The sequence below is a fragment of the Uloborus diversus genome, chromosome 4 (genome assembly GCF_026930045.1).
Source record: "Uloborus diversus isolate 005 chromosome 4, Udiv.v.3.1, whole genome shotgun sequence".
In the NCBI taxonomy this organism is placed as follows: Eukaryota; Metazoa; Arthropoda; class Arachnida; order Araneae; family Uloboridae; genus Uloborus; species Uloborus diversus.
Window position 1 is genome coordinate 127846062 of NC_072734.1, and position 72089 is coordinate 127918150.

The 72089-nt window shown below is 34.1% G+C and overlaps 2 protein-coding genes across 2 annotated transcripts in view; one reads left to right on the forward strand and one right to left on the reverse strand.

The window, feature by feature from the left end:
• Positions 1 to 11216: 11216 nt before the first annotated feature.
• On the forward strand, positions 11217 to 54087 carry LOC129220829 (sodium-dependent nutrient amino acid transporter 1-like). Its single transcript, XM_054855260.1, has 16 exons — positions 11217 to 11228; positions 14252 to 14338; positions 22750 to 22918; positions 24231 to 24362; positions 25105 to 25244; positions 28286 to 28320; positions 31026 to 31161; positions 38382 to 38516; positions 39204 to 39307; positions 41347 to 41474; positions 42238 to 42353; positions 45501 to 45629; positions 47525 to 47624; positions 48299 to 48399; positions 50218 to 50379; positions 53817 to 54087. Exons 1-16 carry the CDS (start codon positions 11217 to 11219, stop codon positions 53982 to 53984), a joined length of 1854 nt encoding a protein of 617 aa, XP_054711235.1. The 3' UTR covers positions 53985 to 54087.
• A 6732-nt stretch (positions 54088 to 60819) lies between these two features.
• The window catches only part of LOC129221129 (uncharacterized), a 16822-nt gene continuing 5552 nt past the window's right edge, over positions 60820 to 72089 (reverse strand). Inside the window, exons 3-5 of the mRNA XM_054855574.1 lie at positions 70696 to 70759; positions 66460 to 66555; positions 60820 to 61727 (exon numbers count right to left, since the gene is read on the reverse strand). Coding sequence (XP_054711549.1) covers positions 61000 to 61727; positions 66460 to 66555; positions 70696 to 70759 — 888 coding nt within the window. The 3' untranslated portion in view covers positions 60820 to 60999. The remainder of the gene's footprint in view (positions 61728 to 66459; positions 66556 to 70695; positions 70760 to 72089) is intronic.

Genomic DNA, 72089 nt, shown 5'->3' on the forward strand with positions numbered 1-72089 from the left:
TTGCAACTAAATTTATGTTCTCAACTTATACGTCAACAAAGAATAAATATTGAAATAGATTTAGTGCTGAACCTGACCTGAGAATGCAACTTTAAGCAATAAAGCCTGATTCAAGGTTGTATTTTCTATAGTTAAAATAGGTACCACTCATATCAATAAAATTAAAACTTTAAAATTTTGTTTGAAACGAGTTGCAGATGTTGAGATAAACTAGGAACAATCTTGAAATTACTTTTTTTAGGCGAAAAATATTTGTTTTTTTTTTAAACAAAATAATCTGGGGGCACGGCAGTGCCCCCGCCAAGTCGAGCGCGAAGCAAACACTGCCGTACCATCCTTTACTGGAACCATTTCGCCGCATTTTCAGGCTCCTATTTGAGAACCTTCCGATGAGACTAGGACGCAGAAATTTTCGTCATTCAGTAAGCTATAATCACATACTTAAAATCCGAAATTTCAAGTCTGTAGGTCATTTAGTTCCGAAGTTAAGCGAAAGCAAAGTTTCGCCTTTATGACACTCACTCACTCATGATCATCAAAATAGAACTAGTACTTCCCATAAACTCAGAGAGGTGAAATTTGGTACAGAGTTAGGGTTTAATGGCCACATAAAGGGAAAATTATAAAAACTAGGCTAATCGAATATCTGGAGTGACCCTGATTAGAAAACACAAGAGTCCAACCAAACTATTAGAGATCGACATACCGCCTTTACAAAAAATATTCAACTTGGTGGGCCACTTCATTTGACGTCAAAAATCGAAAGTTTGAAGTATCTAATGAAGAACCCTCAGCTGGGCTCAGCTGTATTAGAGATATGGTAATGCCCCCTTCTACTATTGGTACATAAAAAAATCGACTGTCATTGCAAAAGTCCAGCGTAGTGGGACACATCTTCTAATTTAATCTAGCCTAACTTTAGTCTACTCGAATATTACACAAATTAAATGTTTCTACAAAAAGAAGTGAAATCCCACCAAAAACATTCTGTAAAAAACTAGCCAAGTCTCGATGGAGCTGCTTGTTTATCTCTAAAAAGTAATGAAATCTAGACAAAGTCATGACAAGTCTAAGGTTCCTTACTGCGATTTCTTTATTATTATAGTTAATGTTGTGTGACTTGGCCGTTAAAGGGTACACAAGGGTACAAAACTAGGTGCCCCATGATACCATTGCACCAATCTGTCGCCTGAACCGCTACCCATTGACGATGGAAAATTGCCACTTGGAAAACGTGTAAACAAAATTGACTTGTACCCACTAACGTATAAAGAATGTTTAACGGCCAAGTCACACAACATTAACTATAATAATAAAGAAATCGCAGTAAGGAACCTTAGACTTGTCATGACTTTGTCTAGATTTCATTACTTTTTAGAGATAAACAAGCAGCTCCATCGAGACTTGGCTAGTTTTTTACAGAATGTTTTTGGTGGGATCTCTTTTATTGAAAGTAATCCATTCCCAAAATGTTGCATGCAAACTTTATTATTGAGAGGGAAACATAAAATGAAGTTTTTTTCAGACTTTTTAAGTTAACTAGAGCGTCTGTGACTAAAGTTAAAAGAAATTTTTAAAAGAATCAAAACATGAGCAATATTTTTGGTATTTGGAGAACACTTTGGGTATTTGGTTTTATCTCCACGGTTTTTATTTTCATTGTTAGGGTTTTTTTGCGTTTTTGAAGGCGGAAGAGTTGTGTTTTCCTCTGATTTGACTTGTGATTTTTTTTGCATCAATCTTTTTTTCTTTTTCTTTTTTACTACCTTTTACATAAAAGGAAGTATTGTATTCGAGAAAAAAATTCACTCAAAAATCGGCCTTAATTTTCATTTTGCTCGTCCCCGAATGAATATTGATTTTTTTTTTTAACCCGACCACACATGGATACATGACTAAGAACGTATAGACACCTAAAGAATCCATTTTGACGATCCCCGAGTTAATTACAACGAGTTTTCTCGTGACGTCCGTATGTACGTATGTATGTGCGTATGTGTGTATATACGTATATATCTCGCATAACTCAAGAACGGTATGTCCTAGAAAGTTAAAATTTGGTACATAGGACACAAGTGGGGTCTAGTTGTGCACCTTCTCTATGGTTGCATTCGGATATTCCAAAGGGGGTCTTTTACACCTTTTTGGGTGTAAAATATTGTTAATTTCAATGTAAACTCAAGCGGTGCTATAATTTGGCAAACACTTGGCAACATATCGCCAAGCTTTTGGTCGCCAAGTTTTTGTCACCAACTTGGCGACGAATTTGACGGGTTTTTTTTAATCTGGTTTCAATTTGGCCATATTTAGAGAGTTAACCATTGAATCACATTAAAACTGCCAATATTAGGAAAATTTATCTGCGTATAAAACGTTTTCTTTGCTTCGGTTCGCAGCAGACTTGGAACGAAAGTATTTAAAGTGTTTTTTTGCTCACTCCGAGGCACTATTATCTTTAAATAGGAGTAAAAGGAAGTCATGTGATGCACACATCAGCTCGTTTTTTTTTCCCAGTTCTTTAATGCTTTTTCTTTAGATTTGTTCTTACAATTTTAGACATTTTTACCTAATTTACGGAACACTTTTCTTTTTTGGACTATTTGTGCTCACATTTCTTTTTCTTCATTACAATCTCGTAATTTGGCTCAAAAAAAGTTAGACACGTGAAGATGTGCGTCTTCACAGCAGTGTATTTTTTATTCATTTTAGTAGTTGGTTTCGTTCTTTTGTATTTTTTTTTATTTGGATTTTGCAGACATTCTCTTGATTAGTGGAGCAACAAACAAAAACATGTATCTTACGACTGAAATTTGTACATCAATCGAATAGTTTAGTTTTTGCGCAAGATAACATCTATTCGAAACTTAAATTTCAGTTAAAACAGTTGAAATTAGCATTTAAAGGATTAAAATCTTCATGGCTACCGTATGTAATAAATAATTCAATTTACACCATTGCTTTGTTATGTTCCAGAATTTCTTCTGATATTCGGGGGGTTGGCGAGCAAAGCAGGGGTCGGAACCCCTAGTTTCATAACTAATTTTTGCTTGCAAAGTATTAGTGAAACTCATATTGTACTTGTCACACATTCGCAATCAGTGCTAAATTTACAACTTGGAAACCTAAAATTTTTATGCATTTAAAATGGTAATTGATGCAAACAAAGTTAACAAAAACTAAAAACAGAAGAAACTTAAGAAAGGGGGAAAATTTTTCATTCGCTTGTAACCTTTTTTATCATTTGTATTTATTCACTGTATTTCCATTTTGACATTTAGCTTTAGGGTTTATTATATTAGATGTTGTTTTCGAGTTAATAATTGAATTAATAATTGAAAGAGTCTCTGAGAAGTTTTGTCATTCATATTACTCAAAGTTCGGTTGAATGCGCTCGCACAAGTAGGGGAAAGTGGGGCTGAAAGGGACAGGGGCTGAAAGGGACATTATATATTTCCTAAAACCTGATGTAAATAAAAGTTTTCATTTACTGCCAACAGAGGGAGCCAGATGTTTATAGTTGGTAGACCAAGTCAATTTGTCAACATAACAATTATTTTTATCTGCAAATACTGAAGTTAATTTTCATCATCAAAAAGTAAGTTATACTTCTATTTATATTTTGTTTCAGAACTAAAGTGCATTTAGTTATAGAAATAATCTGTGTGTGTTAATTAAAAGTACATTAAATACCTAAAAATCTGTGATAAGCGATTTTCACAGGACAGAAAGTTAGGCTTAGCAGCCATGTGATGTATGTAATGTATGAATCTAGGGCTGAAAGGGACACTATCATCGGGGCTGAAAGGGGCATGTCCCTTTCAGCCCCAGGAAAATTATGCTTATGTTTAAAATTTTCTTTTTTTTTAATTATTTCAATAATTAATATATTGCATTAAAATTTAAATAATAAATTATGAAAAATGCTTTGTTAATGTATAATTTAAAAAACTTTAAACTGCAGGTATATTTTATTAATTTAATAAAATCAAATTAAGGCATACAAATTTTACAACTTTTTTTTTTCAGTTGCAAATATGGTACGTAACTACAAAAGGAAGACAGATAGAGTCAGAAAGACTGGATCTGAGATGGAAGCAGCTGTAAATGAAGTTCTAGTTCATGGACAATCAGTTAGATCAGTTTCTAAACAATATGGGATTGCTAAATCATATTTAGCACGAAAAATCAAAATGTATAAAGAGATGGGATAAGTTAAAGAATTTACTCACAAGCCAAACATTGGCAATAGAAGAGTGTTTACTTCTGAACAAGAAACTGAATTAGCTTCTTATTTAGTTAAAGCTGCAAAAATTAGTCATGGATTAACTGCTGTGCAAACCAGGACACTTGCTTATGAATATGCTTTGCTTATAGAATCGCCACTGATTCCGGATGTTTGGAAAAGCACAAAGCAAGCTGGCTATGACTGGCTGAAGGGATTTAAGAAACGAAGTGGGGATCTCTCTCTCCGTACTCCTGAGCCAACTAGTCTGTCCCGAGCAACAAGTTTCAATGCTTCAAATGTCAGAATATTCTATGAGAAACTTGAAAAAGTAATGAATCGCTACAAATTTACAGCAAACAGGATTTATAATGCTGACGAAACCGGGATTACAACTGTACATAAACCACCCAAAGTTATTGCAAAACGTGGTCAAAAGCAGGTTTCACAAATAACATCAGGCGAATAGGGGTCAACTCGTTACTATGTTATGTATTGTAAATGCCATAGGAAATACTTTGCCACCTGTATTTATTTTTCCAAGAACCAATTACGAGGAATTTATGCTTCATGGTGCACCTCCACAGAGCCTTGGATTGGCGTATAAGACTGGATGGATGACATGTGATAACTTTCTTGCAGCTCTTAAACACCTTGCCAAATATTCTTTCTGTACCCTAGATAATCCAATATTGTTACTAATAGACAATAGTGAAACACATATAAGTGTCGAAATCATAAAGTTTTCCAAGGAAAATGGCATAGTAATTTTGACATTTACTCCTCATTGTAGCCACCGAATGCAGCCACTCGATGTTTCTGTCTTTGGCCCATTTAAAGGTAGATACAATGCTGCTGCCAATAACTGGATGATAACAAACCCTAGCAAAACCATAACCATTTATAATGTGGCCGAACTTGCAGGTATTGCATTTTCTTTGGCCTTCACAAGATCGAACATTCAGTCCGGTTTTCATAAAAGTGGCATTTATCCTTTTAATAAAGAAATCTTTACTGAGGAGGATTTTTTGAGTGCCTACGTTACAGACAGACCAAACCCAATAATAGTCCCAGAAACTTCTCCCAGCCAAAATGATGTATCGCAACCTGGTACATCAAAAGAAGTCGAGAAACCATTATTGGATTTAGCAGTGCCAGTCCCGTCTTCTAATGATACAAAGCATCTCTCTATAGAAGTGATCCGACCTTATCCTAAGGCTGCACCAAGAAAGGCATGTAGAGGTCGAAAAAAGGGTTCGTCCCGAATTTTGACCGACACACCTGAAAAAAAAAAAGAGTGGAACAAGAACGTTTAGCAAAAGTTGCTAGTAAAGGCAAAAGTAAATGTGCTTCTTACAATATTCAGAAAGACCGTCCGAAACGAATAAAACGGAAGCTTCTCACAATCTGATCTAGTGACAGTGATGATGACGACAGCTTTCAAGCATTGGATTCAACAAGTGGTTATGATGAATTTATTGTGAACAAAACAAATATCCAGACAAATGACTTTGTATTAGTGAAATTTTTAGGAAAATCCTGTGTGCATCATTATGTAGGAAACGTTGTTGATAATCCCGACACAGACGAACTGAAAGTAACTTTCCTTAGGAAAAGTCATACATGTTGGAAATTTGGTTTTCCTGACAATGAAGACACTAGCATCGTAGATGTGAATGATGTTGTTTCAAAGTTGCCGCCGCCTTTGAAATTGGGTGGTACAGCAAGGATGAATGCACTATTTCAATTTCCAATCGATATTAGTTCATTTAGTGTTAAATAATTTTCATATTTGTTCATTAGAAATTAGAAATTTGTTCATTAAATAATTTTCATATTTGTTCTTTTATATGACATTGAATATGCTGTTGTTTGGGAAAGTATTTTCACACAAATAAAATTGTGCTGCAACATTAAGTACTGTTATTTGTTGTGTCCCTTTCATCCCCATCATATGTCCCTTTCAACCCCGATGATGGGGCAGAAAGGGACAGCGGATTACCCTACTGTAATTCATTGTACTGAACAAATTATTGGTGTTACATCTTTGTTACTATATTCTTATAATAGACAATGAAATGCTTTATAAACTGTTTTAGAAACAATAATTTCAATTGTGAAAGTTTTATAGAAAATAAAAGAAAACCTGAATTTGTCCCCTCCAGCCCCAGCCTCCCCTACTTATGGAGAAAAATTGCTCTTGAGAAAAGATTTTCGGGAAAAGAAAAGTTTCCAAAATTATGATACAATTGCTTAAATAATTAAAGAGGATTGTTATTGCTATGAATAAGCAACAATTTTGTCTTGTATATGAATTATCACGAGCAGACTAAAATATAAAGTCTTTTCAACTGATCGGAGTAAAAATTTGTGATGGTTGAAAGATAGAAAATAAATCAGACATTGAAAAGTGGATTTCGGTATCCGAACAGTCAAACACAGAAATTGTAATAACTATTCTTCAGCTTTCTGGTCCACCATGAAGAAATTGCGTTGTCGGCATTTGCTCTGGTAGCAATTACAAGATATTTAAAAAAAAAAGGAAACATCAGTTACAGTGTTAACACCAAGCATTTTGCTAAGGGACCCAGTATTTGTCACTTTAAAAACAAACTTGATTGATTAGCTCTCAAAACATTGTATAGTTTGGCTTTAAAAGCAGAAATCCTGCTGGACAATGGATTACAGTGTGGCTCTTATAAGTTGCTCCGTGACCTTGGCAATGGTTAGCTCATTTCGGGTTATTAAGAAACTGTATTTGGCACCGAGTTGAATTGGGTTACTATCGTAGCAGTTTTACGACGGCATTCTTACGCAAATCAGCGCCAATAACGCTTCCTCTTTTTACTGAACTCTCCAGAAAAAGGCCAATGTCAACGCCAAGAATCAAGGTATCAGAGTCGCCCTTATGAACTTTCCATTTGCTGAAATGATGGGGAGGAAACTAGCTTGCATTATCAATAATTGTTGTGCGATAATAATTATTGACCTTGTGCCTATACGAGAATTACTCCCATTTCTTAAGAATTAAAAAATCAACTCTTCTACGGTCATGCGTCTTGTAATCAGAGCCACTTTCTGAAATAATATTTCTACTGTAAAACATTCTCAAAATTAATTTTAAATTATTTAAAAAAACTTTTAACAATAAACGCCTAATTAGATTGCACAAATGTAATTTAACGATGTAATAATTTTTACCACGTTCATATATTAAAATCTAAACTGATAGTTTAATAGAAATTAAACCTCACCTTTCAATAATTACCAAAATAATTTCAAGTATAACCAAGTTTACTTCTAGCGTTAATTAAAACATTTAGTCATGATGGCTAACTACGCTCGTAAACGCAAAAAAAAAAAAAAAAAAAAAAAAAAAAAAAAAAAAACGAAGAGAGTTTTAACTTTAAATAGGAAAATATCACGTTGATTTCAGTTTGAAAGAATTTCATTAATTTTACGAGTATTAAATGTGCCATTAAATAGCCAAATAAAACATTAACTCAAGCTTTCCCTGTCGTGCTATTGTAAAGACTTTCACAGAAATTTTAATTAAAAAGGAATAAAACGTGTGTGTGTGTGTTTTCTTATTTCAAATTTACGGCATGATATTACTCACTTTTATAATACTCGACACTATAAAAGTTTTTCATTTTAGTCTCTAAGAAACTAAGCAGCTTTATAGCGCAATAAAAACCATCACAACCTTGATTTTACTATGCGATCTTTTGCTTGAATTTCGAGCTTACTTAGTTTAAACATTCCTTTCTTCACATACAAAAAAAAAAAAAAAAAAAAAATCTTGCAGAAATGAATTTTATGGAGCAATTTTACTGACTTATTAGGTTCACTACTGTGATAGGAACAGGGAACCCTCGGGTGTGATGTAATGACTTATTAGGTCACAGATTCCCAATATTTTCACTCCTCAGAAAATCTTGTTTAAGTTCCATGAAATATTACACACATGCACAATATTTATTCGAAATACTTCTTTTCAGTGTCAATACTTATTTTAAATGATATTACAGTGCAAACTGACCACTTGCGGTGCCCTACTTTAGCGATCAACTTAAGCAGGTGGTCAACTTATAGAGGTTGAATTATATGATGAGATTTTATTCTGTGCCTGAAAATAGCGGTCAACTTAGACAGGTGGTCAACTTACAAGGGTGGTCATTTTTACAGGTTTTACTGTAAATACAAATGATCATTTTTTGTGATATCAGTTAGGAGGCTTTTTTGTGATGAATAAGCTCAAAAGGAGTTTCATTCTTTCCTGGAAAATTGGGTCTGAAAAGGGAGTTTCTAAAAACACCGAAACACAGGTATTCAGCAGTCTGTTTATTTGCGCTAAAAAAACGTTGGATATTTCCTGTTATTTCCTCGCACAAAGATTTTTACTTATTTCTCAACTGCTGAAGTGTTTTAGTATCAGTCCAGTGCGTAAATATTTTTGCATGAAAAAATCTTCGATAAATGTTTTGCCAATTCTGAGCAGGTTTCAGCATGTGCGAGCAATTGAACCATTCCTTGGTCCATCTGACCGTAAGTTCGGACTTCGTGAACCAATCTATTTTTTATGCACTAATATAGAGAGGATTGTTTTTAATAGCCTCGAAGTAGCTGTTTGCTGAGTTTTTAACTCGTCAATGCTTTTTATTTGTACGTTTAAACACGTTGACTTATTATGTTATTAATTTTGATTGTTTAAAAAGGAGGAAAGTGTGTATTAATGTTTGCTGTTATGAAATTTTACTCTATGACGTGAGTAATACAAAGAAAAAGTGTTCAAACGATTCACTATTTTTTTCTGAAAATACATTAATTCATATTAAATTTTAACGAATGTTAACAAATGTTCTATGTGGAAAACACGCCGATCAGAACGTCCAAGCACACGGATAATCTAGATTCAAATCCTGATCGAAATTTTCTGCGCTCACGTGTTAAGCATATTTCACACTTTAGAAATTTATTAAAAGACTAGTGGTACCCGCACGACTTTGCCCATAGTAGAAAATTAAAAGGTATTTTGGTTCGCCTGTATATTTACAAATAATATATGATGAATTTTTCGCCAATTGGTTTGTCCATGCTACGGTTCCACATTATGATAACTTGGTAATTTACTCGTCCATCTTATTATAATTTTGGTCGGGAAATTATTCTTTAGGAAGAAAGGCAAAGAATTTGAACGTTAATTGGGAAAATATCGAAAAATACCTTTTGATTTTCTTAGAACATTTGATTGAAAATTAAATAAATAAAATTCCATTTCGAGAAGACCAACATATGATGTCGTTCCAATGAAAACAGTCCACAATCGCTTCATAGTGTCGAACTTCAGCAAGAATAACTTCCACAGCAAGTTGAAATTCACTAAAGACGTATAATTTCACTTTTAATAATGGTGACAGCAAAAGACTAACAAGTAACTCTACCGCAGTGTCACACGCAATTTGAATTTAAAAAATTGCACATCGATAGAACGCTCAAAAATATTGAACACGTATTTTTTTTCATCGGCAATAAACACTTTTAATTTATTTATTTATTTATTTTGGGGGAGGGGATTTTTCCCTAAATATTGGATAATTGGGATACAAGAACGTACAATATATTATTTTACTTTAAGTTTTAATCACGAAAAATCAAACAACGAATGAAAATTTGAAAAACTAAACAAACTAAAAATTGATGTGTTTCGGAAGTTTTCTGAAAATACCAGTAATGTGGGTAAACTGTCCTTCGCAATATTATCCTAACACGGTGAATGATCTTGAAACGTAAATCTATCGTAAGAAGGTCATGTGACGTATCAATAGGAAGCTCTTATTTTGAGTTTTAGAATGGTTTTCAAATTTTCATTCTAATGTAATTAAGAGAGAAATTACAGTCATTTGTAAATTAAACACACTTTTCTTTTCTTTTGCACATTCTAAATTTTTTAACAAGTCCATATTTTGAACAATTTTCAAAATAGAAATCTAAAAATTGACAGGATTACTTACTGTGTTGTATGTGTCTTTAAAGCCATATTTTATTTAAATCGGAAATGATGAGGTAAAGAAGGTAAATGATATGACATGGATTTCTCACAGGCAACTAGCCTCGCGACGGGGTAAAACTGCGAGGGATGATTTACCCATATGAGTAGTACTTTAAGAAAAATCCTGAAACATATCCATTTTAGTTTGTTGAGTTTTTTTTCAAATTCTTATTCATTATTTGAAGTTTTTAAATTAAAATTTAAAATAAAAGAACATATTGTGCGTACTAATATCCCAATTATCCTATATTTAGGGGTAAATTTCACCCCGTTAAAATTGTTAATTGATGATTAAAAAAATAAAATACGTGTTCAATATTTTTTAGTGTTCTATCGATGTGCAAAATTTTAGTCAAATCGGCGTGTGATACTTGGGTATGGTTACTTGTAAGCTTTAGAAAAGGTTCTTAAAACCTTATCGAGGCTACACAAAAAAAAAAAACCTGTATTGTTTTCTAAACTGCATTGTTTTCTTAGTTATTGAAACTGTGACACCCGAGTCACTAGTTTCACTTCTAAAACTTATCTAAAGAACAGCGAATCATTTTATTTTAGAAATTATTACTGATACCTCTGTTCTGAAAAATATTATCACTAATGAAAGATGATAAAACGTAGACAAAGCCTTATTTATCAAAAAGAATCCTTAACTCTTCAGTTATTTCGCTACCGGGGTTTTATCAAATCGAGAAAAATTACAAACATTTCAGCAATCACTTCGGTTTTCCGTATTATCAAACCGCTACAGTTTTAACGCAGCTTGAAGCTGTGTCAACATCGTAAACTCGTTCATAATGGATGGATCATTTTTCGTGACTCACGAAATTTCAACACATTAAGTGTGTGTTTTAAAAAATCGTGTATGTATGAAAATACCAAAAAGTAAGAACTCGAATGTATAAAATTGAATAATACTTGTTTTTTGCTGGGCATAATAGCAATATGCCAAGCAAGGTGAGTTACTTTTTAGTTTTGACTTTTGATCTTTTATCTTTATTCTTTACTAATAATAAAGCGGAAAATCTCTCTGTCTGGATGTCTGTAGGATGTCTGTGACGCGCATAGCGCCTAGACCGTTCGACCGATTTTCACGAAATTTGGCCAAAGTTAGTTTGTAGCATGGGGGTGTACAACTCGAAACGATTTTTCAAAAATTGGATGTAGTTCTTTTTCTATTCAAATTTTAAGAACACAATTATCATAAGATGGACGAGTAAATTACGAAATTATCATGACGTGGAATGGGAGAGCAAATGAACATAGCCAATTGGCGAGAAATTTGTCATCCATTATTTGTAAATATACAGGCGAACCGAATGACGTTTTACTTTTTCAACTACGGGCAAAGCCATGCGGGTACCACTAGTGTACCCGCATGACGACAAAAGGACTTTCCAGTCTTTCGCAATTCCAAATTCCGGACCTTTTTTAATTTTAAATAAGAGGTATTTTTCGTGTTCCAAAACAAATAAAACTAATATTGAGTAAGAAATAAATAAATATGGGGATGGTGGAGAAGTAGAGGACCATCAAAATCGTTATAAAGCACAAAATTAGCCAGACATGTTAAACGTAATTAGCTTTTCATTTAGGTACATTTTATTGGTTACATTATTGTAGTTAGAGTTTTATTATATACTCAGGTTTTTGTCACAGTATGATTTTTGTATGCATTTTAACAGGAAAATTATTAGCTCTTCAAGTTATATCTTCCATTTCCCTCAGTTATTTTTGTGAAATTTACTGTAGTTGAATTGCATTTTTACATTCATCAAATTAGTCACATCTAAAAGTCCCTGGTTCTCCGGGTTTCGGCACCAGATATTGAAATGGATATCCCCACTTCTCTTGCTCACACTAGTCATCAATAAATTATTGATGAGCAATGAAATTACTATTTTTCATAACACACTATTTTATTTCTACACAATGACACATTTTTTACAAGATGGGCAGCCAATTTGCCCTTTCTCCAGAATAGCGGTCAGGCAATATTCCCTAAAATGTTATCCCACTATTCGGTCCTACTATAATGACATCAACTGCCACTCAAAGCTCCATCTTTCGAAAAAAAAAATCATCTAATTTATGTACTCTTTAAAATCATCCCAAACCACCGTAGCTAAACGTTCAAAGTTAAATAGTAAAGATTAAAGTATAATTCAATCCGAAAGAAATTGCCAATGAAAAAGCAAAGAAAAAGAACATCAATAAGTTTTGGTTAATCATCCCAAACCACCGTAGCTAAACGTTCAAAGTTAAATAGTAAAGATTAAAGTATAATTCAATCCGAAAGAAATTGCCAATGAAAAAGCAAAGAAAAAGAACATCAATAAGTTTTGGTTTATCGTCAAAAACTATTAATGAGAAAAACAAAAAAATAAAATAAATAAATAAAAATAAAAATTATATTGATACGTGAAAAAAAAAAGGCAGTCGATAATTTTTAATTCCAGAGAATGAATTCCATTGGTAACGCAGCGAAGGATCAAAATTGAGTGAAAATAGTTTTTAAAACAGCAAAATGTATTGCACAGAATTTTTAGCAATAATCCAAACAAAGTGAGATTTTTGGTACAAATTATGCAAAACGTATTCAAAATTAAAATGCGCAGATATTTCTGAAAAAAAAAATAATGCAAAACATACAAACGACAATGAGGATTGTATTTTTTAATGCACACCTTATTTATCCAAAGGAAGCCGGTACCCAGTGTACGCGTAATGTTAAATTGCTAAATTTTAGGAACCTTTTCCCAAAAAGTTTAATGATAGAAACTTACAATTTTGCAATCGCACTTTTTTAGCACTCATAAGTTATTACAAAGGATTCTTTTGTTTAAGATTACGTTCATATGGCTCGTTGCGGGATAGGATTCAACATACAATGCACTAATAAACGGAAAAGAGCAACTTTTGAACTTATTTCGTCTGGCTCTGAACTACAGATAGTTTGTTCACACATTTTTATTGTATTTCTGACCAAGAAAACTCATGAAAAGTATATGAAACAAGTTGAAGTGTGTAACAATCAAAAGAGCATATTGAGGCATATTTTTGACCCAAAACTACTTGACCTCGTCCTCTCGCTATCGAGATATAAGGTCTTAAAGTCTGCAGAAATTTTTTAAAAAAGTGTGAATTTGAAGACTTGGAGAGAAATTGATCAAGTAATTTCACGACCTGCATCCATCGGCAAATTGTGTGAAAGGTGTCTTCCATTACTCACTGAAACTTGATAAATTTGGCGACTTTTCACAAGGTTTCCGCAGACTTTAAAACTTCATTTTTCGATAACGGGGACACGAGGGCAAAAGTAATAATGCGTCCAAAAACAAGTTTTACAATGATCTTTCGATTGCTACTTATTTATTTATTTATTTTCATTTTTAAGTTATCGTGCGGATTCCTGGTGAAAATGAAAGGTTGCCATATTTGATTGCTTGTTTCTTGGCTGAGTTTTGCCGTATTCGTCTCGAGTGCTTATTCACAAAACTAGCTTAATGAATGCATGGTAAATTATTTCAGTCAATATGCTTGTATAAGGAGGCATGTACTGCCTGTTCTTTCATTGTTTTAATTTTCATTCATAAAAATCATTTAAAGCTATTTACAAGAAACGCCGTTAGAGTGAAGCGACATCAGACTTAAAGTTCTAACTATTTTTTCACTTCTAAAATTATTGAGCAATTACATACTTGAAGCCATAGGAAAAGTTACTGATTTGTTAGCTTAGAAAATTTACGAATAAATTTATAATTTGTTTTAAAAAACACTTAAAAAGTAACTTTTAATGTACAGTCGTACTTTCTACTTAGTTTTCAAACTTGCCTTGTGAACCTCCATTTAAATGACCCACGAGTGGTCACTGGTCGCGATCGAAGGTAAACCACCAAACAGGGGCTTCTTCTGAATAAGAATCTGTCTTCTCTGATGTATCTCGAATTTAGCCTTAAATTTTCTCTCTTTTTTTTCAGGATTACTATTTAAAACAGTTGAATGGTTCTTTCAGCTACACTAATACTGACTATCGCGCAGACTCTTATGAGATACCCCTATCAGAGGTAAGTTTGTTTCAGATTTTTTAAAGATAGTTTGAAGGAAAAGTTAGATCTTCGTTCCTTGCACCAACTGTATTCGCAGTTCCGTTTCGGGGTGACATAATTGTTGTTTGTAATTTCAACTTTTTTTGAACTCGTTGGATAATTAATTCAACATCTGTCTTTCCTTTCTTATAGGGTTGCTTCAATTTTAGCTTTTAGCTTTAACGCACCAACACATATCTGTTGATATACATCGTGAATTATATCATGATACAAGTCCGATATTTATTTTGAAAATATCATGATGTTTGATATTTTCGATGCTTATTTTTAGAATTTGGGCAGTTGCAGTCTGCGAATTAAATTTATTAATTTTAAAATACTCGTTTATCATCAAAAATTATAAATATTAAAATAATTAATAAGTATATAAAGTATAATTTATTTATAATTTAGTTTATTATATTGATTTATAATTTGATTTTTAAGAAACGCAATACCATATAATACTTTTTTATTTTATAATTATAACATTATCAACACATATAGCTATACCAATTTTACAGAGCAGATGCATTGTAATAGTAAAAAAAAAGCCATTTCCGAAATTAGTAATGTTATATTTTAGTTTTAAAACACTATGTTTTCAGATTTACAAATGATGGTAAATTCGTAGATAAATACCTCTTAATACACATAATTTGTTTATCAAAAATACATGATTAATAATGAAAGAAAAATTAATTTTAAGTATAAAGTTTAACTAAGGAAACTAAGCAACAGTGTAATTTGAGCATGCAGTTTCTATTTAACGAATTTAGTTTGTGTTAACTTGAAATATCGTACGGATATTTAATCCGATACATATCAAGATAGCGTATGGATATTTAAATATCCGATGTATATCAAAATATCCAATACAAATCAAAATATCCGATAAATATCAAAATATGGTATGGATATCAAAATATGCGATGCATATCAGTTTATCATATGGATATTATTTAAAAATCGGATGTATATCAAAATACCTTATACATATCAAAATATCCAATATATATCGAAGTATCAGAATTTTTTGTTATTGTGGGAAATATCATGATATTTTCAAACCGTGCTTCCTAGTATCTTACTCATGACTGAAAAAATAGCTTTTGAAGCCGGGAGAAAGTTGATAGGTTTTTCGAAAGAAAAAAACATAAAACCATATTTGTGTAACCCATTATTTTTTGTTTCAAGTTTGATTTTTTACAATTTTTAAAAATCTTTTTAGACGTGTCTATAAATTTTATACCTCAGAAAATGGTACTGAACGTTCCCTCCTTTTTATTCATTAAAGGTTCATAAAGGTGATTATTTTTCAGTAACAAAAGTGTTCTCATCTGGCAATTGTAATAATCTCTTAATTCGCATTTTTTTCAACATTTATCATGAATTTTGTCAAAAGATTTCCCTAAAAACCAAACTTTCTTTCATATATTCCTCTTTGTTCTTGACCATAATAAGTACTCTGATTAATAAATTACAGATGTGAAGGGATGATGTAGATATATTTTAAAATAACTTTAGATTTCACGAGTCGTGCATGACAGACTGTCAAAAGATCCTAAGGCACTGTCCGACGCTCTTACTTACGTACGATGTTTAATTGTACAATGACCAATCAATTGAGAAAGGTAACAAGTTGTGTACTTAAATAAAATTGTGTTTTTTTTTATCAGTGAATAAAAAAAAAGCTAAGTTATATTTTAAAATGGGTGGATTTATTAAAATTCATAAACTACAGCACTGTTGCCCAATAATTGTTCAATATTGAGAAACTGTTCATTCATAATCTCATTTCAATATCGCAAGGAAGAATACTCTCCCTCTGCCCCTCTAAAGAAGCAAAGTACCCGTTCATCTACGTAAAAGACGTCAACGCTAGTCTGAATAAAAATGTCGTCCCTTCTCCAAATCAGCACCAGTTTGCAATTGTATCAGCCGATGACTTTAGTGCTAAGTCAATCGATGTCTAGCGCATGCAATGCTTAATGCTCTATTGCAGACATGATAAAAATAACATTCTATATAAGCCAAAATTTGCAAAATTAAAAAAGAAAAAAATTGCGAATGTGCCAATACTTTAACGTTTTATGGAAAAATACCTAAATACATTCTGTAATAAGTACAAAGAAAACAAAAAAAAAATTACAATAGAATTAGTTAGAAAAAAAGCAGAACTTCACATTTTAAAGTTATAGTTGGAAAAAACTATTCTTATGCTTTGTCAAATGTTTTTACTCTCATATTTCTTACAAGTTTTCTACATGTATATTAGAATGGTATGTTTTCAATTGCATGCTATTTTAAAAAAGTTTCTAAGCAACGAAAATGCCTTAAGAAGCCATTACATCACTTTAAGACATTCTAAAAAGCATACTCTTCGTATTTTGATACTTATTTGAATTTAAAGTTTAAGTTGTCTTTTTTGACTGAAAAATCTCATGACATGTTTAGGAAGCGTGTGGGATATTTGCATTCCTGCTAATAATGCATAATTTATTGTTTATGTATTTGCATTTTTTTCCATTATTTTTTTTCTAATCATCAACGATTAGGATACGGTTTAAATCTTTAACGACCGTATCATACATATGTCTCATATAAGTTCATAATTTGTTTATAAATTATCGAATACAAATAATTCGTAAATTATATTTTTCTCATCTTCAACAAAAAATTTTACACTCTTCAAATGGTTAGACCCAGTGCTCCCTTTTCGAAATGTGCTACATAAAACATTTTGAAACACCAATTTTGTTGAAATTCTATTGTGCAATAAATTTCCAGACTCCGATTGCTGAATTAGTGTCAGACAACTAATACATAAACTCATAACTCAAAATACACTCTAAACTACTAAATAAACTCTAGGAAAACTATTAATTGAAGAAGAATTTAATATTTTGTAATTAAGCTTTGGCTCAGTAGACCTCGACCCAGTTAGACTGGGTCGTTCAGAAAACGGGGATGATTCTATTCAAAAGTACACACACAGTAAAACAAAGCAATCTTTTGATCTTTTGACCCAATTGCTAAAAGTGTCAGATAAGTTCTAATTGTTTGCGAATATCACGGCAGAAATAATTTCTACAACAATAAGAGGAGCTTTTTTGTTGATAAAAAAAAATCTTTAATTTTTCCAAAGAAGAACTACAAAATATTTTAATTTCTACTGTACAGTTCTTTGTTTTGGCACTTGGTGAAATGCTAAAATACGTTAAAGTGTCATCGAGCAACACTTGTTTTAAGGAATTAAACTGAGCGGTCATGACGCGGTTGATAATGAAGTGGTACATTTCTAAATATAACAATGGAAAAACTGATAGCTACATTAACTCCGGGCAACACGAGAAGTAGAACTCAATCGAAATTTTTTTTAACTTAAAACTGATAAAATTTGAATTGACGCAATAATGATTTGTTTTGCAGAAAATTGCATAATAGTACGGAAGCCATCGGTTTATCTGATAAATTTCTTGCTCTGGTACTCTGAACCAAATTCAGTGCAAATGATTTTCTTCGTTGCTCGGCTTTAAGCCAGAAGCATTCAGTTGAAAAATAGTTTCCTGTTCTCTATTGAATAGTCGTTTTAAGAAATTATATGTTCTACGCGGTTACATTGCGTAACACTTGACAGGGATCCCAAAATTAATAACTGGGAGCTCAAAAATTGCGTAATGGAGCTTTCCGCGATTGCCTACTGCACAGGTGCATGAGAGCGCCTGAGTTCATATGGCTATGGGCAGTCGTGAAAGCTTGACTGGAAAAAACCTCCCGACCGAATAGCGGGAAAACTTTATGGCATATCTTTTGACCGCTATTCGGGAAAAAGGGCAACTTGGCTGCCCATCATGTATATTGTGTCAGTGAGTAGAAAAATAAATTAGTTTGTGTGTGTTGTGAACATGGTCTCTTCAATTCTCGCCCTCTCCAAAAGTTGATTTATAGAAAATGTGAAAAAGAAGAAGTGGCGAAGATCCTTTTCAGTCGTCAATGAAAGAATTACTCTACTATTTGAAAATTCAGCTTGAAAAAGATGAAATGTCATACATAATTTGAATACATATAAGCAATTCCTTAATTAGATACCAATTAAAGAATCATAATTCATACTAAATGTGAGTACTATGTCAGGATGTAAGACTGAATCACCATAGAGTAATAGATTGCTTTCTACGAATCACACAGCGAACACTGGATCACGTGATACGCTATCTACCAATCACAAAAGCGAAAGCCTTTAAAAACGTCATCCCGTCATCTCCTGTTCAAGTAACCACAATAAACATCTTAATTGCTTATTGCTGCTCAAAACCTTGATCTCTCTGAAGCCTTTATATCATTCCTATATACTATCTGTATTTATATCACAGCGAAACCTTCCTTACACGAAAGGAAAGTATGGAGTTTGTTACATTTGCAAAATTTTTGCTACATATAAGCTTTCTTTTTTTTATATACGAACTTTATAACCTACTCTATGGTTTATTTTTCTATTTCCTTTCGGGAAACTGGAAGCGTTTAAGTTTCCGACGGAACACTAGGTGGGAATCTCCACTTCTGGTCCAGACGGAGACGTTTCTGAATAAGTGGTAATCTTAATCACGGAAATATCTCCCAGTAGAAAGTTTAGTTAGTTAAACCTAAAGGAATGACGACACTCTTCGAAAGTATTAGTAGAATATAAAATAAAGTTTTTTCTTAAATATCTCTGTTTTAAAATTGTACAAGTGTAATGTGGTGCTATTTTTTTAGTTTAGAGATTAAGTTTCTAAAACGAAAAGAAAGAGAACGATTATCAGATGTTTTCTGACATTAGATAATCCAACGCAGAGAGAAACCTCTCAGAACTTTGTGGTAGTTTAGGACAGTGGTTCTGAACCTATGGTTCACGGACGACTAGTGTTTCGAGAAAAATTTTCATGTGGCCCGTTAACAACTAATTAATAATAATCTATGTCATTTTTATAGTTGCAATAAAATTTATTAGAAAAAACTTTTGGCTTCATCTCATTTCACCTCTTATAATTGTTGCGAAAATTTTATTTCGATTGCATGTGCAAGTGGTCCTCAGAAAAAAGGTTGAAAACCACTAGCTTAGGGGAAAGAGTATTTTGCCACGGGATATTACTAGAAACCTCTATTAGTAAAACCTTTTGAATACTATAGTATACGGTGATGTTAAGTCGTTTGAGAATATAAGGTCAACACACCATTAGTGTCCAGATCTTCAATAGTGATCACTTCAAGATTTATATTCGAAAAAATAAAATTTCAGGTCTCCCAATGGTTCCAAAATTGCATCCAACGTGCAGGTGGTATTAGGATAGACCGTGAATTGTATGTATTTATTCGTTCTTAACTAAGTGTTATTTATTCACATCAAGCCTCAAAACGTTCAACACAAAATTTACTCAACTTGGTAGAAAATAGATTTTCCTATCCGCATGGTAAACCGAAGCTCGACTGATGCTCAAAAACTGGTGAGAATATATGGAACTGTTGGGAGCAGCATCAATCTGTTACGACTGTTGCGTCTCCAGTTGTTACTCGTTTTGGAAAAAGGGCACTGAGTAAACGTGCCCCATGCGTAAACGTGCCCCGGTCTACCCTACCTGATGCATGTTGGAATCCATTAAGAAACCTGGAATCTTATTTTTCCAAATACAAAACCTTGAAGTGGTCACTAGTGAAACTTTAATAAGCACTGGCAACTACTGGTATGTTTACCATATATACTTTTTTTTTAAAATAAAAACATTTTAAATGATTGCAGTATATTTAAAACTTTTAAGCTGGTCTGTGATAAAACTTTAATCAAGGTATCTGAAGCTATGCTAGTGAGATTAATGCTTTTTTAAAGTTAGGCTCAAAAATATTAACTTATTCAAAACTTTTTATTCAAAATTTAGTTTTAGAATCACTTTAAACATTAGATAGTTTCCATACTTTAGGTTTACAAAAAAAAAAGTGCTATTTTGCTATATTTTATGCAAAAATTTAAAATTCTTCGATCTATCTTTAAAACATAAATGGAAAAGTGTTGTAAGGACATTCGCGACATTTTTAGTTTTTACAAAGTTTCTATTCATAAGGCATTATTTCAAATATAAAAGCATTATTTTCAAAGCTTAGCTAATGTTGCGTTGAATCAAAATTCCGCTCTTAAAAAAGGTCGCATTCATTCACGTTGAATCGCAAAAGTGTGTTATTACAAGCCATTTAAGAGACAAAAGGTAGCTACTTGAGCCTTTCGAAATGCATTTGCTTATTTGTCAGAGGTTTCTATATAACTTTTAAAAACTTAAAAGATAGTAGAAAATAGTAAGCTTCTTGAGATTCCTTTCTTCAGAAAGTCGCACTTTCATTAAGAAATGAAATCAGGCTTTTTTATTTAGAAATTTCAGACAACTATATTCTCTAACAGGAAATAACCAACATTTTGTAGCACAAATATACAGATTACTGTATATTTGCGCTACAAAACGGTGTTTTTTTTTTTTTTTTCCTGTTACTTCTCGGCAAAGATATTTATTTCTGAACTACACTACTGGCCATTAAAATTGCTACACCAAGAAAAATTTTCCAGAATGAATCTAGATTTTTCACACGTGATAGCAAAATTGACATTAGAAAGTGATTAAAAAATTAAAGCAAATTGATCATTTATTGTTGGAAAAATCTCAAATAAATGGAGTTTTAAGTACCCCGTTAAGCCACCTCTAGCGTGAATGTACGATGTACGAAGCGATACAATCGAGCATAGTGGCATAGCAGCCTCCTATGATATTCTACGTCATCTCGTACCACAGTTGCTGTAAACGTGCCACTCATTCGATCAAACTCATACTCATGTGTTGGCATTCACGACGGGGCTCCCAGGAGCAATTTTTTAACATGACAATGCTCGGTCACACACATTAGGGTGTCAAGGGACTTCCTCTTCCACATTATCACTTTCTCTGGTCTGCACAATGCACTGATTTGTCACAAATCGAGCATATCTGGGATCACTTAGACTGTAAATTGGAGAGCCTGTAAGTTTGATCGAATTAGTGGCGTGTTTACAGCAACTGTGGCATGAGAAGACGTAGGACATCGTATGAAACTGCTGTGCCTCAATGCTCGACTGAAACGACTCTTACATTCAAACTAGAGGTGGCGCAACGGGGTACTTAAACCTTCATTCATGTGGGATTTTTCCAGTAATAAATGATAATTTGGCTTTCATTTTGTAATCGTTTTTTAGTGTCAGTGTTGCCATCACCTGTGCAAAATTTTGGTTTATTCTGACAACTCCTTCTTGGTGTAGCAATTTTAATGGCCAGTAGTGTATATTCTTTGCTATTTTCAAAGGATGATCATAAAATACGGAAAAAACTGGAGAATTTATCCTGGTGGCAAAGCAGTTGTCTATCTAATTGGAAGAAAGTGCCTCTTTCCCGATTTTTCAATAACGATTTTCCTCAGTTGCGTTTCTTCTTTTCCTGCTTGTCTTCTTGCACAAGAGGACGCATAAGAAATATCCTTGGTATAGTCCCCGTCAATTCAGGTGGGGGGTGGGGACTAAATTGACGTGGAATGGCTCTGCCTTCATAGTCTAAGAGGTTTTAGAATTTAATATGCTTTGAAATTTGGAAAGAAGTATGTTACAGGCATATTTTACTTTTCCCTGAAACATTCCTGGCCCGAGATACAGCCCATTAAACACGTGTGTTGTTTGAATGTCGCTTTGTCATTATAATTCAGCTGCAATGGTTGTAGGCATAAGTTGTTCTCCTTAAAATTTATTTATTTCCCATAAAGATATTTTGGCGTGAGAGAGCTGCTGACAAAATTTAAAGACGTGGCTAATTTAAGGCAATTTAACTCTATTTGGCAGGTAAGGGGCAATAACTGCTTTTTTTTTTTGCCTTTTTGCTAAGGTGCATTTAATGCGTCCTTTTAAAAAGGAATACATGGTCACCTGTCTGCGAAAAATCTGGTAACAAAATATAACACCATTGATTAAAGTAGTTAGTAATACTAAAAATTACACAACATTTAGTCCTTTAATATACGTATTCGCAAAGAAAACTGCTATTTAACAATAATTGTATGTAGTATTATCCAATACTGTTAAACCATAAGAGATTACAAAGTGCAAAAACAAAACCGCGTTGTTAGTGTAGCAAGCGTTGTTCGGCGCTAGTTAGCTAGCTAATTAATGGATGGCGCCAATAAAATCATTTGTAGAAATGAAATATTCAAATTGTTCTGCTAAAATTTTAATTGATCTCAGGAAATGCTAAAAAACTTAGCACCTCAATTTTGCTTATTCGAATTATTTTTTGGGGAAGGTATGTTTTTTCCACATTCATACATCGAAATTGTTCTTTTATTTCCAGGTGAGACCTGCTGGTCCTAGGCCGCAACCAGCCTCACTCACAGATAAAAATGTGCCGGAAAGGGGCGTATGGGCTCGATCCATACAGAGTCTTCTTCTTTGTATCTCCATGTCGGTTGGACTTGGAAATGTCTGGAGGTTTCCAAACGTAGCTTACAACAATGGAGGAGGTAAATCAATCTTTTTTTAGTAAGTTGTAATGCATCCACAACGTTGTTTCTCTCTTCTAAACCTTTTTCTCTCCAATTTCTAGAAACATGATAAATGTCTTGCAGACAGTTTTTTTATGCTTTTTACTTCCTTTCACAGAAAAGGAAGTATTGTATTCGCGAAAAAATTTTCACTCAAAAACCGACCTTAATTTCCATTTTGCTCACCCCAAATGAATGTTGGGTAATTTTTTCGACTCGACCACACGTGGATAAGTGCCTGAAAATGTATAGACGCGCGAAATATCCATTTGGACGATTCCCGAGATAATTACAACAAGTTTTCTCGTGACGTCTGTATGTACGTATGTATGTGCGAATGTGCGGATTTGCGTATGTATGTCGCATAGCTCAAGAACGGTATGTCCTAGAAAGTTGAAATTTGGTATGTAGACTTCTAGTGGGTCCAGTTGTGCACCTCCCTTTTTGGTTGCATTCGGGTGTTTCTAAAGGGGTCTTTTGCCCCTTTTTGGGGGGAAATCATTGTTAATTTTGATGTAAACTCAAGTAGTGTTACAATTTGGCGGACACTTGGCGATTTATCGCCAGTCTTTTGATCGCCAACTTGAAGACAAATTTGGCATTTTTTTTTTCCAATCTGTTTTCAATTTGGCCACTGTTGGTGATATTCAGAGTGTTAACTATTGAATCACATTAAAATTGCCAATAATGGGAAAATGACAGTACTTTGGATTAAAAGGAAGTCATGTGATGCACACATCAGCTCGTTTTCGTCTAAAAAAGGATTGGTCTTCTTTTTGGAAAGTTTGTCGCATTTAAAATAACAGTGTTTTGAAAACACAATCTGCCTCTCCAATTGATGCATATCATGACCAAAGAAAAAAAAATCGCATACGCTAGTATTTCTTATGTTTTTTGGCCACAATTACTTCTATTTGTTGCTAAGATAATTTAGTGGTGCAGGAACAGTTGAGTCACTTCTTAATAACATTTAACCTTCCGTCATGCTTTTTTCTTCCCTTTAAGAACTTTTACGGAAAAGCAGTCCAAAAAGCCCACTAATTGGCCAAAAGGTTTTTTCCCCGTAAAGTTTTGTACATTTTTTCGCCCTAAGTAAAATAACTGCACTTAAAGATTTTTCTCATCACTCAAAACTTTTCATCAAATAAAAACATTGTGTTAATGCGCTTTATTTCACTATCTAAAATGGAATTGTTCTGTTATTTAACGAAGCATTTTAGTTAGTAGCACTTAGTACTATATTTCATCAGTTAAGTATTTTTTGATAAATAAATGAAATTTTCTTCTGCAGGTGCCTTCTTGATTCCCTACCTGCTGCTTTTATTCATCATTGGAAGACCTTTGTATTACCTTGAGCTTATTCTAGGCCAATTCTCTAGTCAAGGCCCTATAAAGTTATGGAAAGTTGTCCCAGCTTTCAAAGGTACTTTTTATGTTCTTCAATTCATTTAATACTAGTGGTACTCGCACGGCTTTGCCCGTAGTCAAAATTAAAAGGTCATTTGGTTCGCCTGTATATTTACAAATAATGAATGATGAATTTCTTGCCAATTGGCTATGTTCATTCGCTCTCCCATTCCACTTCATGATAATTTCGTAATTTACTCGTCCATCTTATGATAATTTTGCTCCGGAAAATGTTCTTAAAATTGAAATAGAAAAAGAACAAAATTGAATTTTCGAAAAATCGCTTCAAGGTGCACACCCCCATGCTGCAAACTAACTTTGTGCCAAATTTCATGAAAATCGGCCGAATGGTCTAAGCGCTATGCACGTCACAGAGATCCAGACATCTAGACATCCAGACATCCTGACAGAGAGACTTTGAACTTTATTATTAGTAAAGATTAAAATGCATGTTTCGTGACTTAAAATGTGTCTTTTTTTAGCATTAAAATATTTTGCAGATGATATTCGAGTACGTAGGGTAAATCCAAAAGTTAATTCGCACTTTTTTTTCTCAGCTGTGTGAAAAGTCCCATGACCTCTACAAGACCATGGATGAAAAGGGTGAAAATTTGGAAAATTAATACTGTTAATGAAACGCCTCGTGCTGAAATAAGGGATTCATTGAAATTCCAATGAAGCTGTAAATTACGGCAAGGATTTAATCAGCTCATCCAATTTTTACGCGGACACTTAATTATCTTTTTTTTTTTTTTCAGGAATTGGATATGCGCAAGTTCTGTCTGTTTCTTTTGTGGTTGTATTTTATAACTACTTGATGGCTCTAAGTATATATTACATGTTTCATTCAATGAGAGAATGTTTGCCCTGGACAGAATGCAACTATCCAAACTTTTCCGTGAGTAATTATAATGATTGTTCTTATACTTTCGCTGTCGTTGCCAAAATTTATAATATAAAGCTCTACAAAGAAAAGGCGCAAAGTTAATAAGTCACGGCGTATATTATTTTCAGAATAGTTGCCATAGTTGCCGAAAAATTTATTCTATATGTAAATTACTACATCGTAACTGGCACATAAGGAATATGCATCGGAGCTACATATCCACAAATACATTTATTAAATTATTCATTTATTTTGCGTTGGTTCTGAATCGAAGACTTCCATTAGTCTTCTGTAACTATCCGAAATGATGAATTATCTGGTGCAAATTTGGGCAGCTGGGAGATAGCTCTACAACTTCCACTGGAAAAGCACTTCTAAATTATGCGAAAGTGATATGGTATTCGATCGAACATTGTTGTGCATCAATAGGACACTAATTACCGATAAACTTCAGCGGGGGATTTCTTAAGAAAAACAGAGTTAAAAAAAATGAAAAAAAGTCACAATGTTACTAATTGCATGCTACTAAATTCAATTTTATAACATTGAATGTGCACTTTACGCATAACTAACCTAAAACTTTACATATAATTGTTTCACAACGTGTTTTCTTGCCAAGTGAGTAACATGAAAAGCGCTTTTCTCTAAAATACGAAAAAGTGGACACTTGATATTAAATTATTCATGGAAAGGACGATTCTACTCGTGCAACTATGTCTTTTGAAGATGTAAATTAAACTAATTTGTAGAGAAACTGTTTCTATCACCTGATTTTTTGTGCTCGTCAAACAGCTTTTGTAACACCTTATCATTGAAAGAATTGAGGCACCCAATCAAACTTTTTAATATTTGAAAAAATATTTCCAACAAAATAAATTTATGTTGTCTTTATTTAATTCCAAATCATCCTGAATTAAAAAAAAAAGTGTCTTGACTTTTTCTCGGGTTAATTATTTTAAAGGATTTCTTTTTGAACTTTTTCAGTGCATACTATATCCTTTCTCTGAAAACAATGCTTCACCCTTTATCACATGCAACTTTCCCTATCAAGTTTGTAGTTTCATTGTAATCGGAATCAGCCAGACTAATTTCGAATCATTACTAAGATAAGCCCTCTGCAAGCAGAGCACTACTTATTGTCTGTTTATGTAGCGGAAACTTTGGTAAAGAAAAGAAAAACAAATCATTATCAGTACTTCTAATCATCAATGAAACGGTGCAACAATTTGTCATGACACGTTTTCCTTCCTACGATACAATCTTTTCTAAAACGAAAAAACTTAAGGCAATGTCAGCTGCTTTAAGAAATTCAGTTTTTTTAAAGTCACACGAATATCATTTCTAAACTGATAACATTCATGCATTTTTAGGATGGAAATTTTATTTTTACTAACATTTTCTCTCCTAGTTATTAAGGTTATGTATTTCTTACGCTACATTTTGAGGTATTTGACCGAGGAGTCGAACTCCTATCTTCGAAAAAGGTTTCATATTCAAAACAAAATATTTTTAAAATCGTTCTATATGGAAATAATGTATTTATATCTTGAGAAAATATACAATTCAAATGCTCTCAAAAAATGAAATGCTCCCTTTGTAGTAAGATTATGTGTGTGATTCAGATGAATTTGTCTTCAACTTGCAGTTACGTTGACTGTTTAGTTTATCTTTAAGCCAGAGTCGGCTGAGAACTATTCCCCGAAATTCAGTCTCTAGTACTGCTCATACATCGTAAACATTATAAAGTTTTAAAATATTCTGTGTTTTTCAAAGGCACCTGCTTAGATAAATAGAAAGCATAGGCACAGGATGAAACAGATTTGACATTTGATTTCCAACGGAAGATTGCCGTTTTTTAGCATTTGAAGAGCTGTAAGTTTAAAGCTCTTACCGTTTTAACTGTAAAAAACTGCATTTGTTGTTCTATCTGTAAAGCCTTGGTTTCCTAGGAGCGAAAACGCCTAGCGTCGGCGTCGCTCCTCGCCGAGGCGAAAACTTGATTCTTCTGCGCATGCGCGCCCGAGCTAGATCGACGTTGTGAATGGTCACGCCGGAATCCATTTGACTTTGATTTCAGCGTTACGGCGAGGAGCGACGTCAAAGAACGGCGATTTGCTCCTAGGAATTCAAGGCTTTAGACCACTCAGAAATCAATTTCGTGATATGCTGAATAATTTTACCTTCAATAGCATAATTATTGATAAAAACCAAAGTGGGGCAAAAGATCCAAAACTTATTAGTTTTATAAATATCAGACTAATTTTTTTGCTTAATACATATACGCCTAGTTACGGTACGCTTGAAAATTTCGCATAACTACAGGTATTGCTTGCTAAAACTCTTTATAAAACTACTTTACTTAAAAATATCTATTCTAAATTAGCGGCACGATTGGAAAAAAAGTTCATAATAGCTAACACTTAGCCACTAAATGTGAGAAACAAAATGCCTGATGAATCAGCTCCCTTGGGGCATCTTAATGGAGTTTTTTTTAAGACCTGATTTTCATTATATGGACAACATTTCACAAGGGGATTTTTTTTTTTCGTAAAAAGTAATGAGATTTTTTTTTCTTTTGTGCAAGAAGGAATATAAAATACATGTGATGAAGACATTTGTATACGAAGAGTGAGGAACATTAATGAACTGAAAGGTCACGTTAAATTTGGCAGTTGGACAAAAGGCAGGACCAGAAAAATATTAAAAGCTATTACTCTGATTGCCATTGGAATTACGAAAATATTTAAGTGTTTTGTTACTTTTTTTAAAATACAAAAATATTAAACATTCTAAACGTTACAAGTCGAACAAGTACTTATCTCTCTTTCCCTGCTATTATTCATTTCATCTCTTAAAACTTGGAGTTTTTATGGAATTGATCACTCTTCTGTCTTTATCTATATACTATTATTTGTCTTCACTGTTTTCGAATATTTCACTCCTCTAAAATGAATTTTAATCCTCTAAAAAGTGTCAAGCCTTGAAAAAAAATCAGCTATATCTCCAAGCATATCTATTTTTTAAATTTTTAATGGAGCTATTTTGCTTTACAGGAGCCTAACCTGACGGTTGCAGAATATTACTGGAGGTAAGCTACAATCCAATATTTGTTAGAGTCTTAATTTTAACTCCAATTGTTGTCGTTTAATTTGATGCATTATGACTTAAAATAAATTACTTTCTAGTGCACGACAAAATGTTTTAAAACTTAAATATCTGGGACTAGAACATACGGTCATGCATTTTTAATAAAATGAAACTTATTGAATATATCGTAAACACAGGTTACTTTGGCCCACATTTTGGAGCTTTTCTCAATAATTTTGTAATTATTCATATTTCCATGCCACAGAAACTTTTTTCACGCATCTAGAGTTATCTTAATTTAATTTTTGAATCATAATTCATTTTATTTCCAATTATTTTTACCCTTTATACTAGTTTTTTATTTGGGCCAATGTTATTCTTGCATTTGGGTTACTTTGGCCCAAAGTAGTTTTCCCTATTTAGAATCATAGTAGAACTATCTAGAGTCAAAGAAAGACGTGTGTTCATACGAAAAACTATTTATTTAAAAGAAAAATGCATTTGAAAAGAAGTTTGAGTCACATATGTTTGCTTTCAGAAAAATTATTTTTTTTAAATGTGCGTGCATACCTAAGTTATTGTCTCGAAAATTGCCGACAGAGAACAGTCATCTTTTCATTAGTTTTACAGGTTGGATAATTTTATTAGCGGTATACCATTCGTAAAACAAAAGATCCTAAATTGTCGGCCATTTTCAAAACTTGCTGTTGCGTTCCATACTCTCAACATTAGCTTCTTCTCTCACATCAACAGATATCTCTGAAAACCGGAGCCCATTCCATTTTACAATAACAAAATTCCGTCATCTTTTCAACAAATTTAACAAAATTTGTAAGAAGTAGATGCAACTGGGTAAACCTTTTCTAAACCTGCCACAACTTTCAGTTCCTTTTCAACTTTCATAATAAAAGTCATGCAACTGAGCCCTGATGAATTGAGTCTGTAATCGCTCTCTTTATCTGTTGTTGAGAATTCCAGGTTTTTATTGTGTTTTTACTGTTTAGAGGTTTGTTTTCAGCTTTTCTTTTCTTTTTCAAATCTCTCTGACGGATTTTTTCAAGTTCTTATGCTGGACCAAAGTTGGTCGTAATTTTTAAATTAGGAGATATGTTATTGCTGTGGAACTTTTAAATTGGATATCAAGGGACGTTGGAGCATCCAAGAAAACCATACATCCGCTGCCAAGAAAAAAGAAAAGAAAAAAAGCCGCGACCAGGGACTGTTTACACGACAGAACACGTTGGGTTTTTCAATCCCCTGTATCAGACCCGTAAGAACCCCCGTTGAAGATCTTTTGTATATCCAATCTCCAGTGACTCCTGATGACATATACCAAAATTCAATCCCTGAGACAATCAGGGGAGGGTTGATAAAAGTTAGAAAATCGCTATTTTTCAGAAATTTCGCTTTCTTTAGGGCCACAGCACTAACGAAAAAACGTGTCGAGCTGAAATTTCACACACACATTCCTTATGCACCAATAGTGCTTTTAGTGCCCCCGGGGTGGGGGGTCTGTGGTGATGATTTTTATGTACAGACGTCTCTCCTATAACACGGTTAATTCGTTCCATGTAGCATCAAAACCGTGTTAAACGAGACTTTTTAAAAATAACTATTTGACTTATTTTTAACACTAATTAATCATGTACATAGTAAAAATCATGTCAATATGTATCGTGTTGTATCGAAACCGTGTTATACGAGACTTGGAAACAATGTGAATCAAGGAATGTGTACCGTCTAATAACGAAACCAAGTTTCGTATGAACTAAGTAAAAACTAGTTACAGTTATTATCAAACATTAACAGAATGTATTAAACAAAAAAAAAATGTTTCCATCTTTTTTAAATATAACTTTCATGTTATATCGAAACCATGATGTACTAAATTCAAGTTTCGCACCGTGTAATATCGAAATCGAGTTATAATAATCGCAAATGTGGTACCGTGTAATATCGAAACCGTGTTGTACAAGTACAGTGTTATACGAAGTACGCCTGTAAATATTTTCAGAACTATTGAGGATGCACCAAAATTGATCCTCCGGGGTTATCAGGGGCCGGAGTAATTAAAGTTTAAAAATCACTATTTTTCATATTGCACCACATTTTTCTCAACTTGATTTTCTGTATGACTCCTCGAGTAGAATCTTGTGATTGATTTTAAACCTATCTCCCGATGATGATGAGACTTGAAATTTTGAGCATAACTCAGATTCGGATGGCATTGCATGAAAGTAGCAATAGATTTCATACGGGTAAACCTCGTTTCTGTATATACTTAGATTATGATCTAATGTTTTCTGCTTTCTTGAAACAAATTTTCCCTATTGATATGCATTTCCTACGTCCTACGATTTTAGTTTTAAAAAAAAATGCTTATAAAAACCTCAAAATCAATTTGCGAAAAGTTTCTGTATCATTTCCTGCAAATCAATCATAACTGTAATGAGATCATCACTCGAAGTAATTGTATTATTTACCTGAGTGAATTATTAATTTCCGATAATCCTTTTCCAGATGGAATTAGAATGGGATAACACTCAGCATTTTTGTTTTAACTGACGTCATATTGTTAAGCTCAAATCAATAAACAATGTAAAATATTTTTGTATCATGGTCAAAGGAACCAGCAGCAGTCCGTCTGTACATATTCGAGATCCAAAAAGAATTTTCAATCTAATAGTTTTATTCTTATTTCCACAGAAATGACGTTCTTGAATTGGACCCTGAAAACCCAGACACTTTTACACACATCAGCTGGAAACTCTGCCTCAGTCTTTTAGTGACTTGGGCACTAGTTTACCTTTCTGTTGTTCAAGGAACGGATTCTTTGGGAAAGGTAAATATACTAATGTACTGTAGTCATGTCTTGATGTGGGCGTACTTAAAACTGCTTATAACTTAAAACGGCACTTCCAATAGTACAGTGAAACCTCCCTTAACGGACACTCCCGAATAACGGACACCTCTAATTAACGGACATTTTTGCAAGTCCCAGTCCCTCAATATAGGCCATTCCATGTAATTCACTCTGAATAACGGACAGTTATTTCACAAAAAATTTCCCTTGCGATCGTAGCACTTTCGGTTTTTTTTTCTTTTCACAGAATATCTTAGTAACTGCTTGCCTTACAAAGCTTTTCAACCTCTACAACTGATATCCCCCCCCCCGTCATTTCCTTATCACTGTTTCTTGGAATTAAAAGGGTGGTAATGGGCAGAAGCAGCGATTGGGGCTTAAAAGTTGGGGGCAGAAGAAAAAAAAGAACTAAAAGACATGGTACTTTTTGCGAGCAGCAAAAAATGAAAAAGAAAAAAAAAAGTCAATTTTGTTACGGCTAGTTTTGAGAGTATTGAAGCAGATAAGTGAAAACTGATGTCAGTCTAACAATTAACGTACGTTTTTCTTAAGATTTTAATGAATTTTGTACACAATAACTATTCAAAAGTTAAGATAAAAACAGATAACAAAATAAGATAAAAGTCAGTATACCTTTATTAAGAAAAAACAGATTAATTACTCTTGACGTAAAATGTAGTAAACCTTTTGCAATTATTTCGATTGTGTTCTACAATGGAAACAACAGCCCATTTTGAAAAAGGTAAATTAAGTAGTTCCTCTTAATAGCGGACACCTCCCAATAACGGACAAAACTTCTAGTCCCTTGATTGTCCGCTGTTCGGAGGTTTCACTGTAGCATGAAAACAAAACAGCACATAAAAGATAAAATATGCTAGAAAAGTGTATGTCGAAACAAAATCAATTCAGAATTACCACGGAGAAACTAATGCAAAAATATGTCGATATTTTCCATATTAGCTTATCCAGAGTATAATTATACTTTTTAAACTAACTGATAATAAAAGCTTTTAGATTTTAAGAATCATTTTTTTTTTAAATGGACAAAGTAAATGGGGGCCTGATAGTTGACACCTTTAATTTTCCTGTATATATTTTACTAGTATTGTGATAAGAAAAAGTCAAACTTCTTTCCTCTCTATTTTTGACTTGTTGCCCCTCGAGTGGAGGTCAAGGTTTAAGGTCGTGAGAAAAAAGAGCTATATATATGATTGTTTTGCTTCAAAAGTAATGAGTGAAAAACGCCAATTCCTTTAGATGTAGATACTATTTGATACTAGGTACATTGTAGTAAAATATTTTGGTGACTCACTCATGGCTTTGAGGGCAAAGGTCAATTGAAAATGCAACTTTTAAAACTTTTTTTGCCTTGTTTGGGCCCGGATATCTGCTAAAGCCATGAGTAACCCTCGGAAATAAGTATATGATTAACTACTCACCACAGTATAGTTCTAAGAAAAATATAAAATAGTTTTCGTTTCTTTTGGCTTTAGTAGCTAAACGGTCTCAAAGTCGATGATTTTTTTTTTTAATGACCAAGTTTAAAGGTCAATAACTTCGTTCGCGACAGGTCAACAACTTTGGGACACAACTGCAGTTATAGTCCAAATAGTGTAGTTTAAGGTGCAGGTTAGAAACCCATGACAACTAATTAGCTTTTTTAATTACGCGATTTCAAAGTAGATAATTTGAAACAAAAAGGATCAAAGTTTTAATTTAATTACTCTAAAACGCCTGAGTCAATAACTTTGAGGAAGAGCTGTACTTATTCTCTACGTAGTGTAGTTTTAGACTCATATCAGAAAACCGTGAGATTTAATCATCTTACTTAATTGAACGGTCTCAAAAATGATGATTTCAGTATAAAAGAGCGTTTTTTCACGAGTTTATATGCGTGCTACTCAAAATCTTATGAGCTTAAACTCACATAAAAGCTAGAACGAACCAACAACCAAATGTACTTAAGCAAAATTTCATGCTTCTAACGTCATAAAATTTTCCGCAACCTTGACCACAACATAGCAATTCTTCTCACAAAGATGATCTGCCATTTTGGAGTTCTATATTTTGGAGATCCTGGATCCCCAGGATTCAGATCTCGGAAGCTGAAAATTTGCATAGATAGCTTCAAAGACATCTCTACACTTCTATAAAATTTCATCCCATTCGGGGATGATCGAGCGGGGACAATTTGAAAAATTTATGTCAGTTTGACGTGGAATCACTCTGATATAACATTGTGACAATTCCATGCACCTTTTGTTATTTTTGACTTAATAATGATCATGAATCAATGCTATAGTTTAGGAAGAGGATTGCAATTGGGTAAGAGATTGAATTCATAATTACAGTAAAATTTGCATATACATTATTTAGTAATCTACTTTTATAAATTAACAAATTTATTAAATAAGTCTCAAAAGTAAAAATATAAATATAACTTCAAAAAAAAAAAAAAAGCACAGGTTTGTTTGACAGTAACAAAAGATGCAGGTGAAATGCGCATAATGTTTATATCAGAATGATTCCACGTCAACTGACCGTATATGAAAATTCTACTGCAATTATGAACTCTTCCTAAAATATAGCATTGATTTATGATCATTATTAAGTCAAAAATAACAAATGATGCATGTGAGTTGTCACAATGTTATATCAACGTGATTCCACGTCAACTGACTTAATTTTTTCTAACTGTCCCCACTCGATTGTCCCCGAATGGGATGAAATTTTATTGAGGTGTAGAGATGTCTTTGAAACTAACCTGATGCTAATTTTCAGCTTCCGAGATCCGAATCCTGAGAATGTAGGATATCCAAAACATAGTGCTCCAAATGGCCGATCAGCTTTGTGAGAAGAATTGCCATGTTGTGGTCAAGGTTACAGAAAATTTTACTACATTGGAAGCATGAAATTTTCGGAGCATAAAGTACGTTTGGCTGTTTATTCGTTCTAATATTTATGTGAGTTTGAGCTCATAAGATTTTGAGTAGCACGCATATAAACTCGGGAAAAAAACGATTTTATACTGAAATCAACATTTTTGAGATCGTTTAATTAAGTAAGATGATTAGGTCTCATGGTTTTTTAATATGAATCTAAAACTACACCACATAGGGCATAATTACAGCTCGTGCTTAAAGTTATTGACTCAGTCGTTTTAGAGTAATTGACCTAAAACTTTGATTCTTTTTGTTTCAAATTATCAATTTTGAGGCAGCGTAGTTAAAAAGTTGATTAGTTGCCATGGATTTCTAACCTGGACCTGACACTATAACCACTCGGTCTATAACTGCAGCTGTATCCCAAAGTTGTTGACCCGTCGCGAACAAAGTTATTGATCTCTAAACTTGGCCATTTAAAAAAAAACATTGACTTTGAGGCCGTTTAACTACTAAAGCCAAGAGAAACGAAAACTATTTCATATTTTTCTTAGTAGTATACTGTGATGAGTAGTTAATCATATACTTATTTCCTAGTGTTACTCACGGCTTTAGCAGATATCCGGGCCTAAACAAGGCGAAAAAGTAAAAGAAAAAGTAGTAGTTTCAATTGATCTTTGCCTTCAAAGCCATGAGTGAGCCACCAAATATTTATGCCAGCATGTACCTAGCATTAAGTAGTATCTACATTTAAAAGAATTGGCTTGGTTCACTCATTGCTTTTGAAGCAAAGCAATCATATATTTGGTTCTTTTTTTTCACGACCTTGAACTTTGACCCCTATTTAAAGACAAACAAATCATTTTTTTTTTTTTAAAGAAACTTCACTTTTTTTCTTATCATAGTACCACTAACACATCCTGAAATTTTTACGAAAATTGTAGAAATCAACTATCAAAAGTGTTCAGCTAGAAAAAAATGACTCTTAAAGCCTCTACGGTCATTACACAGTATTCAGTTTTGCGTAAAGCAGGGCTTCGCAACCGGTGTGCCGCGGCACACCGGTGCGCCGCAACAAGGAATCCGGTGTGCCGCAGTATTTTCGTAGTTAAATAAAAAGAAACAGCGCTTGACGTATTTTATTTTAAAGTTACGACCGAATAGCGTTTTTATCGTTCTGTAACTTCTCAATTCACCCTGTCGATATGTGCAATAAGACATACCCATCAATAAGTTCGGAAAGGCGGGATTTGCTGCCCCACCTCTTTTAAACTTCTTGTGATCCTATTAATTTCAGTTTTTGAAAACGGATTTTAATTTCCAGGAAATCAACCAATTATACAGATATTTTTCTAAATCTTTCGCAAACGTGAGTATCGTCCCCTCCCCCAGGAATTTTAGCCCCAGCTTTAGCTTTTGTTTTCCTCTTTTCCAGTTCCGATACTAATTTCCTTTTATTGTAGTTTCTCAAAGCTCGATTCTGAGACTTAGTAAAATAGAAATTAACACCATACACTGTTTCCTCCATCGTGAAGCTCTCATGGCAGAACTTACCAGATGAGCTGAAGTCGTGAATTTTATAAAATCGAGGCCGCGTAATTCTCGCCTTTTCTCCGTACTTTGTGAAGAAATGGGGGCAGATCACCACCCCCTGCTTCTTCATACTGAGATTCGCTAGCTTTCATGTGGTGAGGTACTATCAAGAATTTTTGAATTGAGAGACGAGGTACGTTTTGATTTTAAAAAACGAAATGCAGTACGCCAATTTGTTGCAAGACAAATATTGGCTGGCAAAACTAACGTACATGGCTGACATTTTTGAAAACCTTAACGAATTAAATCGGAAAATGCAAGGACAAGGAGAGAATTTGTGTTACATGTATGGACAAGCCAAACGGGTTCAAATCAAAAATCCAGCTGTGGAGAGAAGAAGTAGATCGTGGCTCATTGGACATGTTCAAACGGACCGTCAACATGGCATGTGAAGAAAATGGCATGGAAGAAAAGCTGCTGCATATGGTGGCAGAAAATTTAGTCATACTTCCGGACACGTTTAAGCGCTATTTCAAAAATAGTAACATAGAACAGTATGATTGAATTCGTGATTCATTCTCTTCATCTGCGGATGCATCAGTTTAAGACCTTTCTTTGAGGCGCGAGAATAATTTATGGACCTCAAGAGCGACCGTACTCTTATACATAAGTTAAGTGAAGTGCCTCTGGACGAATTTTGGTTACTTGTTAAAAATGAGTATCCCACTATCTTCTGTCTTGCTATTGATGTGCTGCTGCCGTTTTCAACTACATATCTTTGCGAACTCAGCCTCTCAGCCCTCGCACTTATAAAAAACAGTAAGAGATCATCTCTAAAGAGCCTGGATCAAGAACGTGTAGCTCTTTCCAGCATAGAGCCGAACATTAAACGTCTTTGCAAAATTAGTGTCAAATGGAACTTAGAAGCTTGGTTTTAATTTCTTGTTTGCTTCTTTCTTGAAATATTATTTGATAAATCGTGTAATTGCAGTGTGCACTTTTATGACATGTTTGACAGAAATGCTTTGAAACATATGAAGGATAATTTTCTGTTAATAGCTATAGTTTTGTTGTTTATTATCAACCTCAACGCATTCGCAACATTTCTGCTTTCTAAATAAATTTAAAGGTTTGTTATAATTGTTTTATTCATATCAAAAAAGGCCCCCCCCCCCCCCCCCCCGTCTTTTTACCAGTGAATGATAAAAACATTTCTATATTACCACTTCGAAATTAAGTTCAGTGCGCCCCGTCGATCTAGAAATTTCTTAAGTGTGCCGCAAAGTAAAAAAGGTTGAGAAGCACTGGCGTAAAGGACACTTCGCAGAAAAAATTTCGAAATATTTGTATTCATTTACTATGAAAATACAAATAACTGATCTTATTTATTTATAATTATCATTTGCATTTTCAAGGAGAAAAAGTAATGCAAATGTTTCAAAATTTGTCTGTGAAGTGCTTCTTACGTAATACTGAATACTAAAGAACTATTTTAATACATTTTCTCGTGTCTATTAGTGGAGAATTACCTATTCTGGATGTGTAATGAATAAAAAAGAAGAAATGGTTTAGAGGTTTAGAAAATAAGTAACGAAAGAGTGACCTCATAGCCATTCAAACAATTTATACTGTATGCACTTGATAAGAAAAAAAAATGGAAGCACTTTTCAAGTTGCCTCAAAAACGTTATTTAATTATTTTTTAGGACTCTAAAACAATTAAATTTTTTAAACACTTTATCTGAACTTTCCAGTCTGTAATATTTTAATTCTTAATTGTATAGTTTTACCGAACAGTTCTAACTTGGTAAGAAACACCGGTTTTAAATAAAAAAAACAAAATACTATAGATTACGTATTACAACTTTTTTTTCCCCATTACAAGTACAGAAAACTCCATATTTTCCGCGGAATAGGGTGGACGGTAACTGTGGATAAGCGAAATCCGCGGATAATCCGAATAATAGGTAAAAAGCGATACTACGTATACAATGTAAAAATATATTGAATGTAAAAAATGTACGTAAAAGGTAAAAACGAACGATAACACAATCATTGGCTCATAAAAAATAATAAAAAGACCCGCGGATAATCCAACCGCCGATAATCGGGAGTTTACCGTAGTGCAGAAAGTAAAAAAATATATATATATAGAAAGAGAGGTAGTGTACTATTTTTTCTTGTGCTAAACAGATTGACAATATGCAGTAGAAGTAAGACAAAAGCAAGCAACAACAAAAAAAACTTCCAAAACACTAACTTTGGAATTTAATTTTCATAAAGACATGAAACATGTGAGTCTCAAAAATGTATCTCAAATAATATGTTACAGAAACGTGAGTTACCATAATTTGCGCATTTTTGATGCAGGATGTAGCAAGGAGCTGAATTTGGCACATTTTAATCCCCCTCCCGTCTCCCTACGCACTCGATTTTGTTAGTAATTTTAAAGTTAAAAGCTTGTAACTAAATTTCCTAAATTTTCAAGGTTTTTAAGCATTTGAAAATTGTTTTTTCTTTTCAAATACTTTTCTTTCTTTCTTTCTTTTCTTTTTTTTTTTTTTTTTGGGAATGAATAATGCAGTTTTCAAGGAGATAGGGGACCCCAAACTGTAGCTTGCTTAGCTTATAGATAAATCCAGCTTTATCCATGATTCACCTACCCCCCCCCCCTGCCCTACCTCAACTTAGCAGTCTTCATTCTCCCATTCAAAATTGTCCTTGTGTATTATTTAATATTTTTAAACATTAAATTGGGATTAAAATATTTAATTTTTCCTTGCAGATGTCATATTTCACAGCAGTATTCCCGTATTTGGTCCTCGGTGCCTTGCTGGGTATATCTCTCAAGGAGAAAGGGTCATGGGAAGGAATCGTCTACTTCTTCAAGCCAGACCTCAAGAAACTGTTAGAAATTAAGGTTGCATTTTTTTTTTCAATATTAGTTAATAGTAATTTTAAAAAATTACTTTTGTTTGTTAACGTATAGCACACTGTAAAATTTTTTTTTAACTAGAAGTTAAAGTACTAGAAGTAAAGAAGTTCAAAGTACGAGTATGTCTTGATGTTTTACTATACACACGAGAAGGAGGCAGGAAAAAACGTCCGTGCGCATGGGCGTAATCAGAGGGGGAGGAGGCAACTGCTCCGAGTTAGAAGAGAACCTCTGACCTCCCCCCCCCCCACACACCCGCTACTTCCTAAAGCCCCAAAAATAACTTAAAACTGCATTTAAGGGCCTCAATTTCGGAAAAAAATTTTGGAGGACAGCCACATAACTGCTTTTTCTGGACTCACCTGACCGAAAATAGCATAAAATGCTTTTTTTTTTTTTGGAGGGGGGGGGAGGACTTTAACTGTAAGCAATTTCCGGAACAACTAAAATCCACCACCTTGTGACGTCAATACTCGTCCCTCCCTAACGGAAATCCTGGCTACGCCCATGTTTGTGTCTAGTGTATACGAAAGTCATAGCCGGATCCTGAGCATATACTATGATGACATATTTGAAAACAGATTTTAAAAAAGCCAATTTTCTCATACCTTAAAATTAATTTCTGAATATTAATTCGATAACTAACATCAGTTTTATTAATTTTCCCAACAGGTGTGGTACAAAGCTTGTGAGCAATCCTTTTTCTCTCTTGCGATTGGATACGGGAATATTGTTATGATATCAAGTTATAACAAGTTTAGGAACAACGTCTATAGGTGAGTTGGTAACTTCGTTGCGTAAAGCAAAATGCGTTTAAACACAAATAACGTTCATCGGTAAAGGAACATCTCTAAAATTTGAAGAAGAAAAAAATAATAATTGGAATTTTAACATTTTGAATTCAAATTATGTTTTTCGCAATCACGAGTGTGTGTGTGTATGTAGGCGTGTGTTTGTGTGGGAGGGGAGTATGTTGTTTGTGTGTGTGGTATGTGTATGTGTGAGTAGGCATGTGTGTCTGTGTGTGGGGGGTGTATGTGTATGTGTGGGTAGTTGTATAGGTGTGTGTATGTGTTTAAGTGTATATGTTTGTGTGTGTATGTGTAGGTGTCTGTATGTATGCGTGTGTGTGCATGTGTTTGTAGGTGTGTGTGTGTGTAGGTGTATGTGTAAGTGTAGGCAAGTAAGTGACGCAACTTGGAGACGGTTTTCGCTAGAGGAGCAGCATCGTGAGGCGGCCGGTCGACGGTGGTGCTGCAGAGGGAGGCAGGGGGGAAATAAAATCATAGGAATTCAAAACAGTCAAGTGAGAACAATAAGCAATCGTGATTGCTCAAAAAACAAGTAATTTATTCACTTAAAATCTGAATTTAATGCTCTTTCTTGCTACAACTATGGTACAAAGCTGGTTTACACAACTGACACGTGCTGTCTCATGAACGATCTTATCCAAAGAGGCACCACATCATTAAAATTTTCCAATTCAGAAGAAAATTTTTCAAGCTTGAAATATGTTCTGTTACTAAAGACTGAAAATTTTAACCTGCAAGCTGCCGAGGGCAGGTACAGGGCAGCAACTGTAAATTTTTCATTTTTGTTATCTATTGTAAGTTTGATTAATTGTACAAGCCTCCTGCTGTAAAAAGAGCGCGAAAAAAAAACCCGCATAATTCCAACATTTCCCTATTGTTAGTATTGAATCCAGAACACATTTCTAGAAATATCCTCAAAACTCATTTCTGTAGATACTGCCGTTTACCTATCCACGGTAGTAAAGCGTCTCATAAACCTTTTGCCTATATTTCAGAAAATAAAAACAAAAAACAGGCAAAAAATAGTATACGTAAAAACTACCACTTTTCTCCAATAATATTTTTCAAACTGTGTCGCTAATACTCTCGCTAATACCAGGAGCGCTAAACGATGAAATTCACTTTTTCTCACCAACTTCTCTTATTTAGTACATGCAATATCCAGTTGGAACTTATAAATGATTCATGAAATTTCAAGTACAATGACCATTAAATCATTTCTTAAGGTTTTACTTACGAATGAAAGATAATCGTACTTGGCATACCGTCACAAATAATTGGATTGTTTCTGAAATTTTAAAAGTATTTTTTCTGAAAGAGCATGCCTAAAAACATTGGATTTAATCATTTTTAAACAATTTGACATGGTTTAATCTATTTCAACAACTATTTTAACCGGTGCTCAAATTCAATTTCATTTTTTTTTTCCTCTTCTGCACATGCCATTAGCGCAAAGCGCAATATTTAAGTCGCTTCTTTATTCACATATACTGGCAAAGCGGTTAATAGCAAGCGAGAGCGCAATATTTTATTTGCTTTTTTATTCTCATGTACTGGCCAAGCAGTTGACAGCAAAGCGTAAACATTCAGTGCATCAAAGTACATCACTTGTGACATCATAAATACCACAACTTTTTTCCCCAAAATTGAACAGTTAAAAAAATTAAATGAAAAATATCTGTTGGCAAAACTAAAGTTTTTAATTGGCTACATGTCTTTTTTCTTTGGTTATTCTGTCAATTTTAGTTACTAAAAGTAGTACCTTTGACTAAAGGAAACACCCTCATTACAAACCAGTAAATAACATGCAAATACTGTATTCTCAATTTATTTAATTCGTGGGTATTAAACATTTAGTTAACTTTTCTCCACAACAAGCTACCTATTAGCTTTCAAGCTTTCAGCCTGAGGTTTCACTATTCGAATTCTTTTCATTAATCACAATTTATTAGTAGTCTTTTTCAAATATGAAATTTTCAATGCTTTCTTAATCATATTTGCAGAGATGCCATCATCATCAGCGTCTTAGACACATTCACAAACCTCTTGGCGGGATGCGTCATTTTTGCCGTCTTAGGAACGCTTGCTTATGAAAGAAACCAAGACATCGCTTCGGTGGTTGACCATGAAGGTAAGTTTAAAATTAATCTGTGGCTAGTAGAGTTATTGGTTTCACACACTTAACCTCAAATACAGAAATTCGGATTCAAATGTTACATGTCGAATTTGGTATGTTTTGTAGTCATCACAAAACTTTTTCCTTCACTTTCCTTCACTAAATAATCTGATTTTTCAAATTATTAAGAGTCGACACCCCCTTTGAGCTATAGGTTTCCTATGCCAGCACTAGTAAAATTGCCCAAACTCTTATCGTGGTCGATTTAGACCAGTGGTTCTAAACCTTTTTGTGCCTATCGCCTCTCTCTGGAGGCTAACTGACACCTTTCGCCAGCAACCCCCCCCCCCCCCCCACCATTCTTCCTTGAAAAAAAAACCATAAGTTTGCTGTAGCGTGAGCATCGATGTTATTGAAAATATATTTTCTTTTATTAAATATGAAATAAAATGCATAAAGTAAAGCAATTTTATCCAACCACTCTGAAACTGAAAAATAATGGCAATAGAAATAAATAAATAAAAATACCTTTTTTACGTTTTTTCCCTTTCTTTTACTGCACCGAACTGATAGTTTTTTGAACGAAAATACTTTCATAAAATCATTGACGCACTTTTCAAATACAAAAGTACATTTTTAACGAAATTATTTCTTTCTTCTTGTTGGAATCTGAGGGTCCCCTTTGTCACACTCCCATTCAACTATGTGGAGACATTAAATTGTTATTCGCACATCCGTTAAGTTACATTTGTTGATTACAAATGTTCTGTTCTTTCAGGTCTCGGACTTGCCTTCGTTATTTATCCTCAAGCACTGGCAAACATCCATTTTGTACCGCAACTGTGGTCAGTGCTCTTTTTTGTAATGCTTTTCACTCTCGGAATAGGCAGCTCGGTAAGAAACTTTGTCGCATTTATTATCGAAACATTTCAAAATTGGTGGAAAAAATGGTATCCTACCTCATTAAGAGGATATTTCTCTGAAATTCGGGTATTACGGAAAATAATGAAAATTTCCTTTTAAAATATGTATTCTGGATGTGGTATTAATTGTTTTATTTAGATTTTCAATGTTAACCATTCCTACACACTCGGAAATTGCAGAATCTGCCTATTCCAATCAGATTAATTCCAAATACAAGAAAGAAGTTAGAAGAATTCATTTGCATACAGAGGTGTGAAAATTATTAGAATAATTGTGATTTTTTCAGTTTTTCTTGAATAATTTAGTATTACTTGTAATAATTCTTGAAGGGTTTTTTTTTCTTTGTTATTCTAATCATTTTTTCATTCTTTTAGAGTAGTTTTGTGGACATTTCTTTGTTAAATTTTGGCATTTATAAAATTGAAAAACATTTGATCTAAAGTAATGAAATTGCTCGCATTGCATAAAGATGTGTTTGAATAACAATTGAATTCCAACTACATTTCAAAACTGTCTGCTTACTGTGCTAGTATTTTATATTATTTCCTTGGGTTGGAATCAGTATTATTTTATTCTTAAAGCAATTCTTTTTGCAGCTTTAATTAGTTTAAAAACGGGAGCTTTTTTTTCTTTTGTTAAAGTTGTTGCGTGATCAGGATTTAAGCAAGTGATATTTTCCCAAGAAAACTAGCTGCTGTAAAGAATCTCGTCTAAGAAATTCACTATATACAAAAAAAAAAAGTTCACTAAAAACAAAAATCTTGCAAGCGTCTGTGAATAGAATAAAAAGATTCAAATGTAAATATAGAAATTCCATAGTACGGTAACGCAGTAGAAAAGTAAATTTATTGCAAAAACAGAGAGAGAAAAGGAAATTGATTTCTATTGCCAAAACTAACCGAAAAAAATCTGACATGAACTAAAAATCTCTACATAAGCTTATGGAGTAAATGTATGTGATTCTTCTATTCGTAGAAAGGTCATCTCAGCTGAACTTGATGCTCGTTGTCTTTGTAAAGAGGGCTAAAATCACATTTCCTACGGCAAAGAGACTTACTTCGGCAAAAATTGTGCATAAACTTTGAAAGTAATTTGAGCAGGGTGAGAAATATTATTTTTTTTAAATTATTCATTTAAACTCAAGTCGTTTAGTCTTTTTCTTAAAATTAAATTTATTGCATACTGGCTGAGGATTCAGAACTGTTTATAAAAGTGGCTAAAACTTTTTTTTAGAATATTTCCCCCAACAAATTACATGAATTAAGGTACTTTTCACCTCTTAGGTATAGTTTTCTGATAAATCAATGCTTAAAATATCAAAACAAAGTATCAGTATGTCGGGAGAAGTACCAGTAAAGTATTTTCCCAAGTCGCATCACACAAACGGTTAAACACCCTGCACCCAAGTTATAGACTGGAGCGTAATTTCCGCTCATGGTTCTGATGTTTAAGCATTTTAGAAGGCATGAGGACCCAATATCAGCACGAAAAAGTGCTTGAACAAAGGTTATACAGTTGAAAGTTAGGTTTCCAGATGGAGACTTCATATTCATGCAAGATGGAGTTCTGTGTCTTGAAGTCTGACCTGTGACCAAATTTTGAAAGAAAACAAAATATAAAAAAACTTCCACAGCATAGAAACAGTCCGGATATAAGCCCAATAGCGAATATTTGAATTATTGTAAAGAAAAAAATTAAAGAAATGGAAATTTCAAAACAAGAATTGTCTGAGAAAAGGACTCATTTGAATTTGATACCATGACGAGAAAAACGAATTAATTGCTAAAAACCTCTAAAAGGAATGCCAAGACGGATCGAATCTTTAATAAAACATGAGAGGATAACCCCTCAATATTAAACGTATCAATATTTTTAAAATAAAGTGTTATTTCTTTGATATAACAATACTTTTCTTTGAATTTCACAATTATTCTAATAATTTTCACTCCTCTGTATAAAGCAACTAAAAGCTAAGGGGTGTAAGTGTCATAATTTTAAATTTGGAGGCAACTGGTACAGGTGGTAAAAGAAAATTTCATCTGTTTCACTGCAAGAGATGGATACTAGTAGCCCTAGTAGGTGCTGCTATATAGTAGGGTTCAGAAACGTTTTTTTATAACAGCCAACCGAGGGTTTGAACTTTTCACGCGTTTTACTCTAAACTAGAAAAAGTCCACTCACTCCCCTTTGCTTCTTAATGCCTCGTATGGCATTGGGATACTATAAAAAAAACTAAATAAATGAATAGTAAAACTAACATTGTGGTAAAAAGAGTAACAGTATTTATACCATGCGAAACAGTTGTTTTTATAGTAATAAAATGTAAGTTTGCTAAAACGTTTGTCATTTTTCCTTGTATAAAAGCTCAAAACAATGTAAAAATGTTTTGTATGTAATCATACATTCCTCAAAAGTGAAATTGCACCTGTTAAAAAGAATGTGCTCAACTTCATGAAAATTGCAGTATGGAAACGCAAATGATTTAAAAACAGACAAATATTTTTTTGTTAACTAACCAATATATTCAGTATCTAATGGGCCCTTGTTGAATACATTAAACGCTGTATAATATGCATCTGTTAATTTTAAATCATTTTTGTATGTTTTTAAATCATTTAAATATCCATTCAACTACTCACTTTTTTGCAATTTTCATGACATTACGTACATTCTTTCGTAATGTTGCATTTTCACTTTCTAGGAGTGTATGAACCATTGAGAGGGAATAAAAGGTGGAGAGATTGAAGCCTTCAATTCTAGAAGTAAAGATACCAAATCACGTGATATATTTGAAAGTAAAGTATTGGAGGAAACCAGGTTTCTTCCTCTCGTTTCACATAAAACGTGTCTCCCATTCGTCGAAGTTAAATCATGTGACTTGAGATCTTGATCAATGTCAAATGATGTTCGAGTCAATGATTGAACTCGCTTCTTCCAGTTACTTATTCATCCTCTAAGGTATGATCATGTATGTTTGTCATTTATTTGGTCCTTGGGGTTTTTGTGTGGTGTCTATTCACTATTCCCACTAACCCGGCGAAACTATTATGCAGTAGGTAATGTGCAAGAAACGGTGCGTTGACTTATTTCAGTTAAACTGTTTTCATTTCTCAACAGATGTCTCAGATCGAGACCATCCTGACGGTGATCAAAGACAGGTTTCCTCGAATGAGAGAAAAGAAATCGTGGCTTGCGCTATGCGTGTGCATCCTCTTCTTTTGCCTTGGATTGCCTCTTACGACAAATGTAAGTCCATTTCATCGTTTTAGTGAGCCCAGAAAGATTTCTCGTTGCTGCTGTTTTTTTTTTTTTTTTTTATAATTTATTTAATAATTCGAAAAACATGAGTTCAAACTTTTATGTCAAACTGGTCACTCGCACTGGTGACTTTAATCAGGTTTGCCAACCAGAAGGCGTCATGGCATAAACTGTGTCATTGAAACTTTTTAGAGTGGGGGTGTTTTAAAACACATTTTGTTATTTTGGGAGCCAATTTGGGGGGGGGGGGGGGTGCGTCCTTGCTCTTGGGGTGGATGGGCATCACTGCACTATCAATCATTCCACTCGTAGAATACCGATAGCTGGCATAGTTTGTGGTTTAAATCAAAAAGAGGATTTGTTAAAAATCCTATCGACCATGAAAGGTGGCCTCATCACAGCAAAACTGAAACTCGTTTTGACAAATACATATCACTGATTTACCGAAAATGGTTGATGGGAGATCTGGTGACTGCAGGAACATTTCGACATACTAGTCGACATTCCTCTTCTATCCACAAGCATTTAGTAAGACAAATATTGCCTTGAGGAATTTGAAAAAAAAAGAGGGGGTGCACAGGAAAACTAATGTTGCTGCAAGCTTTCACAAAAAGTAAGAAACACCGAAGTAAAGTCTTACTGTTCTTTGACTACTGTGGCAAACAAATTGTTACGAATCAGAACACGTTCTCAAAAAGAAATAAAACTGAAAACTCCTTTTTATCTCCTTCAGAAAAATTATCTTCCAGTTGTTGAATACGCGTAAGTATAGATAAATTAGATTAAAACCTTTGTCCATCAAATTTTGTCTGCACATAAATCTTTAGTATCTCATCGAATATCCATTGTTAGAGAAACATTGATCCATGAAAGTGGATGCAGATGAAGTTCGAAGTAGCATTTTTCAAATACTGGATGAGTCAAAATTCAACCGTAGAAAGCATAAAACTTGCTTATATCCAATTTAAATTTTAAAATGATTTATAAAAATGCCTAATAATGTGCGTTTTATGTTTTCTAATTCATTCAAGTCATTTTCTCAATCCACATTCGTTTTATATCACATCATAGGGTAAAATGATCACATTAACTAACAAGGGAGTTATGATTAAACGGTTTTGGTTTTCGTTCAAAAAGAAACAAATTAGAGATTGTAGCTATTGTTAGTGCAATATTAGATATCGGTCCCAAAAAAATCAAACATATTCAGTGGTTTTAGAACCCTAGCTTACCAAACTGAAAATTGATTAATCTATGGTCATTTTACTCTACCTATCCCCAACAAGTAATTCAGCGTACATTTATCTTAGATGTTGGAAGAAGTCAATTTCACGATGCTGTTTCCCGTTTAAGATAAAGGTGAGAAAAATACATATTTTAATACAGCAAAATTTGCATTATATGAATATTACGGGCACAGTTACCGGATAATAATTAGCAACTTACATTCTGATATAAATCTGTCATCTCGGAAAGTAATTATCAAATTCAAAATTAATTAAAAACCTATTCTTATTTAACAGCTTATACATTTCAGCGGGAAGCCTGGGGATTGACATATATCGTGGAAGAAGGTGTAGGTTTTTACTATGAAGAGAATCGAACAATCGTTTTTTTGGGGGGGGGGGCAGAGAGACGCCCTGGGAGACTAAACCAAACAAAACTACCCAAAAACTACTGATATGTATAAAACATTGCAATAAATACATAAGAACCTAATATATAGAAAAAGTTTTTTACCTATATAAACAATATTTATCAATATTCATACTATATTTATGTTACATGATTTTCAATATGTATTAACAAAGAAATAGTAAACTTTAAGCACAAAGTTAAAACGCTTTAATAAAAAGTCAGTTATTGTTTTCCCAATATTCTAGGTTGGACAACATATTTTGGTGTTGCTCAATAACTATGGAGTTAGTGCAGCAATATACTTCTACGCAGTCTTGGAAGTTGTTGGAGTTATGTGGATATACGGTAAGATTTTTTTATTGCATTTTTTGAACTTATATCAAAACGTTGTCTAATAGTAGATGTTCAAAACCATAGGACTAAAATATTAAAAGATTTAAACTAGGTGGTGTGCAAGGGGTCCCAATTTTAAGTGGAACATTTCAAACTAAGCAACAGAAAAAACGATTATAAATAGGTCATAAAATTTGTGGCATGGTGTGAGGAGGTAATGAGCATTTCTTATTTCCTCGTACGAGGTAAAAGAATTGATGTGTTGACGAACGATTTCTCCAAATTTCAACCGAAAATTTTAATCTAACTCCAAATTTCCATTTTAATCAGCCATGAGTTTATTTTGCCTATCAGATATGCAGCGATGTACCTCGGTGGGAATTGGGGGGGGGGGAGGAATACGATTCATAGATTCTGCAATGTTACAGAAAGAACAGTGTGGAGTAAGGCCTTAAAATAACTCCTTAAATTTCATAAAATTCAGACAAAAAGTTTTGATATCAGTCTTTTCTGAAAAGCTGTATGAGTAAAAAGCATTGCATGAAAACAATTTTCAGAAATATTGAATGATCTATTTTTTATTTTCCCTTCCTAAAACATATGCAAATTTAACCGAAAATTAAAATTTTGTTGTGAACTTGCATCCAATTCCTTTGCGAAATCAACTGTATTTTGATTTTCTTTAGGTTTGAAGAAGTTTTCTCAAGACGTTGAATATATGCTTGGGTCCAAACCAGGAATATTTTGGAAAGTTACCTGGGCTTTCACCGCACCTGTTGCTCTTGTTGTTAGTATGATTCAATTTCATTGATTAATGACTATGATTTTTTTTTGTCCGTTCTATTTACATGTTCAAACAATGAAGATGAAAATTCCATTTAAAACTTTTGTCATCATTTGTTGGTACTATTAATAAAATATCACTAATAGATTCAAAACACAACCTTAAGACTTGCTAAGGTTTCTAATATGAATCTATACTATTAAAACCTGTGCAAGTCTGTCTGTGTATTTGCTTGCAACCCTATCTCCTCCAAACTGGCAATGTTTACGAGGTCAACAGTGGTATCGTTGGATACAGGATATCCAGGGGAAGCAATTCCGCTCCGTCTCACCCTTTTAAATCTTAAGGGGCCGCGCATCCGGTCGTGAGGATGTTCTGAAACACTGAAAAGCATTAAAATAATACTTGTCATCCGCTGCAGGCGGTATTGAGCTATCGCAGGGGGCGAAGCCACCTAGTCCTCGATTAATATTCCTCTCACATACAGCACTTTAAATCTCTCTGCTATGGAATACTGAACGGAAAAAATATGAGTCTAACATATATAATTAGAATTGCAATAGTAGTTTTATATACTGTTAGTTTTAATATATGGTCAAACTCGCTTATAACGAACCCTGGTTTAACGAGAACCGGATTTAGCGAGGAAATCATAAATATTTGATGTGCACAATGGGAGCAAAACACGCTTTCAACGAGTAAACCCTGCTTAAAGCGAGTAATTTTTTGTGATTAATAACACTTCTATTAACTTCCAGTTCAGCTTATTCTTTCCGAAAAAAAAATACTTTAACATTCCGAAGTCAACCGAAAGTAAGTAATGAGTCATAAATCTTGAGAAAAAGCGATGCTCTTAAAAAGAAAAACTCGTGGAGTGGAGAAGAATTTGAAAATTACAAATATAGACGCTAATGTTGTCACTTCCGAGATATTGTTCGATTGGATTTTTCGGCGCAAGAGCCTTAAGGCAATACTGCGCACTCCCGAGATATACTTTAGAATAATAAAAGTGACGACGAGAATGTGACTATAATATGTATAATACGTGAATTATTAAGGTTCCGTGGTCGCTTAGCGAGATTGGTAACACAAAATGAAGATGGTGAACCGTTTAAAATTTTAAATTAACTATTACTTAAAGCTTTTCAAAACGTATTTGGTGGATTATTTTAAATTTAAATAAAATTTTGGTTTTGCATGGCTCTATTTATAAGAAATTTTTTTTACACTTTATTGGAACTCTAAGAAAAGCTTTGATACCTAGACTTTTAAGAAAGAGAATTCCTATTCATCTGTTTTACCTGGACGACTTATTTGTTTTGGACGTTTGTCAGCGTACTTAATAGTGGGGCTTTGAAAAACTGAGTCATGACCTTAAAAACGTTTACTTCTTCTTGGGGAAAATAGGGAAGGCTAAATGGCTCTGAGTAGAGATGGGTTTCTCTCGTAGTAGCTTTGTATACGTATTTTAACTCATATCCGTGCCAATAACACGTGATTCTCACTGAACTTCCCCCAAAAGAAGTAAACATTGTCACCTTCATGACTCAACTTAACACAGCCACATGTTTACTTATAAGCAAACATGTGGCTAACATACAGCTATTGTACACTGGCTGGTGTACGATGTTTACTTATAAACAATGTAAATACGTAAAGTTTCATAAGAAACAATATTTTACAAGAGTGTATAAGAAGTGATACCTTTGCTGAAAATACTCTTAATTTACTTCATTTAATGAACAGATTTATTCTAATTTTCCTAATCTTCTTTAAATCAAGCAAGTATGATATAATTAACAATTTTTTAATTTTCTTTAGGTTATCTTCATCTATGGTAATATCTCTATTGAGCAAGAATCCAGCGGGCTTCCCCTATGGGCGGAAATAGCCGGCTGGATTTTGGCCTTCCTAGCAATTGTCCAAGTTCCAATATGGGGAGCATATGTCGTTTGGAAAAGTCGCCCCACGAAATTAAAAGAAGTAAGTTGCCAATAATGTTTTTATGTAAACTGAAATCATTCGTAACGCTTGTACTTATATACTGCTTGACCACGGATTGTATGTAATTCGGCAATCTGCCAAGTAAAGACGATTCTATCTGAATGAATCTAGCAGGGGAGTAGGGAAAATAACGATGGGATTTCGATGCACGCATTTTATAATGTCACTAGTGCCTTATTCATTTCTTGCATTCTCAAAAATAAAATAAATGGAAACAAAAATAGTTACCATGGAAAAACAGCAAAAAGAAAAGAAAATATTTTCATTTCGTTCAGGAACGTAAAAGCAAAATGGTAAGCTCAAAACTTTGTTGTGAATAAATAAATCAATTAATTTTTGCCGTGAGAATAGAGATAGAATCTACTTTAGTTTTCAAAAATGTTGCTGTGAGCAAATTTTCATTTTTACAAAACTAAGGCTAAATAATAGAGAGGCAAAAGTGCACATCTGAAACAAACCAACTAACATCCATATAAACTAATAGATACGTCCACTTCCACCTATAAACCGGATATAAGCCTTTCCATGTAATCGATGGTCAAACAGTAAATCCCGTTAACAACATGAGTGCAGTTCTAGAAAAAAATTATCTTACGTCGTTAGAGCAAGAAGAAAAGATTTTACTCTAGCTAGAACATACACTACTGCCGAGGGCAGGTAAAGAGTAGTAACTGCACATTTTTAATTTTTTGCATTTTATTATTTCTACGTTAGCTTTAATACTTAGCTTGCCTATTTGGTTTCCACTAAAAGAAAATGTCTAATTTCAACATTTTTCAATTGTTAGTGTTGAATTAAAACACAATTCTTCAAATTTCTCAAAAACTCATTTCTGCTGATGTTGCCGATACTATTAATTCTGCCCGTGGCAGACTATGGTTATTACTTTTAGAATGTCAAAACGAAAGCATTTCTGACACAATCAGGCGACCATTTGAAAAGCTGGACGATCAAACTTTCAGAAAAGTAGTTTTTCACTAATGCCTTTCATCGGAAGTTTAAAAACTTTAAAAAGGCTACTTAATTTCACAGGGATAATTTAAAAGAAAGTACCGTCTTTCTCTTAACCATTTTTCTACTTTAGCATTTGCAATCTAATGCTTCGACAATGAAAGCGCACTCTATATCAGCCTTGCTCTGAGAGTAGAAACGTTTTTTTTTTTTTTTTTTTTTTTTTCGATAGGGTTTCCTAAGAGCTTTAAGCCTTTTGCACACCTAGTGGGATTTCCTGATAGGCAACCAGTCTTCCATTACCTATCATTAAGGCGCGGATGAGAATGGCACAGAAAAATTTGACGTCCAGTTTCACACGAGATGCGGATACCTCGGCTCCCACAAGGGAAAATTAATTAGTTTTACCAAAAATATTCAAATTCGAAAGAATACTCTGAGAATTTTTTACTTTCCGTTTAATCATATGACATTGGAGCTCACAGTTTTCTGCATCTCAAAAGTCTACGGATTGGCCACTTGGATTGCGGGTTTAGAATCCGAGACCAAACAAATATGATCGCCTTATGTGCCGACAAAAGAGAGAAAATCAGGGAATTTGTAAATAACAGTAAGTAACCGCCCCTAAGCTAGGGCGGTTAAGAGCCAGACAGCAAAGTTCAACTCCAGAGACTGCAGTTTCGTTTTTACTAGAACTCATCAGTCTGGATTAGTGAATAACCGAGAGGGAGGCATATGTCATCTATTGAAGCTAAAAGCGCCAACAAACTGGTAGGTAAACTGCTAAATATCTAAGCTTTGCCTTAAGTTCATGAGTCAAACCGCACCATGCTCGGGACACTCGCTGGGGAGATGAATTTACTTTATCGACTAGTAACGGCATCAGTAACCGAGCCTGGAGGCAGATTATTACTAATATCTACCAGTAATAATCTGCCTCCAGCTCGATTATTCACTATTCCAGAGTGGTAAGTTCTAATAAGAATGAAGCTGTATTCTCTGAATGTGATAACCGGGCTGTTTGGTTAATGGTAGGTAAACCGTAAGTTCACGCTTCTCAATACGAATGAAAAATCGCATCGGTTAGAAAGGGCAAAGACAAAGCCGCCTGAAAGAGAATTGTAAAGCATGCCAAGACCCATCCCACATTGCAATTCCAAATAATAAGAAGCGGATCGTGTCGGTTGCCAAAACTCTTCTTCCCATCCGAAAATGGTCGACGAGGTCGTACCCATGAACTGTAAAACTGTGTAAGGATATCATAAAGCGCGTCCGAAAAAAAAACCTCTTGAGCCTGTAAACCATGAGCATAGCCAGGATTCCCGTTAGGGAGAGGCAAGTATAGGCGCAACAAGCTAATGGCGTTTAGTTGCCTCTCCCTCCCCCCCCCCCCCAGACGGAACTCGAAAATTGCTGGAAATTATAGTTCTCGTCTCCTCCTAAAAACCATTTTATGCTATTTTCCGTCATATGAGATAAAAAAAAAAGTGGTTAAGAGGCTCTTCCCCGGAATTTTTTTGAAATTGAAGTCATAATTTCAATTTTAAACATTTATTTTGGCAACATTTGGAAAGAGCGCGGAAGTCGGAGGCTCTCATCTAGGGAGGCGCAGTTACTCCTCCCTGCTCCCCACTGGCTACGACCATGGAAGTAACCCAAAATAATTATTGTTATAATTATATGACAGATCTTTTTTTGTTTAATTTATTTATTAACTGGAAAGTTGCCCATCAAGGTATGAGAGTGAAAATTGCTTCTACTCTTTTACATTTGAACGAAGAAATTACCTGTTTGATATTTTGATAGTTGAAATTTTAACCCTAACACCAGTGGATTAAAACTGAACTCCAGTAGGTAACGTTCATTGTTGACCAAATTATCGTTTCTTCATTCCCCTGAAATGACGCAGTCTTAAAAGTAAAACAGTTTTAGTTACCGGATTGAGCTCAGCCTTGTCACAATAAAGCCATTCCCTGCATGTTAAACATTACCAAAACATATTACCAAATTTTCATGCCATTGTGGAGTTTCATTGTTGAAAGACGCGGGTTACTCAATCATCGGCAATTATTTATATGAGGATTTATTTTTTTTTTTTTTGGGGGGGGGGGGTAATAATCCTGGGCCGTGGCGTCCATGCCCCACCTCCAGGGTGGTGGCGTCCATACTCTTGGAATCGAATTGATTTATACCCAACTCTCTCGACTTCAGACAATCCATTTTGGACAAAAACAGCATCCAGCACATAACTTCTAACATCCAGCCCTGGCTTTCATTTGAATTTTGGCCACTTGAATTCAAGTTTTGATTCCGCAATTATAATTTCGAGAGGATCAATTTGTAGAAACAAGAAACCCAACGATTAGGGTCCTATTGCAGTTGCGAATAACATACTTTGAATTCAGGATGTCAAAATTCAAATTATATTCAATTCGAGTATAAATCTTACGTATGATTTTTTTCAGAAAATCAAGGACAGTTTCCGACCTACGGACGACTGGGGACCAGCGGATCCAGTAGAAAAAGCCGGTTGGCGTGCACTTCGATACGGAGTGGATCACCAAACTAATAGATACGTCTCACCAGTGTCCACGATATATAGCAATAGAACATTCCAACACGACAAGCAATGAAATTATTCTCCTGACATCAAATTCGGGAACTTTTTATATCACTTATTTAAGTCATACCATTTCATCATCACCCATGGAGACGTATATGTAAATTGATTATGTATTAAAGATTATTTATATAAATATTTAAGAACCTCCTCTGAAACAAAAGTACACAAAGATCTTCTTTCCGATATTGCTGAAAAGAAATCATGTTTTTCAAAATCTACTTTCATTGACTCTCAATGTAGCAAACAATTTAACACACCATTCGAATCAGATTGGAAATGTAACTTCTCAAGAAAAAGATAAGGTAATAATGATTTAAAATTGATAAAAAATATATTTCGAAGAACATTTCGAAATGCAGCTGACTGTTATACCAAATTCACTGTCGATGAAATTGCATTTACAATATAGTTTACACGGCCGTAATGAAAGAATGACATCTGATTAAGTTTAACCAATTTTACTTGAGGACTAAAACCACCTCACTCAAAATATCGCATACTTATGAAAAGATTTAATCTTTTTCAAATTTAATGAAAGTATGCTACAAAAAAAAATCTAATTTGAATTCTGAAACTTTGAATTGAAATTATGTTTTTCGCAATCACGAGTTGCGACAAGACCCTACTGATTAGAGTTATTGTTTCTAGAAATGGCTCTCCCTCCCCAAGCATGTCCCTCCTCCTGGGTGGTTATGTGTGTATAGTTGTGTGTGTGCAGGCTTAAGTGTGTGTACGTAGGCCTGTGTATGTGTGTAAATGCGCTCACGCGTTGGCGAGTGTGAAGGACATGGACGCCACCACCCAGCAGAAGTGGATTCCGGGGGACAGTGCTCAGGAACAGAGTAGCCGCGCCGCCGCCGCGCCGCACAGTGTGGCATAGTGGGCAAAAATCCACCGAACTCGCGCGTTTTGAGCTAGGATCTTCTATTATGGCTCAAAATGCGGCAAAATTCTTCGATTATTTCGTAGTGGTGCTACAATTTTGAATTTTTTAACCCCCTAAGCCCCGCAGAGCTCAGAATGGACCCAAGTCGCGATTTTGAAAACTAAAAAGTATGACCATATTTTTTCCCTGATATGTGGCTCAATGCTTAGTGTAAATCGAGGAATTGGATGATAAAGCACAACTTTTGATCGCTGCCGGGTGTTTAGAAATGCTTTTTTCCACCGTATAAGTCATTAAAAACATGATTTTTCAGGGTTTTCCGTTGAAAAAAATGGGCTTTAACGGTCTTCACACATCTCCCGCTCAAGAACAAATATATATTTTAATTCTAATCTACAACTTTTCAATCATTTTCCAAAGTTCAAAAGGTAAAAACCTCCCTAAAACACCGAAAAATTGCTCAAAGTCCAAATTTCAGCTCGAGATCCTACCATTGTCCACGGGAATAAATCTGTAATAGCGGCAAACACCTTATTTTATATGTCTACATTTATGTGTATACATTTTGAGAACAAATCGTCTGCGTTCAAATTAAGACCTTTACACTTAGAATTTCCGAATGCTTTTGATGTTTTTAAGAAAATTTAATGTATTAAAGTAACAGTTGAGCAAATGTGTAGACGCAATATTAGTATGTTTGTTTCCTTGGATTAATCGGAATATTTGAATTATGGTAGGTATGTTCACTCTTTTGCATAAGTATGCAAAATAGAAAACTTTGTCCTCTGTTACATAAATAGGTATTTAAACAAATTATGTAAATTACATTTTTTAAAAATCAGTTTCTGCGTGTAAAACCAACAAAACAACATAAATTTTATTATAAATTCAATAAAACTTTATAATCAAGTTAAAATAACATGTCTTTACTGTTTTTCATACTTCTAAAGTGAAAGCTAATTGACATATAATTGTAAAATATTTGTTTTTTTTAATTAAATAGAGTGAAGTAAAATCATATAATTTCATTAATCCTTTCATCCCTACCTTAAATTTAGCTGTATTATAACCTTTAAATGATGTTGTTAAGAACAAAACTGGGGCTAAAAGGGTTCATCTGAGCATTAATTGTTTAGTTTAAAACACATTAAAATTTTAACATGTGTTTTTACATTTTAAGTTAGAATTCCAACAAAAACACTTACGAAAAAGAGTGAAAAATATCAGTTACAATTCAAATATTACGATTATTCCGAGGAAACAGACAAACACACTAATTTTGCATCTACACATTTGCTCAACTGTTACTTTAATACATTTAATTTTCTTAAAAACATCAAAAGCATTTGGAAATTCTAAATGTAAAAGGTCTTTATTCAAACGCAGACGATTTATTCTCAAAATGCATACATATAAATGTATACATGTAAAATAAGCTGTTTGCCGCTATTGCACAGATGCACTCTCGTAGACAATGGTATAGGATCTCGGGCTGAAATTCGGACTTTGAGCGATTCTTCGGTGTTTTAGGGGGGATTTTACCTTTTGAACTTTGGAAAATGATTGAAAACTTGTAGATTAGAATTAAAATATATATTTGTTCTTGCGCGGGAGATGTGTGAAGACCGTTAAAACCCATTTTTTTCAACGGAAAAAACCTGAAAAATCATGTTTTTAATGACTTATACGGTGGAAAAAAGCATTTCTAAACACCCGGCAGCGATCAAAAGTTGTGTTTTATCGTCCAATTCCTCGATTTATACTAAGCATTGAGCCACATATCAGGGAAAAAATATGGTCATACTTTTTAGTTTTCCAAATCGCGACTTGGGTCCATTCTGAGCTCTGCGGGGCTTAGGGGGTTAAGAAATTCAAAATTGTAGCACCACTACGAAATAGTCGAAGAATTTTGCCGCATTTTGAGCCATAATAGAAGATCCTAGCTCAAAACCCGTGAGTTCGGTGGATTTTTGCCCACTATGCCACACTGTGCGCCGGTGGGCGGTGGTGCTGCTGGTCCGAGCTGAAAAATAATCCCAACGTCAAGGACTGTCAAATGAGAACAATAAGCAATCGTGATTGCGCAAAAAAAAGAAGAAGAAGAAGCTAAATCTAGAAAACTAAATGCTAGAAAAGCTTTAATGTGTAGATTGCCTTGAAAGAATCCACCGCAGATATTCTATGAAATTCTAAAAGCAAATCGTATTAAGAATATGTTGGCTTTAAAAATTATGCATACTCATATGGAATATGGAACAATCATTTCCTTGGCAGTTTTAGAGATAGAAATTCATTGAAAATAAATATTCTTTTGCGTAGTGAAACCAAGTTTTTATGATACAAAGACCAATGAAAATCGAATTCAATAAATCAGCAACTAGAACTTTCCAAACTTAAAGAAAAGAATTTAAAAAAAAAAAATCAGTTATAAGTAAACAAAAAAAATTGCTAGCCAAAATCAAAGATAATGTAAATGTGGATGCTAAAATATAATTATAAACAGTCTTTAGGATACAAAGCATAATTGCAAGCAAAAGTATGGATAAACTTATTGGCAAACGTTTGTAAATTTTTAACAGAAAAAAAAACACACTTACTTCAATAACTAATTCCCAAACACCACTACTCTAAGTCAACGATAAAGCGTTCCCATGAAGATCAGCGTTTAGTAGCTCAACTTTATAAAACTGTACATTTATTGCTCTTGTAAGTTGCTGAGACTGCTAACAGGCGCAGCGGTGACGAGGGAAGCGATGCTGCGAAACATAAACAATGAAGCAGTTAAGGGATTGATTGACTGGGCGGTTTTCATTCAATTCATTCCAAGTGCTTTATTTTTCACATGAAAGAAAGAGTTGCAAACGATTTTTTATTCGAATGATTACTGAGTAGTTAGTGTTTTATTTGGTTATTATTGTTTATTTATTTATTTTTGAGCAATGACGAATTTTGCTTATTGTTCTCACTTAACTGTGGTGAATGTTCCTTTGATTTTTTTTCTATTCTATTCAAGAGTCACAACTGACTACAACTGTATTTATATCGAGGACTGCATACTAAGTGCCTTGCCTCCATTATTTTATATACCGATAGATGGCAGCACCATCACCGGATCGAACAGTTAATGAGAATTTAGAACTAGTCCAAGAGCTAATAGCTACCTGGTACTAGCACCCCCAGAGGTATCGTTTCACTTGGAGGACATTGAGACCACGAGCATATTTAACGTCGCCCAGTCCCCTTTAATGACGACGGTGGGTCTTCGACCAGCGGGGATCGATGATTTTATTTTTCTATGCCAATAATACAAACTCCACTGGTCCACCGGTCTCCGCGCGCGGGTACTTTGAGCAGTAAAATGGGGGCGGCGTCTCCTCTTCCTGAGGCTCCTTGTCCTCATTGCTGTCCATGGGAATCGACATCTTACGTAAAGAAGCGAAGACGTTTTCTAAGTAAAATGAGTAAAACTTAGATTCGACGATAGTGTGTTGCCGTGGTTAGATAGCGAATCACGTCATCCTTTGCTTTATGTTTTTTTTTCCGTCTCTCTTTTGTACGTCTTGATTCATTCTTTTTCAAGACGACAAATATTTTTGAGCAATCACGATTGCTATTTGTTTCCTCTTGACCATCCTTGGCATCTGGTTCCTTTTTCAACCCCACCGTTCTCTGCAGGAGCGGCTCCTCCGGTCCTGAGTACTGTCCCCGGAATTCGCTTCTCCTGGTTGGCGGCGTCCATATCCTATACACACGCAGGATCATACACATAAACACACACACACGCGCCTTGACACACATGCACTACACACCAACGTGCATACACACAACTATACACATGTAACCGCCCAAGAGGAGGGGCAGGCTTGGGGAGACAGAAGCCGTTCGTTTCGAAAAACAATAACTCCAATGAGTAGGGTCCTGTCGCAGCTCGTGATTGCAAAAAACATAATTTGAATTCGAAATTTCAGAACTCAAATTAATTTTCTTTTTTCTTATTTATTTTTATTTTTAACTAGAGGATCCGACAGACGTTGTTCTGTTCAAACTTTGCAAATTGAAAAGTTAAAAAATTTCAGTAAACTATCAAGTGCTTGAACAGTTTTGTTGAAGAAAATAAGTAAAAAGAAATTGTTTTAAGCTGCTTGGTGTCAGAATGCGTATATTTATTACAACTTGATTGATCTAATGCCCACTGAACAGTTGTTTTATTAACTATTTTTTTCTCCTGTAGTTGATGGTTTGTTCCTTCAGCCATACCCAAAGGATAAAAAGCCTCCTCAGATATTAAGTGTAAAAAACCAACTACCCATCTGGAACAAACGGGAAATTCCGCTGCAACATCCCCCATATGAAAAAGAATAAAACAATCGAAAAGATATCGTTTAAAAAATGGTAAAGGGAAAAACAGTTCTCTAAATAAGCGAAAATCACTCATCCCCCCCCTCCTCCCGATGTAAAATAAGCACATTCTTCAATTAAAATGACTAAAAACTCTTTAAAAACGAAAAACAATTCTTTGCAATTTGAAATATTTCGCCAAATAAGCAAAAAATACAATAAATTACAATAACAGTAGCTTTAAAATGTAAACAAATGATCACGCAACTCTATTGTTTATGGCCACAAAGTCGTCAAGTCACCATGTTATTGTAATCCAGCCGATCAGAGAGCGAAACCAACTCTAACTTTTAAACAAAAACTTTTAAAACTTCATATATTGCCTAATTTGTTCTTTCCATCAAAGATAAAGATCTTCCACTGTACTGATCTCTTGTGTACAGAACCTGTTGTAATTTATCTGGACGAAAATAAAATTTGCTTCGTCTTTAAATTCCATCATCTTTTCCTTCAATGATGTACTGATTAGCTTGATAATCCTTAAAGTATTCTTGACATTGGTGCGAAACTCAGATGGATTTGATTGAGCCATGAAAAAAATGTTGCTAGGTACGGTACTTTCTGATCATTTGGTTAGGAAAACCTAAAGCACCGATACGGTCACATGGTTCAACTACGATGAAAGAACACACGTTTACGTAAACTTTAAAGTACTTTACTTTAAAATATATCACGGGACCTAAAATCGTTGCTTTCAAGAGAAATGAAGGCTTCACTCTCTCTCTTTCTCTCTACGTTTTATCTATTCTCAATCGACATATCACAGTAGGAAATTTCATTACAAAAAAGCATATATATACATATATATATATATATATATATATATATATATATATATATATATATATATATATATATATATATATATATATATATATATATATATATATATATATATATATATATATATATATATATATATATATATATATATATATATATATACCATGCTTGACACAGCTTAATTAATTACACACAAAAAAATTTGATCAAAATCGGCCCAGCCGTTTAAAAGCCTCATGGTGACAAAAGTCCGCACAAAATAAAAAATATATATATAAAGACAATTAAAATTTTTTCTTTTCGTTTTTTGAACCTTATTGATTTTTTTTCGTATTTTCTATTTGGTTTGGTTTACTATTTTTCAAAATTAATGTGCTACAATTTTCGACTGTTTGCTTACTTAAATTACAACAGTGCACGATGCACGCTTCTTAGTGCACAGCTTCTTTTTTTCCCCCTTGATGTTCGCTTTATATGATTTCGCTGATCGATTTTGATGATCGCTGTATAATTTTCAAATTATTCATACATAAAGGGGATAAAAAATCTGAAAAGGTGAAATGAAATTTGTGCGAACCTAATACTTTTAGAAACATGGAGTAATCAACTATGGAACATTGAAATTCAAAAAGAGAAAAAAGAACGTTTCGAAAAATAATAATTTCGAAACTGCAATCCTTGATTCCACAAACTTTTGCAGGTTAGACAAAATTCAAATTAATAATTTTTTAATTACTTTAAAATATATAAAATTTTATAAGTTATTATATTTTCCAGTCTTGAGTTCAACAAATTGCCTTAAATACGAGTTTTACTATCATTCATTTTTTTCTCTGGAAGTTTATTTAAACGACATCCTTCGTGTTGCTGTCTTCGTACAAAAATGCGTTACATCTGAGTTAGGGAACCATTATGTGTGAAAAGGAATGTCTCCTGTGTTCTACGTAGGTAGAATAACTTATTTTTGCTCTCTACCAGATTGTTTTGGCTTTTTCAAGATTGGAGGACGCTCTTGTTCTTTGACTAAGCGCTCAGCGTTTTCGCCGTCATCATCTGTTAGTCGTCGTGGCTCGTTTTCCCCATTTTGACTAGATGAAGATTCGTTATCTTCTCGTTCTTTTTCACGTGACCTTCTGGATGTATCTGTACCGTCCTCTAGTTTTTGTTCTTCGAAAATTTTTAATCTGGGTGGATCTGGAACAGACAGTGCTCTTTTCCGAGCTTCAAAAGAAATTTGTGGCTCTAAGCGATTTTGAGAACTTGAGACCTTGTTCTTGGGTGTCTTCGATTCAGCTGATTCATCTTTAGAAATGGGAATAGTATTTCTTTTCTCAAATTTAAAATCATAAGTCAATGTTTTTGGACTTGATTCTGGCGCCAGATAGCGTTTTGATGAAGGATCGGGAGATGGGACCGGGATTGGAGGTATTGCAACTTGTTCTGGATATACTGTTTGGGTTGCTGTTGGTGGAAAAGGTTGCTTTTCAGAAGAAAATAAACCCGGATATCTCTCTATGTCCATCGCGTGATCTTCCTCAGAAGCTTTTTTCAATTTTGCGTAAGCATAAGCAAGTCTGTCTTTCATTTCATTCGCATCCAACGGTGTTGTACTACCAGTCTCGCGGCTCGAAACCGCTGGTGGCGTGTGAGATGAAAGCATTGCTGTAGGCCCACCTGCTGGCCCACCTGTGGATATCAAGTTCAATATTAAGGCACAAAAACTGTTATAATGAAGTTTTAACACTAAAATAAGTTAAACAACTGAGATATTGCGTAAATTTGAAAAATCTTAATGATATATACTGTCATTTCGTATGCTATCTACTGCTGTGCCAGACCAAATAGGATGTGTACACACCCTCTTAAATCTAGAAAGTGCTTTTCTGGAACCGTAAATATTGATACCATACATTTATATCGACTTAAAAACATGAAACAATGCAGACATACAGAGCCACAAGAATAAGTTGAAATATGCGAAAACAAATGACAGTCGTGGCCAGTGGCGGATACAAAGGGAGGGGTCATGGATAATAATAATAAAATTTAGTTTTTATGGTTTATTTAATTAAATAATAATAACCAAATAATTTTTGGATTAAAATATTAAAATTTTTTGAAGCGAATTAAATACACCCAAACCTGTTTTTATGCGGTGGATAGGGACCGCATGCAAAAAATCTCATAAAAAATTGTTCGAAAACTTCTCGAGTAGCTATAAAAAGTTATTTCGCAACACAGTTTAAAAAAAAAAATGCGGTGGATAAGGACCGCATAAAAAAAGTCTCACGTAGAAAATAATCCAAAATGTTATATTTAAATGAAATCAAAATAAACCAAGCAATGATGATTTTGTTGACTCCCGAAAAATTTCCCGAATAAGGAAATTTTTTGGAGGTCGCAGTGACTTCCCATCGGGATGCTCCTGTCGTCACTTGAAGATAATACCTCGCGCTCGTTTTATAAATAATTTCCGCTCGTTTTATAAATAATTTTCATATACCGCACACACACAAAAAATATTCGCACAAAACATACCGCACAAAAACAGGTTTGAGTGTACTACTTTTTTACTCAGGGGAGCATTCTTTAGCATGACGGCTAAAGAATCCTTCTGCATGACGACTAAAGAATTCTTCAGCATGACGGTTGAAGAATTCTTCAGCAATTCTTCAGCATGGCTTTCCACAACGAACTGAATTGAATTAAGTTTAAAATTCAACCTTTATAAGCTTACTAGCAAAAATACCCGGCGTTGCCTGGGTCAGTAATAATTGTGAGAAACAATCGCTACTTTCTTTTGTTTTCTGTTTTAACTGAAAGAACTCAAAACACACCGCTTTGACGTCATTAAAAATTGAGCTTCATCCTTACCCATAAAAGTAAAACAGCAATAAGTATAAAGAACGAAAGAGTATTCATTTAGAAACGAAAGCGCAAAGTGACGCATATAAAAATTTGAAGAATTTTCAAAATATATCTAACAAAAACAAAGATCACTAAAAAAAACTGTGCGCTTTATTTATTTAAATACTACACACAAAAAAAAGAAAGAAAAAATGCTCTCTACTATGTTTACCTAAGTGTGCAAAAAGTAAGTTTCCAATTGTTTAAATGACTTTAGACTCATGTTTGCTATGGAGAAGCCTTGATTCAAAATTTACATTATGATTACTTTTAATGTTGCTGTTGTTAGGCAACGAATTTTCGAAACAATGGGTTGAATCTTTAATCATTTGATGTGGAAATTACATGACATTCACAGTTTTCGATCACGCCGTTTTTAAACTAAGATTCTTAGCAATGAATTATAGCCTAAGTTGTTCCCGGATAATGTAGCTATTAATGGTGAAAAAATGGTTAAAATCCGTCCAGTAGTTTTGAAGTTTACCCCGGACATCCGGACAGAAGTAGCCCTTTATGTATAAAGATAGGGATGCAACTCCTAAGAAAGCAATGTCATGCCTGCTCCAGAGAGGCCTTGATTCAAAATCTACATTATGATTACTTTTAATGTTCCTGTTGTTAGGCAACGAATTTTCGAAACAATGGGTTTAATCTTGAATCATTTGATGTGGAAAATACATGACATTCACAGTTTTCGATCACGACGTTCTTAAACTAAGTTTTTTAGCAATAAATTATAGCCTAAGTTGTTCCCCAATTATGTAGCTATCTATGGTGAAAAAATGGTTAAAATCCCTCCAGTAGTTTTGAAGTTTACCCTGGACATCCGGACAGAGATTAGCCCTTTATGTATAAAGATGTTATTCAGCAAAAGCAAAGCTTCTCTCGTTCAGTCCCACGACAGTCTTTTTTTTTTTTTTTTTTTTTGGGGCAATTGCGAATTGTTTATTGTTTTCATTTGACCGTTGAATGATGGTCTTTGATTTTTGAACTGAGCATCTACGAGCACCACCTTCGACATGTCCCTGCATGTGATGCTCCTCTGGTGCTGTTTCTCCACCAGCAGTTACTGTCCATCGGAATGCGCTCCTCCTGAGTGGTTAGGTCCATATCTTACGCACATACCCACAAACACACACCTACACACCCACACACAAACACACACGTACACGCATACATGCCTATAAAAGCACGCATGCCTACAATGTAGGCCTACATACACACACGCATACATACACATGCCTACATACACACACGCATACATACACACACGCATACATACACACACACGCATACATACACACACACGCATACATACACACACACGCCCACACACACACACACATTCGTGATTGCGAAAACCATAATCTGGATTCAAGATGTCAAAAATTCAATTTTTTTTTCTTTTATGATAATACTAGTGGTACCCGCACGGCTTTTCCCGTAATAGAAAAATCAAAAGGTCTTTTGGTTCGCCTGTATATTTACAAAAAATGTATGGTGATTTTTCTCGCCAATTGGCTTGTACCCATGTTACGGTTCCACGTTATGATAATTTCGTATCTCGCCAAATGGCTTGTGCCCATGTTAAGGTTCCACGTTATGATAATTTCTTAATTTACTCGTCCGTCTTACGATAGTTTTGTGTTTAAAATTGGAATAGAAAAAGAACCACATCGAATTTTCGAAAAATCGCTTCGAGGTGCACACTTTCATGCTACAAACTAACTTTGTGCCAAATTTCATGAAAATCGGCCGAACGGTCTAGGCGCTATGTGCGTCACAGAGATCCAGACATCCAGACAGAGAGGCTTTCAGCTTTATTATTAGTAAAGATCGCAAAACTAATCACTCCCTGGTGGGCTTGATTTACCAACCTAGACTTCGCTACAGATGAATTGTTTTCAATTTTATGCAAAAAGTAACATAAGCTTATGATCTTGAAAGTATATTGGAACAACAAATCCAATTTACCTTCAGATAAAATAGTTAAATTTATGAATTCCACATTATTAACTAAAGCATTATAAGCTTATGTCGTTAAGCAAAAACATAGTTTCTGTCAGCCAGTCCCCTGCGACTACCTTAAAGAAAAAAAAAAGATAAGAAAGGAATTTTATCGTTCTTCCGAGTGAGTTTTAACCACCAACCTTTTCGTTAACAAATAACAACCGAACGCGATAGCCTGTTTTGCAATACTTTAGATCCGCGTTTCTTAAATTGTGTTCCGCGGAACCCTGGGTTCCACGAAGCTCTCTCAGGGGTTCCATGAGACTTACATGTTTTCATTCCACATCTTTCAAATTTGTCACTTAAAAATCGGTAAAAACGCTCTCCCAAAAGACAGTTTGGAGCGAAAAAAGCGCTTGCGTGAAGGTGCTCAGACGTCAACGAGTAATCTTGCCCTGTCGCAAAGTTTCGATTCATTTTTAACGTGCAAAAATTTTTAATAACATTTAAGTTCATACAAATACAATTTCCAAAAAAAGTGATTATATTCTGCTAATTTTTATATACTTGTTCTTTTTAAACTAAGTATTATTGATTCACAATAAGCATTGAAACGTTCAACTCAAAATTTACTCGACTTGGTAGGAAACAGATTATTCTTTCTGCATGCTAGACCGAAGCTCGACTGATGCTCAAAAACTTGTGAGGACATTTGCTAGGGAGCAGCATCAGTCTGTTATGACTGTTGACTCTCCAATTATAATTCGTTTTGAAAAAAGGGCGCTGCGTAAACGTGAACTGGTCTACTCTATATTGATGATCTGTTTACGTGTTTAAAGAAAGAACTGACTTAATAAGTGCTTGTTTTATGCTTTTTCATGTTATCATTTCGTAAAAATTAAAATGGAACTTTGAGTTTGGGGTAGGAAAAAATCTTCTGTGGCCATCAGCTTTTTGAGTCCGTTTCTCGAATTTTCGGAAGAAGGTTAATTCATTAATAATGACGAAAAAATTCAACTGCCCAATTTTTGAAGAAATATTTTAGTTTTAAGGGTGTGTCTCTCACCAAACCTTCCCCTTTCCCGCACCTCCTTCGACCCCCCCTTTTTTTGGGGCACCAGCCGCCTATGCAAATAGGAGTTATTGGTGTTTTATGATAATAAAAGATGATTAGCAGTTAGCAATAATTACCATGGTCAATAATGAAGTCTATTTAATTATCACTTTAACGGCAAATAGATAATGTGATAGTCTCTTTGGTATAAGAAGCTGGACTCTCTCTTCAACAGAACCTTGGCTATACCACTGCAAAGTATTGACAAAAAAATTAAGGGTTCCACGAAAAAAGTGAGCATTTAAAAGGGTTCCACTGATCAAAGAAATTAAGAAACGCTGCTTTAGATGAATTGTTAAACCAGTTAACTTTGAAGAAAGCAAGTGGAACGCTTTTTATTTATTTTTTTTTCTTTCAGTTTATTTGCGCCGCAACTAGTGATAAGAAGCATAGCTTAAAAAGCAATGCAAAGAAAGCTACCTCAAAATATAAACGAAAATCCATTACCTCCCACATAACGTGGTCTTCGACGAAACATCACATAAAACCTACGACCCCAGCAGCTACCGTATGGAGCTACTGCTTCTATGCCAAAATTTTCAGCTGCAAAAAGAAAAAAAGTCACTTGAGTGAGAAACCAATTTATTTTATTTTTTAAAATTGAAATCAACGAAAAATATATGAACTAAATTTGCACAAATTACGCTTAGTATGAGGGATCTCAAACCAAGATTCAAGATAATTTTTACTTTTTCGCCCGAAACTCGAACTTCTTTACATTTTTTCCCCAGTTGCAGTTTTTTAATCAATAATCAACACACTATCTGCTAGCCTCTTTTTTGCTTGAATTATGAGGTGTGTGAATGGCAAAATAACGAGCTGTTGTTGTGTCCGTAGTTAACAAACGCTGTCTCGAGAGGTTTGGACTTTATTATTTTTTTACAAGTACGAACACGAAAGATTTACTGCACATAAAGCGGAAACAATACCCAGGGTAACGGTGGGAATCGATCCCACGTAATGATTCATTTGATATATACAAGTAAGAGATCTGATCCCCCAGAAAAGGTTCATTATTCCAGCAGGATAGCTTTCATTAAAAAAGCAAAAGAAATATTAGATTACCATGCTGTTATAAAGTAAAAATAATTAATGTACAACATTTCTATTGTTTTATGCTAGTACACGAATAAAAAATTGCAGCTTTAACTGCAACGAATTTAGATGTATGGAAAACACAGCAGTTTGCTCACTGATTAAAGAAACAACATATTTTTTCTGAGAAAAAGACATTTTCTTTTCCTGTGTTGTGTGTCGTCAAATGCAAAGCAAATTTATTTATTCATTTATTTATTTATTTTGAGAAACAAAGGAAAGACGAGATATATTTGTGTAAGCAGTGGCGTACATAACATCCCCATGGTGCGGGGGGGGGGCGCAATAGGTATGAGGGTGCATGCTCTGAAAAAATATCACTATATTGAAATTTTAAACAAAAATCTTACGGGGAAAGGGAATATATTACACTTATAAATCTTGCGGAGAGACGCACCGAAGTCTATGTGCGCTACTGCGTGTAAGCGATATAATGAGGAATTACTGTATTTTATTTTTCTTTTTTTTCTTTCTTTTTTTTTTTTTTTTGCTCTTTTGTTTCTTTTTTATATAAGTTTCATATTTAAAAAAAAATAAGTCATTGAAGGCGGGAGACCTAAATTCACACACAAATTTTTTTTACTTCGGCATCATTGTCAGTAACCTGAAAGGTATCTAATATTCAGTTTATTTCTATTAAAAAAGTATCCGATATTATTAGACTGTCTTTTTTTATATTCTTGTCGGAAGTAGAGACAAAAGTTAGGGAGGATTGAATTTAAAATCAGAGACGATTAGATTTTTAAAATATTCTAATATTAAAAGAAAAACAATGTCTGAAACGGCTTGAAGTTACAATTTCTTATGTCTTTTATGATGAAGACAAACAGTAAAAGTGAAATACACCGCCAGCTCAGTCATTTCCAGCCGAGGACTGCAGTTTCGTGCTTATTAGCACTCATCAGTCCGGCATAGTAAAGTGACTGAGCTGGAGATGGAAGGAGGTTTTCCATCTCCAGCTCAATCACTTTCCTATGCCGGGCTGATGAGTGCTAATAAGCACGAAACTGCAGTTCTCGGCTGGAAATGACAGAGCTGGCGGTGTATTTCACGTATTTCTGCCTTAGCCGTGGCTATAGGGCGGTAACTTACTGAAAACAGAAAAAGGCTTTAAAAAAACACTTAGTCATGTAAAAGTTATTTAACACTTTCTTCTCTCTTATTATCGCATTTCCCCATACGTCTCTCAACACCCCGCTTTATCTTAATAAAAAAAAAAAAAAAAACTAGGACTAAACTGTCATGGCGTTACAATTTTTTCTGTCTCTTATGGGGAAGACACAGAGAAAACGCTTTAAGTCATGTAAAAGGGCAAGTTATAAAACATTATCTTTTCTCTTATTATCGCATTTCCCCACAATACTCTGCTTCACCTTGCAAAAAAAAAATATGACTCAAGTTATAGGCCCAAAGGAAATAATCTGTTTACTCAAAGAAAGTTTACTCAACTTAAGATTAACTTCTGATGAGTGAGGTACGAATTCTAAGAAGTTAAGGAAAATCACAATAAAAAAGGAGGGAGGCATTCCTAAGCCGAAAAAGCTTGCCATTAAATTGGGAAAGGCATGTATATTGGAAGCTTTGTTAATGCAGAGGTATGTCTGGCATTTTTTAAAACATTGTCGCAGGTGGCATTACTATAAAAACAGTTATAACAGACGGAACATTGTACTAGGCAACTTAAATGAGGCAGCGAGAAGCAAAGGGATGTAGGTGTACATTTTCAATTTTTGAGTAAAACGCGTTTAAAGTTCCGGTCCTACGAGAGTTATTGATTTGTTTTTCTAAATCATACTGTATAACAGAACCTACCAGGGCTACTAGTACTATCTCTTGCCTCAAAGAATAGGAGAGGTTCACCTACCATTTGTACTGATTATCTCCAAATTTTTAATTTTGGCATTTACATCTCTTTGCTTCTCACTGCGACAAATGTCAAATAAATACCGCATCTTCCATTATTCCGATATATTGCCCTACAGGATGAGGATGATCAATCGAATGTAACAGAAGTATACATTTTGAAGCTAAATTTCATTATTAAGTTATTTTAACAGAAACAGATCCACATGTTATTGATTTAGGGAAGGATTTTCATAAAACCAATTAATCAATCATCGCATTTGAACCTCTGAACAGTGTAGCAGGTTTGTTACAGTTACGTAGGAAGTTCCACCGATAGTGTTTTGAAATTCCAATGTACTGTGACGGAACTATCCAATAATTTGTTCAAGTTATCACTAACTACAGTATTTGAAAGGAGTTCAGTATTCAGCTGTAGGAAGGAAAATCTTCGGGCCAAACACGATAATTTAATTTCGTTGTGATATTTCAGATCTCATTTAGCAATACAGCTTAAATTAATTTCCATAGTTGCATTTTCACCGCAGATTCAATCGTAATAATAATACAATTATCTAACTACTCTTTGAGGCATATTGGAAGATTCGAGTTGGTTATACAAAAAGGAATCAAAATTACAATCCTTGTTGGTTGATGCTATTGGGTTTTTTTAGCCCAACAGCCTTAATAGGCTATACTGCGCCAAGTAAAAAAGTTGCCCAAAAAATTAAATTGTTTAAGGAGGAAGGACATAAAACTTCCAGAATTTTAAAAAGCTTTGCTAAAAATAAACACAGGAATGAAGTTTTAAATTTTGAAAAACAAACCATAAGAATAAATTGAAGACTAATTTTGAGCAACATAAAAACAATAACTACTGAAGGCGTTGCATTTAGACGGATTGCGCAATGTTTTCAGTGTACCCGTCAAGCAACAGAGGTGTTACAGCTGTTAGCTCTGAATGCGCAATGAACGCGTAAATGTACCTCAAACAATAGAACCTCCCGTCGAGTGTCAATTATGTTGGCATTTGATTTCTGCTTGCTGAGAGGTGCATTACAACAGAGACTTATGTACAAATAAATAATGCAAACAAAAACCGTTTACGAATAACCGTAACGTACAGAAAAGGTGACGAAACTTTGCAGAAGGGACGTACAAACGTTCATGGTGAATGCTATCCGATCATCCCAGTTCGGACTTTCCTCCTTCTGATTTCTACCTTTTTGCTAACATGGAAATCATGCTTGGAGAATAAAAGTTTGGCTCAAACCATCGAAGAGAATTGGCTATAAAATCTAGCAGCTACCTTCTTTGACGAGGGTTGGGAAAGTTAATGCGACGCAACTACAAATGTCTCGATTTAGAAGGGCCAGGGCCGACGAGAGGCCATGCCAGCCTAGTCGGAAACCGATGACCCGGCCCCCGGCCTGACATTGGAGTGTTAAAAGTTTCACAAGTTTTATGGGGAGAAGGGGTTCAGTGACCGAACTGACAGGGGGCCCCGCTTTTGGTCTCGATATCTCTGGGAACGGGCTATGTAGAGACGTAGCTGGATGCATTTTGATTGTGGTTTTCCTTTCGGGACCGAAAAGATGTTGAAATATAAAAAATAAACTCGTAAAATCTGTAAAATAATAACTTTTTAGAAATTCGTAATCGATAAAGTGAATATATGAGACGAACATTCAAAAGATAAGACACATGTAAGACATAAATAGAGCTAGACATAGATTCAATACTTACATAACATTACATGGAATTGGTACAAAAGTCTAAAGTATGAAGTCACAATTGCTGATGCGTAAAACTAAAGAAAAAAAAGTTGAAATGCTTTAGGAGTACTGATTAACCCATAATACGTTTAATATAACAAAATAGTATCTAAAATTATAGCTAAGTATAGACGCTTTTTAAAGACCGTGGAACAAATTTCTAAACATAATGTTGATATTTTCATTCATGATTTAGTAATAAATGGTTTGAATTTGGAAATAGTAACAATCCAAGAAATGGTTCGCAATTACCCCACTAGAAACCGTGAAAATATTTTACCTAATAACACAAGAACAAATCTATTGTTTAATGGCATTAACTCTTACGGACCAAGATTGTGGAACACCTTATTTAATTGTTTAAAAACCATTCATAATCGAAATTTGTTTAAGAGAAGGTTAAAAAACTTTATAGTCAATTCTACTGCAGTTAATTTAGGATAAAGTAGCATATTTGTAATAGTAAACCTTATTTTGTTATAAAATTATACATACTTTATTGCATTACCTGTGTTGTGTTTATGTGTTCTTTGTATGATTATGCATTTATTTTTGTTATTACTATCACATGTTATTAACTGGCCCTAAATTAAGTTCTTTTCTGAGTGGTGGGAGCTAGTCAGGCCAAGGGCACCCATATAGGGGGGCTCGAGCCCCCCCCCCCCTTGAAATTAGAACTTCCTTGATTTAGTACTTTTTTCTTTGCAAAAATATAAAAATATTTCTTCTCCAGCCATTAATGAATAAATAATTAAAAATGTCAAATTTTAATGACTCTAATCTCTCCTGAAATCTGCTTCCATGGGGAAAATATCCTGCTAAACTATGGTTAAAATTTCTGAGCCCCCCCCCCTTACAATTTTTCATATGGGTGCCCATGAGTCAGGCTATTGTTATCGACTTTACTCCCACCTACTTAATCAGGGATTTTCAAATAGACAGGGTAAATATATTTCTGTTTGTAATTTTTTTCTTTTATTTTATATGCGAAATGCATATTTGTAAAAAGAAAAATAGTACCCTGATTGAAATAAAACGAATTGAATCGAATCGAATTGAATAGTAAGTATGAGGTTAATGTTGAAATATCATCCTGCACACTTGACAGATGTTTTGACATCCTTTTTAACATATTAACAATTTTTAGTGTATTAATTAAAGTTGTGTTTGTATTTTGTTTTTTGAAAACATTTATTAATCGGAAGCAAAGGTCTGGTTTAGAAATGGGCTGTTTCTCTCGATCTCTCCCAATTGTCTCCCCATACATGCATACATACATACATACCAACATACATACATGCATACATACAAGAGCGCCCATATAGGGGGCAAGTGGGAGGGCTGAAGCCCCCCTCCCTTAGAAAT

Coding starts and splice junctions, on each gene's coding strand:
- LOC129220829 (XM_054855260.1), top strand. Junction 14,339..22,749: donor ATGAGATACCCCTATCAGAG/GTAAGTTTGTTT, acceptor TTTTATTTCCAG/GTGAGACCTGCTGGTCCTAG. Junction 28,321..31,025: donor GTTGCAGAATATTACTGGAG/GTAAGCTACAAT, acceptor TTATTTCCACAG/AAATGACGTTCTTGAATTGG.